This window comes from Plectropomus leopardus, chromosome 10 (genome assembly GCF_008729295.1).
Source record: "Plectropomus leopardus isolate mb chromosome 10, YSFRI_Pleo_2.0, whole genome shotgun sequence".
In the NCBI taxonomy this organism is placed as follows: domain Eukaryota; kingdom Metazoa; phylum Chordata; class Actinopteri; order Perciformes; family Serranidae; genus Plectropomus; species Plectropomus leopardus.
Window position 1 is genome coordinate 20974584 of NC_056472.1, and position 55431 is coordinate 21030014.

Genomic DNA, 55431 nt, shown 5'->3' on the forward strand with positions numbered 1-55431 from the left:
AGATTCAGGGCGCTTTTTATTAATGCTGGCGTGTCTTCTTGCTTCCTTTGCTCTTGTCTCTTTATCACATCTTAGCAAGGATATGAGAGAGATGCATGTAAGAGATCTGTAGGAAACACCATGCAGTGTTTCCTCACTCAGCTCCTCCAGAAGCCTCCTCTCTCCTTTCTTCTCACTCCTCATCTCCTTGAGGTGCATTTAAGAGATCCACAGCAGAGGGGGGGATGATATCTGGGTCATGGGAGGAGAGAGGGCATGAGGAAACATAAGTTAGCATCATGAAAAGCACCATCAGTCTGATTCTCATACTGACTTAAACAGAAATGACAGCAAGAAAGTAGTTGACATAAAACCTGGAATTTCTTCCTTTAAAAAAGGACTCAGTTTGGGGCCATAGCTGTTTAAGAGGACACTAAGGTAATTCCCTTGTTTTTTATTTATGCATTTATTAATGGATGGATTGGTTTCGGCAGCCTGATGGGAACTGTGCTTTTAATTTGTCTTGATAGCACACTCACAAGATACTATGATTCCCTATAATTCTGCCCTAATTTTGTTTAAAATATGACAATTTAAAACACATTTCTTATCATATCTTCTGGTAGTGGCCACTGAATATGAGCAGTAGTGTTGCCGCTGGCTCCACAAGTTCCTGCTCAGCCCATAGATTTTACATTATGATAATATCAAAGATTTTTAAGTAATCTTCTTTTGGCTCGAGGAAAGTTTTACACATACAAAAACTCCATGGATAAAAAAAATCCTAATAAAAGCAGTCATAATTGACCTTGTCTGCAGTTCGAGGAGTCCTATCAACAGTTTAACAGACATGTCTTTTACAATGGTGGTCTATGGGGAAAATGCTTTTGGGGGTGCAGGGGATTTTTAACTCCAGTACCACAGGTGGCCACTGGGAAATATTAAAACAGGATTAGCTGCTTTCCTAGAGGCCTAGTCATGTGACGGTGGCTACGTCCATTATTTTATACAGTCTATGGTTTTCTCCCTTAAGCTCCTGCAGTATGTCTGCAGGACTATGATGTAACTGTCTGTTTAATCTATATTTAACCAGGAAGTCTCTTAAGATGCATTATTTCTTTTACAAGAGAGACCTGGAGACAATGACATCATTAAGACAGAGTCACATTAAACACACAAACACACACCTAAGAGGCATAAAGGAGTGAGCTCGACTATTTAAAACAATTGGATTGTTTATGAAACATGTTTCTGAATGTGGCATTTGAATGCCTGGTTTTAAGGCCTTGTTTCCACATAAACTTTGTCACGTAAATCATTCCAAGCTCAGTGTACAGTTTTTCCAGGTTCAGAACAAACTGAACATTATCAATCCATTATACTGTTAGAGGCAGGAGAAAGCATTTTAGAGGGGAATAAGCCTGCCTGGTTCATACATTCATGGTAATAATCTTATGTATCTGTCTGCTCTTTCTGTCCTAAAGCACAGATAATGAAAATGTATTTTGATTACTGGTGTCTCTGCTCTCATTTAAAATACACTGAATGTTAATCAGCGCACATCTTTGCAGAGATATACTGGCTGGAGAGTATATCTTATGCATTATTTGTTAAGACAATGCAAGCCTCATACCCTCTATCTCTCTATCTCTCAGGTCAATGTGGCTACTAAAGCAGCTCTCCGGGGTAGTTGTCAGTCGTCGTGGATTCCTGAGGCCCGTCTCTATAGCAACCCATTCCTCCTCCTGAGTACTGCTGCCAACTTACCCTCTCTGCCACACAACGAATCTCTCCTCATCCCCCCCTGGCCAATCGCCGGCTCTGAACTGCGTTGGAATGGATACCGAGTCGACCCACTCGGGCTACTCCTATCACTCCAGCCGCTCGGGGAGATCCAACCGACATGGGTATGTTTCCTGCCTGTCTGCCTCTCCAGCTGACTGCATCTTAACTCTATCTGTCTACTCCTCCCCCCATGGATTTCTGATAGATCACACACTGCATCTCTCCCACCACCTTTTGCTATATTTGAGCTGGTTTTGTTTGTCTTCAGTTTGGCCACGTGTTGGTTGTAGCCAAATAAAACCAGAGGAGACGTTAAGAGAGATACAGAAGAGAGAACAAGCTAGAGATTGAGACTGACAGAGATGGGGGATGAGGGTCGTCACAGCTGAGTGGCTCTAACCTATTTCAGCGATTCACTCGGCTTATCCTGCAAATGACTTTTGATTCCCGTCCTGTCCATTCCTCAATATTCATGCCCATCCCCATCCATTAGCTTTTTGCAAAGTAGGACTGCAACAAGTAATTATTTTCATGACAAAATGATCTGCCTGTTTTACTTTCTGTGTGTTGATTGATCATTTGGTCGTTTAAGTGTCGCTTTTTTTTTAAAATGTCAATCACAAATTCCCCTGAGTCCACAGTGACATCTTCAGATGTCTTGATTTATAAGACAAATAGTCCAAAACACAAAGACATTCAGTTTAGTATCCAAAAAGACAAAAAAGCAGCAGATTTTAGTTTAGACATAAAATGATTAGTTTATTGTTATTTTTTGATGACAGAACATTTATCAACAGATATTTTGATTTTTTGGTCATTTATAAGTCAAAATTACCAAACATTCGCTGGTTACAGTTTGTAGGCAGGCCTGTATCATGTTATTATTTATTTTTACTTAACGGTTGTTGAAGTCCATATGCAGAAAAATAATACTGTAATACTGTGTTGAAATTAACAGATGTGATTTTCTCCTTTTTGCATGCAAGTTTAAAACTGTACCAACAGTAAGCACTAAACAGTATAAACTGTTTTTATTTTGCAGGGAATATGAGAAGAATCATACTGAGTGTGTTTATATGCATTAAAGGGTTAAATTAAGAAATTAACCTCTAGTGCTTTAGAGCAGTGTGTGTTTTAGATCTCTCCCCTACGCTTGGATATTCGGAAAATATCAAGATACACATTGTGTATCGCAATATTACCCCAAACTAGGTAAACAAGTTGATATGTTGGACATACAGTTCTGGCCAACTGAAAAGGCATTTTAAAAAAGTTTCCAACATTTTATGGATAAAAAATTAAAGAAAACAATCTCCAGATTATCAGTAATGACTACATGTGCACATGACTATGTTTTATGTGTCTAGATAGATAGATAGATAGATAGATAGATAGGTACTTTATTGATCCCGAGGGAAATTTAAGTAACCAGCAGCATATTAAACATACAGAATAGAATATAGACCAATAAATATAAAAGCAATATATACAGAGAAAAAGAGAGATGCAGAATATGCAAAAACGCAAGATATAAAACAACAATAACAATAAAAACAGTGCAATACCAGTAAAAAAAAAAAAAAACAGTGCAACAGTGCAAACAGTGTTTATCTATATTCCTCTTGTGCCGTTCTTCATGTTCATTGTGTGTTTGTTCTTCAGAGATCGAAGCCGTGAGCGTCACAAGGCCAGCAGCAGCAAAGACAGCAGTCGCTCTGAGAGGTCCGTCGTCATTAACCCCCCCGACACGCCCTCCCAGGACTCCCCCGTTCACAATGGAGAGCCGCTGCCAGGAGAACCCATGCCAGCAGCAGATCAGGGAGATGAGGCTCAGGTATTTTTCCATGGCAGTGTACAGAAAATTGTTCACGCGACAAAAATATGATGGCAAAACTGTGAAGGAACGCAGGCTGTTACTTAAAGACATCATTAACCCCTAGAATAAATCAGAAAGCCCAGTAATCCATATACAGTATGAACTCGGCACTGTGACCTTTTAAACTCGTCTTCTCAGCAGCTGGCTGCCCATTGCTGCAGCGCCTGACACATAATAACAATGGTGACAAGGGATCAAATAGGTCAGAGGATTAGTATCCCTCTTGTAGGCCTGGACGGATTTGTACGGACAACGCTCGGTTACAGTGTGTGTGTGTGTGTGTATGTGTGTGTGAGTGTGTGTGTGTGTGTGAGTGTGTGTGTGTGTGTGATTTGCGTGATACCCGGTATAACTGTCTTGCCTGATCACTTTGAAAGCAGAGCAAATTGGTACCAGGCATCCCATAAAGCTGATTTTGCTGAGCTCTGCAAGCAAAATAGGTTTTGAAGTAGACACAGGGAATCACACTGCTGTAATATTGCAGCTGAAAGACAGAATGGATATTTAGCTACGTCAACGCTGTAGGGATTAAAGATGCATTCACATTTTAATCGTTATTTAAAGTCGTTCGGCAAACACACATATTCAAGTTAGATGAAGATCAATTATACTCTCATATCTGTCAACCAACAAAGCCAGACGCTGGTTGTATTAGCTTAGTACAAAGACTGCGAACAGGTGGAAACAGCCAGCCTGATTTTGTCTAAAGGTTTCAAAAAAATCCACATACCAACACCTCCAAAATCCACTGATTAACAGGTCATATCACATTTTAATCTGTACAAAAATCATAGTGTAACAACAGTGAGTGAGGTTGTCCAACATAACACAGCAACTTGCTGTGTGTGCATTTCAGGTTTTGCACTTAAACAAAAGAAGATGTAGCTTGTTGATTAGTGAGCTTTAAAGGAAGTCAGAGCTAAAAGTCGATTTTCTTTATCTTTGAGCAGAGCCAGGCTACCTGTCTGCGGGCTCTAGCTTCATATTTAGAAGACATATATGAAGCTGTTAAGAATCTATTTATCTAACTCTAAGCAAGACAGAAAATAAGAGTACTTCCGCAAATGCTCCTGTTGATGTTCTGTGTTTATTATTCCTTTTAATGCAGACAAGCAGGTAAATTGCAGTGACAGTTAAAGAAAGCAGCATGAGAAGCAAAAAGACAACCAAAGGAGGGAAAAAAAGAGTTATATAGACTGCTCTTCAGAGATAACTCTGCCTTGGGCTGCCTTCCCAGGCTCTCTGACCTACTTGAAATCTATTGGAAAAAGAGAGCATTTTGTCATTTTGTGTGTACTGTTTGTTTGTGTGTAAAAAAAAAAAAAAAAAAAAAAAGGTGTGTGTGTGTAGGCAAATGTGGAGTGGCTGCAAAACATGCACTATAGAGCACTGGTTCCCAACCTGGTTTTAAGATGTAAGAAAACTATCCTACTAGAAATTATATACACTAGGCCTTTATCTTAGCATTTCGTTTATGTATGTGAGGAAAACAAAATGGAGTTGTTATTTTAAAGGTATAGATTCAAGATAAAACCAGAACATAAACTGTATTCATAGAGCCTTTACTCTGCAAAAGCCTCACCCTTGTATCAGAAAAGTATCAATGTTAGGCAGCAAAAAAACACTGATTTTATCAAAAGCTTATTATTGATAATCATTCAAAAAACATTAAAGAAATACATAATACAAACAGAGAATCCTATAAAGCTTTTAAAAAATGTCAGAAAAAACTCATCTCAGATTCAATATTCACAGGAAATAAACTGCTGAAAATAATCCAAATTGCTTGTTTCACACAAACTTCTCACACATGTTTTCACATGGAATTATAGAAGGTACAGCTCAGTCAAATGTGATCCCAGCTCCATTTTTCCGGGTGGTTTTAGTAATCAGTGGTTTCTGGTCACAGAATGATTTAACTGTCCACACATCACAAGGCAAAGCAGCTTTATTTGTATAGCCCATTTCATACAGCAGGGCAGTTCAAAGTACTTCATTACTATACATTTTTGAAATAGAAAGGATTAAAATAGCAAAAGTACAGACAAGAGATAAAAGGATTATTTAAAATGGTTTAAAATCAAGTTCAAAAATATGTTTGCAGTCATTACCAAGTAGGATAGGCAGTGGTTAATAATAAGCTGCGACTTAAAAGTGAATTAAAAGAGCTGCATGGAAGCTCCAACAACAACACGGGCAGTGAGTCTGCTCTGCAGCCGCTTCTGCATTATAACAATACAACTGATCCACAGCAGGAACAGGACAGCACTGCACATTCACACCAATCCTCAATCACCGTAAAGCACTTGCCTTTCCTACTTCTCATGCCAGAGTTATCAGTACTGTTATTATTATGCATTACATAGAAAATAAAATATCCATAAAATATGTTGCTTAGCCAGGGGTCGTCGGTTTACTCACTGATAACAAAGGGTTTCCTTACAGAAAAAGGTCGGGAACCAGGACTATAGAGTATTACTTTATGTGATTAGGATATGAGCATGTCTTCAGCCAGACTTTCTGACAATCTCTGAGAGGTCTGACCTATTTTACCGTCTCTGCTCAGCATCCCCTTCTGGCTCGGCAGCCACATTCCACGATGTCATGTGATTGTCAGCTTGTAGCTTACGTCCATTGTCCGCAGTGTAAAGTAATCTGCCATTGTAGTGTGTTATAGCCCTCCAGACAAAATGTGTCAAAATGGCACAGCACCACCATCGCCATCATTACCACCAAAGTCCAACCTGAGCCAGTGCTTTCTGGAGCAGCTCAGTTAGATGGCAGAGCTAACAGTGTAACACTAACAGGCTCCAGAGCTGCAGAGAGACGTTCTCACAGACTCAGATTAGCCTCAGCATCCAGCCAAACGCCACTTTGAGGAAAGCTGATATGAATAATCCTTCATGTTTACACGCATGCCTATGACATAAGGATACGGTGTTGGACTACAGTTACTGTGTGTGTGGGTGTGTGTGTGTGTGTGTGTGTGTGTGTGTGTGTGTGTGTGTGAGTCATAGACAGAGCGCCAAGTCTGTTACTGAGACTGTCCATGCTGCTTTGTGAGACATGTGAGTTTATGCCAGAAGGCAGCAGCTTCACAGTTAGCTCGAGCAACACCAGAGCGTATGGGGAAGGCATATACTCTTGTTTTGGTTTTTCACACTTTTGTGCCCTTTTCATTATAGTATATGCACGCACACACCTACTCATAGCTGCTACACTCACAGCTTTTTTCATGTGATGTAAAAATAACCACCACAATTAAAAGAATGGAGTAAATTGTAGGAAACCTGCCAAGCGTTTAAAACTAATGCCATTTGTTTTTTTCCCGTAGCTCTGGATGACTCATTTGAACACAGTAACACTAATACGCTCAAAAAAAAAAAACCCAATGTGTGAATGTCATTTTAACCTCCACCCAGGCCAGTGGGGCTTAGCTATTGTGTTTTTGAGCTGGCAGACTGTTTCCTGTGTGTGTGTGAGTGTGTGTGAACAGTGCTAATCAGTATGTTGTTGTGCTGTTGCGCTTTGTCACAGTGGAACAGGCCTAACTATAATCCATATTCACCCTCTGCCAGATGAAAAGGCTGCCAAGCAAGCAGCAGCAGTCCTGCTGCCCCCTCTCTTTCCTGTAACACTTCTCTGTTTGATTCTCGCAGTTATTCTTTCTCTGCGCTTTGCTGTATATAGAAATCAGACCTGATTAGTGTAGCATTAATCTTTTGGATTAATCCAGAGATTTAATGGCTGGGTTTAACAGTGTATTAGCTCAGTATGTGATACACTGTTTAACCCACAAGATGAGACATTAGCATTAAAATGCTTGTCTGTATAAACACTTTGGCAGAGATATTGTTAAATGTTTTGTATACAGCATTCAGAGATTTAATACAGCAGCAAGCAACTATGAGCTATATAAGGATATAGTGGAAAAATGGCGTCCTGTGCAGACAATTGGAAGACGGTCCTGCCAGCACTGCTTTGCACTGCACTCACTCAGCAGTTACCGCTGATATCTGGACAACCTCATTGCGGAAGTGTAATGCCCTTCCCCCCTCCCGGTTTACACCATCAGCTTAGGCAGCATTGTTGCTGTCGTTAGCTCCTACTAGCTGGCGGCTCAGTAACCTCCATGTTGAGAACTGTGTCCAGACAACCTCTGAATCATAGAGCCTGTTTATACCTGGCGTTAACGTGTCTTTGGTGATCTGAACAGTTGACAGCCGAGAAAGATCAACATTCAGACCTGTGTCTATCCTGCATCTCCAACTGACTACTTGTGGTCAGATTTTGTTCACTAGAAGTTCAAAGATCCCTCCTCGCATATATTATGTCCACACTCTCACTAGCTGCATGATGGTTAAGTTAGCAGTTGTGTCAGCACAGCTGGAGATGTCGCTGTTCACAGAATCCAATACGTCTCCTTCCATAGGGCAATGCGGTGGAACATCATGCAACACTTGTCGTAAAATAACCTAGTGTAAAAAAGAGCCTTAATTTGCTTTCACCAGAGCAAGCACCATGTCCTCTACTGATGATATCGGCTTTGTCAAGGACGCATCAGGACGCATTAGTGTTTACACTATAAAAGATATTTGGTCAAATGCATCCAAGACCACCTGCGCATGTGGTTTGAGTGATAAGATCGCAATTTGTGTCAGTGGTTGTTTACACTTGTATTTAGTGCATATTTACTCAAACTGTTTAAAATTCCCTTTTGCATTTTTAACCCATCATATAGGGAAAAGCACAGGTGTTAGTAATAACATAAACAATCACTCTGCTCCATTCAAGTGTCCCAGTAAACCATGACAGTGCGACAGTGAGACAGCGTGCACAATAGCAGGACGTTCATTGTAATATTTACACCTGCGCTTTTTCTACTGCGATATGTCAAAGTTACTTCCTTGAAAAAGCCCTGTTGCATGTAATAAAACTTGCAACACCAAACCAGGAGTCTATTTTGGTCATTTTTTATAGGATACATGGAAATTAATAAGCAACGTTTTCTTTTTATCTTCCTCTTTCAGTTCGCAAAACAAAACTGTGAGAGAGCTGACATGTGGGGATGAGTTACACAGACGGTCTGGTTTCTCTGCTGACTCAAAACTTCTCTAGAGCTCTATAATCACTCATTCTGTGTTTATGTATAGTTTAAATCAAGATTCAGTCATTGTCATTTGCATATTCTTCTGCTTGTGTTTGCAGACAACAGAACTAATATATTACTGTATATCAGTTCTGTTTGCAGAACTAATATACAATGCGAGTCTGATATTGGAGCATTAATACAACCTATTAAAACAACAATGATAGAACAGTCCAATCACTATTTTGTTATTGCAGTAATCCATATTGGCTTCATTACTCCATGTAGCAGGATGTTTCAGCCTTCCACTTGACCGTGGGTTTATCAGTCAATGTCAGACCAACGATGAACCTCCTATTTTTTGCAGTGTGTCCCACTTTGTTGGTACTCGTCAGCTTTTGTTGGCTGTTTTTCAGCTGATTCAGCATGTTGAATCTGTCCTATCTGTCTTCAGGTTTCACTTTTTGAATGATAAACACAGACTGCAGCCGCCTGCTGGTATGCAGTTATTTTCTCTCATGCAGGTGCAGAATGTATGTGCTAGCTGGCCATCGGCTGCACTCTTTGTGGTGTGTTCAAGTGCAACTTTTTAGCCAAGACACAGGCGATGTGAGGTGACACAGCTGTGGACCTTTGTCACCACTAGGTCCTTGATGTCAGTTTGGTGTGTCTGGTCATTGATTTTGTGAGACAATGTAAGCGTAATGTGGCAAAAATTGAGTAAAAATACATATTTACAAAATATGTACTTCAAAAAACACAAGTCTATGCACAAGTAACAACCGAGCAAACTCTATCTGCCGATGAATACTGTGAAACACTGTCAAAAGCTCCAGAACAGGTTCAAATGGGCCTTAAGTGGAGATTGTTGAGTCAACTGCTGCTTCCACGGTAAAGAATGAACCGTCAAGCTTAATGGGATATTGTTTCTGTACTCCCAATTGTGCTTAAAGTGTGGAATGACGTTGATTGTTCACAGACCCTGTTCAAGCAGTCCGACCCTATTAAAAGAGTCAGCTCAAGAAAGAAAGGGAGCAAAAGAGCAGAGATGTGAGAGGAATAGAAATGGGATCGGATACTAAATAGAGTTGACACTGCACTTACATCGCTGACCTGTGGCCTCACACATTAGTCTGGCAGACAGTATTAAATGCTGCTTCTGCATAACTCCCTCCCTTCTCTTCCTCTCTGTCTCATTCATCTTCTGGTTCCTGTTGGCATCCCCTCCTCCAGCATGGCTGAGTTAATTAGCTGTGAACGGTAATGGAGGGTAGAATTCATATTAATGTGCTATATTCATGCTGCATTTTCCTGATTGGAAATATGCAATTTCATATTTCACATTACACACATAGCAGTCAGTCTGCACAAGTTATATTAACTTCCCAATAGGCACAGTTTACAGTGAGATACACAGGTGAGAATTAATATGACCATTATCTGTCTGCAGCCTGTCTGCTTTCCCAGCAGCTTCATCAGGCCCATATGGCTCCAGTTTGGGGCATTACTGACTGTTTGAAGTGCTTAGGTGTGTGTGTGCACACGTGTGTGAAGCCACAAAGGCTTATCTGTACAGCTTGTCTCCTTTTTTTTGAGTCCTCATCCCTTTCTCTGCAGCTGCTGCTCCTGTGATTGGTTGTAGTTGGAGAGATATACAATGCAGTGACACTCTGGGGAACAATGAATGGCTAATTACATGAATTAATGACAAGCACACAAAAATTTAAATGCCTCTTTAGAGCAGACTTGTCATTAATTTATACTCCCTGTCTCTGTTTCTTGGAGAGATTTATGCTTAAAATGACCCTGTTGGCTAGAAAGGGAAAAAACATGACTCTAATTTGCAGTGATGGGCCTGGAAAGCTCCAGCTTCTGTTGTTGTGATTCTGTGTGTGTGTGTGTGTGTGTGTGTGTGTGTGTGTGTGTGTGTGTGTGTGTGTGTGTGTGTGTGTGTGAGCGCGCACACAGCATCTTCCTGCCAACATGAACATTACAGCCTTCCCCAACCTGTCATCTCATATTACTTCAATGGGACTTTGAAGGCCTGTCATAATGAGGCAAAACTCCAAAGAAATGAAACATCTCTAAATAGCATGAAGGATGCGCTGTGTGCACGGTGCATAAAATCCATCATTGCTTGTGCAAAGACGGGAGTAAAATAGGATAATGGAGGCATTGTTGCCTGTCAGATTCTGGTTTATATTCATCAGTTGATTTGCCAGTTCCTCATGAATTTGTCAATTTTGTCAGCTATTTCAAAATGACAAAAAATCTCTCTTGCCTCTAGTTGGATCTAGGAATGGAGACAGTTATGGTTTTCTTTGCACAGTGTGCCCGAGATTTTCGTCTCTCTTCCCTAATACGGTAAAGGTTTGTGCTCTCAGTGTTGAAAAATAACATATAAAGCTGCACTGATAGGGTCACCAGGTGACCCACTTTATACCGTACAGTGTAGCATTTGTATCTCTTTTCTCGCATCCCATATACTCAGACGGCATCCTGCATTTTGACTGGCTCTATTCTTCAAAACTCAAAGCACTGCAGGATGGATGCTTATCTAAAATCTGGCTTTTATCTAATCGCTGTGAGGAAAGCAGGGAAGGATGTAATCAAGGGGCTGTTTTTGATGTCAATCAAACTGCGCACACGTGGGTCAAAGGCAGGTGAACCTGTCACTGTCGTATACGGTACAGGTAGCTGGGAAAAATCGCAAGCTATGCAGATTTAGGCGGAATATGATGGAAACTACCACAAAGAAAATGAAATGCAGCTTCAACAGCAAAGAGTGAAAAACTATGAGTTATTTTTCAATTTCACATGGAAGGGGGAGTGTACAACTTTAAGCAAGGAATTGAGGAAGAATAGAATTCTTTATTTCTTAGGTTAGTGGGACTTTATATAAAAAATTTTAGACCACCTCTTAGCATTGTCACACACAAACATCCTCTTTGTCCAGTATCTGGTATGTTACGATCTGGCCACCCAATGGTCAATGTTTTTATATTTTCAGTCAACTTTCTTGCCAAATCTGCCATATGTACAGGACATAGACGGGATTGAAATTCCGTTTTTCCTTAGCTTTTTTAAAATTTATCCCCAGACATTTTACCCACATTTTAAAAAATGATTTTCTAAATGTAATTTTTTGCCATTTGTGTAACATTTCTTACCATGTTGCTCATTGCCTTTTTTCCATGTTTTTAAAAGAAATTGCACCAATTTGCTCAGGGTGCATAGGGCAAAGTTATTGCAGATCAATACACATGGTCACACACTTCTAGTGAGTCTAAAGTGATGATTAAGAAGGATAACTTTTTTGTACGTAACTCTATATAGGTAAATTCTGCATAATAATTTAATACTTTACAATGTTATGCAGATACTTTGTGATATATTGCCTCCCTGTAGCCATACTTCATAATGCTTTAACGAAAATGTTTTGTGTAAATTATTTTTTCAGAAATTAGGAAATCAACCCTTTATATGCCAACATAGACAATCTAGTTTCTCCAAATAGACATCCCTGGCTTGAATATATCCTCCTTCACCGTTCGTCTTTCCTCCCTCAGGATGATAACTGGGGGGAAACCACCACCGCTGTGACGGGCACCTCAGAGCTCAGTATCTCCCAGGAGGAAGTGGTAGGACTGGGGAAGGGAATGCAGGACCGGACCCAGGGCTTCCGCCGGTATCTCCCGCTGGCTGTGGGCTCATGTGTGGGACTGCTGGTGCTGGCCACGCCCCTGGCCTTCCTGCTCCTTCCAGCTGTAATGTGGCCAGACAGGCTGCAGGCGTGCGGCGCAGCCTGCGAGGGCCTCTTCCTCTCCATCGCCTTTAAGCTCCTCATCCTCCTGTTGGCCATGTGGGCCTTGTTTCTCAAGCCGGGCCGTGCGAGCCTGCCCAGAGTGTGTGTGTACCGTGCCTTCCTCACCACCCTGACACTCCTGCTCACCATGTCTTATTGGCTCTTCTATGGGGTCCGGATCCTTGATGCACAGGTGGGTTTGAGGGTGTGACATTCAACACATTTAAGTTAACTGTTTAGCTATAAAATGAGAGTGTTTGCTGCAACCATTGGGTGGTGCTTTGTTCTGCTTAACCATTTTTCAACATAATAGCTGGATCACAGAATCCTGATTCATATTTGATCAGCGCTGCCCAGTTTGACAAGTGACTGACATCATTGACGGCTGTGTTAGAGACTCTTCGATTCTGATTGGTTGCTTTTGTTCAGGCGTGGTGGATTAGAGCATGAAGGAGGCAACGGGGACACAAGTTTTTTTCTTTACAGACTATCTGTCTCATGTACATCAAGTTTTTGACAGTTTCTTTGCTTTGTGCTTCTCACTGTCAGTAAATATTACTTTTTTCTGTTGTTTGTATGATCATTTTTTTTTCTTGTTGTTACATGTTCAAAATAAATTTCCAAAATCAAATCAAAATCATAATTTCATCAAATATGACAAAAAAAAACATTTTTAGAAAAGTTATTAACTGTAGCTTTAATTTGGTTGTCATTCACCTAAGAAAAGTATTTCTATTAATTTTCTTTAATCTACACAAATTGTGCAGTGTGAACATAAACATGTCTTTTCATGAAACTAAAAGTGAAAATCACAAAATGTAGTTATTTTATGGTGTTGTATACCTCCGGAGTTGTTTGCAAGGTGCCATTTTAGGTTGATTCTATAATGCAATCTTATTTTAGTCATGTATTATCATTGCATGATTGTTTAATTCTAATTTTTTGACATGTTTGTGTTATTTTGTGGTATTTGTTGCTGCCTTGCTCTTGAAAACATTATTCTTAATCTCAGTTATGCTTTTTTGGTTAAATGAAATTAAAGAACCAACACTGAATGTTTTCATTGACCCTGTGATGTTTTCTGAGCAGGATGAGGACTACCATGGGATTGTCCAGTTTGCTGTGTCCCTCGTGGACTCCCAGCTGTTTGTCCACTATCTGGCCGTGGTGCTGCTGCAGCTCCGCCACCTCCAGCCATGCTACAGCGTGTGTGTCATCCGCTCCACTGATGGAGAGACACGTCACTACAACATAGGACAGTTTAGGTATGAAAACACTGTTACTACCTCCTTTATGTGCTTTATGTAGTTCCTCATGAAAAAAAAATGAAAGAAAAAAATTAAAATTACAAGCACATTAGAATGTATTAGATACATGGATATGGATGAATATGACCTTTCTGTACAGAACACATTGAGACACACAAACACTAGAACTTGGTCACAGTAATTGGAGGCCAATGTCCACAGGGAAGACTGGCACAGGCAGTAATTGAGTTACTCATCAGCCTCTGCGCCTAGCTTGCTTGGGGCGAGCTATTCTAGGAGTTTCGGGGGAGGGATGACAAAGTGGCAGACACAAGCGTGCATCCTATGGCTGTCTGACTTTGTTTCTGTGCTGAAGGAGTGTGTGACTACGACAGGAGTAGGAGACAACTGTGGTCATTAGATAAGGTTTGTGTGATGAGGATAAAAGCTTAATCGGTTTATAATTTACACGAAGGTTAAAACATGGACGGGAGGCAGAGACAGAACGAGGATACACATGGTATTAATAGCTTCTAAATACTTAAAGGGGAACTATATAGTTACAAGGGGATATATTTGTAAATAATTTATTGAATAACATCAAAATGTTAATGTCTGAAAACCACAAGGTTGAAAATTGGAAAAAAGTGAGCTAAGCAGACCTCTGTAGCCAGCTCCTCGTCTCTTCTTGTGGATAGCTGGTTGCTGGTTGAATAACACACCTGAATCTGTGGCTGAATTGTCACCAGTCGAGTTGCGTGTTGATCTTTCTGCTGCCTTGATTGTAATCCAATTTTTTTCTGTCCATTGTGAGTCCAACAATGTTAGAAAAGTGCAATGTAAAAATAAAGCAGCATTTTAATACAGAGGCGTCATCGGGCAAAAAAAAGTGCGTAAGAGAATCCTTTGTTTGTCTAAAAACTTAATGTTCACTGGATTCAAGGGCATTATTCAGTTTCTTATTCGATTCAGCCATGAGGTAACATGTACTAAATTTACTCTCTCTCCTCTCACACAGCATTCAGAAAGCAGCTTTGTCCATTTTGGAGTATTACTACAGAGATTTCCCGCTCCATAACCCAGCCCTCCTCTCTGCCTCTAAGCACCGAGCTGCCAAACACCTTGCCGGGCTGAAGGTCTACAACGTGGACGGTGAGTTGTCCCAATAATAACCCTAAAAAACTGTCTAAACTGTCTCTGCCACACACACATCATCTCCGTTCAGCCCTCTGATGCGTCGTATCCACCATGGCAGCATGTGTCATTGAGCCAAAATCAGTGGAACAAGGGTGCTTTTTAATAGTTTCTATATGCCACGGGTATTTAAACCTCGTAGTCAGTCAAGGAGAGTTGCTTGGTCAGTGGACTTCCACGTCCACATGGCACTGTAGGTATCCTCCCGCATCTGTTGTTGATGTTCCGGGATGCTGTGTCAATTTATGCCTGTTACATTCAACCTGTCTTTTCAAAATACACTTTTTTTGACAGGAAATGTACCTTTTCTGCTAATTGGATGCAAAACACCTCATATTTCCATTTATTTCCTTGTGCAGCAAAAGCAGGTGGTTAGGTTTAGAGAAAAACATCATGATTTGGCTCAGCATTCATATGGGAAATGAATATCAGGCTCCCAGGTGGAAGTCCAGGGTCTGTTGGACCAATCTACAACCCCTCTAGCTTGCCCTATGGGGACTTTTGAGCTCCTAATATTACATTTTTACCAGCGACTTCTGAAACTGACACAACCTGGTGGTGTTTCATACTGCCACAAAAGGTGCCTTTGTATGTCAAATATCTGATGTCAAAATCACTGGCCAAACGGCAGTATTTGAGAACAGGCTGCACTGCCATATATGCCACAATGACTTTGATCACCAGCAGTTCAGCTTTTAGATTTTTTTTTCTATCACATATCATATATCCATGTGAACTTTCAGGAAGGTGTGAAGAAAAAGTCAGCTAAAGTCAGTGCGATGTCTATTCTAAGTCTATCTGAAGCCTGAATATTCGATTATTAGATCTCAGCCACAGTCAGTGTCTATCTTTGTGTAACTACTCGATGTATAACTATGAATTCCGCTTCTTCTGCTTCCATGTTGTGATGTTTTCTTTTCCATCTCCATCTCTTCCACGAGCAGCTTTTAAAAACAAACTCAGAAAATACCTTTTGGACAGTAAGTACAGTTAAAAGTCCTCAACATCACTCTACGCAGCACTTTATCACAGGAAGCTGATGATTTCACGCTTCAGCTCACTCCATCTTTACTGCACTCTGAAGCCTCCGTCCCTGACATAATGTATATATTGCATCTGCGGCAAGCACTCCCATTCCTACACACACACACACACACACACTCTGTGCTTGTGATATATTGCCTTCCTGAAGCCACGTACACACCCTGTAATGCCACATATTGCACTCTTTCCCTCGGTTAAAAGGGTCCTCCACTCAACACCCGCAGATCCTCCACCTGCTCCACAGCACAGTGGATCTGATGATCTATGGGCGGGATGCAGTTGGGTTATGGTGTCCTCATAGCACCTCCCATCCACCCCAACCCCCTTCCCTATCAAAGCGCAGCGGCAAGGCCTCTGGGGGACCGTGGAATTTCAAGCCTTAAATAATTCATCAGAGTAGCGCTCATTCCTCACATACTCCCACATCTCTCCTTCCTCCCGCTCAGCCTGTCTCCAGCTCGGCTCGCTCTCACTTTCCTTTTTTTCCTCCCCTTCTTTCTTTTCATTTTTCACTCACTTCAAACCCCACCCTACCTCCCTCTCTTATTCTCATTCACAGTCATTCAAAGTCACTTTTAGCATGAATATATAGGCCGGAAACTTAAAGAAGCCGGTGTTTACCCGGTGTTTTTCAGCGGAAAATATTTACAATGTTCCCTGTGCAAATTATCTGATGGCATTCTTTGCACAGCAGGATAGTTTTTCCATCCATGTTTTACTGCTATATGCAGGATCTCTCTCTCACCTGCACACACAGATATGCAGATCAGATAATTAATGATTTATATCCTCACCTGACCTGCAGCATTTACTCTCTATAACCTCCCCCAAACTCTCCTGATCTTCATTAATATGGACTAGACCTCACTCCCCCACAATAAAACCCCAGAAACTCTAACACACTGCCGTACAAGCTCCATTAGCTTTATGAGTTTCTCATTGTAACCAGTAAATTCACAGATCAGACAAGAACTATGGCCTTTGAAGTGTAAAATGATGAATATTTAATCCGCCCTGCAATATAAAGGTTTGTGCATCAGACTTTCTGAGTAGAAACGAAGATGCTTCCAGTGGAAAATGCCTCTTTTCTCAGCTCTAAAATTAACATTCTCTGTGAGTGAGACACATGATCTGGCAGGATGCCCTAGATAAGTAACAAACAGTACCATGCACTCTTCTCAAATCTTTGTCAGACTCCTAAAATGGACTTCATACTGACCAAAGAGGTTGATTCGTAGTTGTTTTACACCTCCAGTGATGTGTGAGATCTAAATTCCTCTCCCGTCTGACCTTTTTCTGTCCGGGATTCAGATTGAGATACAGCTCATTAATCAGAGTCAGAGACCCTGGTGAGGTCATGGGCTACTTCCTCCTGCTCAAACTGATTTACCCAATTTGCCTCTGTCCTCTCCCTTTGGCTGCAGCCCCGGGGAACACAGCAGGAGCGCAGCCTGGTAATGGGAATCAGTCACGGGCCATGGTTGCAGCTGCAGCCAAACGCAAAGACAGCGCCCACAATGAGCTGTACTACGAAGAGGCTGACTACGAGAGGAGAGTGCGTAAACGTAGAGCCAGGTGAGTCATGGAAAAAGATGACAGCATGTCAAAGGGAAGTCTACTGATCTTTAGACTCTCTCAGACACGCAGCTAAATATGGTAGTATAAAAGCCATTTTTCACATCAGTTTGAATGCACATCTTCTTTTGCCTCATTAAAGGTATAATATGCAGGATTTTCATAAAAAGATAATATGGTTATTGATGTTCCGATCTGATTAAAAGGATTGGTGTCAGACCTGATCAACACATTTTTAATTGATCAGGATTGACTATTTTGAGCATGCACGCTGCCTGATCCTTTTTCACGTCCACCATCACACAGGTGTTGGAAACGCAGAGCACGATCTGAGGAAGATATTCAGTTTTAATTGTAATGCTGCTTCTCCAATAAGGAGAAACTGATTTTTTTCATGTTCAACTTAAGCTGCAACACCATTTTAAGTGGAATTGATATGTTCATTTTTAGTGAAACAGCTTTACTATTATGCTGTAATACATGGAACTGTGACTGATTTTTTATTTGTTGCGACTGAATGTTTAAGTTCAGCTATGATGCTACTTTGAAACAGCATTATGATTATATTAATATAATGGTTTTATATCGACTCATACAAAACCGATCCCTAATTATCAGTTATGACACACTAGAGATGTGTGGCTGTGCCTTTTTCTGCAGAGACTCTGCCATCTGCCCGTATTTTCTTTTTTTTATTATTAGTTTCCTGCACTCGGGCACAGCACAGCAGACTTGAAAAATTGTGAATCTGTTCTTTTAAGATCACTAAAATAAACTTTTCACTTATTATGTCTTAGACAAAAAGAAAAAATAAAATAAAATACCAAACACTGTGAACTGCCAATTATAACTGAAAACTGCAAATCATGTTGTTGAGGAGATTCTTCTCCTGACAGATTAGTCGGTAAAAAATAATTTTTTCTCATGGTTCAGGGTAAAAGGACTGATTAAGTGACAAAAAGCCAGTTTGTTAACAGATGATAGATGAAGCCAGTAACACTAAGTACTCCATGTCTGAAAAGGACACAACAGTTGCACTGGCACATTAGAGTGTTGCTTAAAGCATTAAATACTCATGTTGAGAGCTGACCGTAAGCTAACTGTGTGTGTTCCCTCTTTCGTCAGGCTGGTGGTGGCTGTGGAGGAGGCCTTCACTCATGTCCGCAGGATGAAGAAAGAGGATGAGCGTGCAACACCGTCTGACATCATGGATGTGCGTGAAGCAGCTCTGGCCATTTTCCCCTCTATGGCCAGGGCGCTGCAGAAGTACCTCCGCACCACCAGGAGGCAGCACTGCCACAGCATGGAGAGCATCCAGAAACACCTGGCTTTCTGCCTCGTTAATAACATGAGCCCCAAGGTGAGTTTAGCTTTGAAGCTCGAATTTGATAACGGATTTATTATAAGAATAAATGTGTGTTTAATATTTACTATACTTTATATTGCTCACTCTTCAGTTTCCACACACATTTTATCTTATTCTATCAATTAATTAATTAATCTTTAATTTTTTTTGTCAAAATTAGCCAATTTATAATATTACAAATCTTGAAACCATCCACTGAACCTAATAATGTATTTTCGCTTTATTCTTTCACTTACCTGTTTGGAAAATATAGATTAATCTAACTCACTGACTTTCCTATATAAAACCTATCTCTACATGAGACTCTACCTACCTTTATACTTACCTGCAATGCAGACTTTGTGGTTAAACATTATCTTGAGAATGTCTTAAAAAGAATGTAATTTAACTAATGATCCCCTGTTATTTTTTTAACTCTTACACCAGTTAGCCAAAACATTAAAACCACTGGCTAGTGATGTGAATAAAATTGATCACCTAGTTACAATACAATGTTCTGCTGGGAAACCTTGGATCCTGGCAGTCATGTGGATGCCACTTGACACACACACCCCACCCAAACACTGTTGCAGACCAAGAACATCCCCTCATGGCGTTCCACAGATGCTTGATCAGATTGGGATCTGGGGAATTTGGAGGCCAGGGTGACGCCTTGAGTTATTTGCCACATTCCTTGCGCCATTCCTGAGCAGTTTTTGGCGTGATGCATTGTTCTGCTGAGGGGGCCACTGCCATCTGGGAGTGCTGTTGCCATGGGTAGGAGTACGTGGTCTGCAATGGGGTTTGGGTGGGTGGAGCATGTCAGGTGGCATCCATTGCATTGTAATGAGATGATCAATGTTGGCTTTAATGTTTTGTGCTGATTTGTGTGCTTGACTCAGGTTGCAACAAAGATTTAAATACATTTCTCAGTGTTGTGTCATCCAAAAACCAGAATTCTTGCTGAACACTGTAGTGTTAATGGCTGTTTCTGTGTCCAGGCCTTCCTTGAGGCATACCTGGCCCCTGGTCCTACCCTGCAGTACGGCCCCGAGCGCTGGATGGCTGACCAGTGGACTTTGGTCAGCGAGGCGTCTGTCACCAGCGGCATTAAGGAAGGGACAGAGTTCCTGCTGAGGTGTCTTGACTTTAGTTTAGCTGTGACCGTCAAAGGCATCCCGTACATCCGACTGACTGAGGAGTACATCGACCCCAAGTCTCACAAGTTTATACTGCTGCTCCAATCAGAAACCTCAGTTTAACACAGTGGACCGGAACTGCTGATGTGGACGTACAGGACGTGTTATCCGACTGAATTTTACACAAAAAAAGAAACTTTTTTGTACTGTTTTTTGTACTTCTGTTTATCAAATGTCCTCACATAGAATATCTTTGTGTCCTCGTCTTTGTCCTAAAGGGAACATGCTTGGATTTCTCTGTCATGACGTCTGCAGAACACAGTTCAGGTATTCCTCTATGCACGACAGATGACTCTCACACACACTCTCTTCTTACTTTTGATTGCATGTGCCAGTGTGTGCCTGCGTGGGAGAGTTCATGATTTAGTAGGAGTGTGTGTGATTTAGGATGGAAAATGTGTGTGTTTTGAGTGCTGTTTACACTCGGGATGTGTCTCGACCTGTCTCTTCTTTCTCTGTAGAGTTGACTATAGTGACCAGGACGTTTGATATAACCTGAACCCTTTTCACCAAAACTGCTCTTTTTTCAGTCTTAGCTACGATTATTTATCTGTCCTGTATTTCAGATGTATGTACAGTATTTATATGTGAATATACTTTATCCCTCCAGACTTTTTATATCAGAATTGTGCATTGGATGATTTTTTTACCTTGTCAAAGATTTTTTTTTTACTTTGTCTGTCTGCACTGTATTTGTGGAAAAAGCTGGACTGTAAATAGTTGAAGACATTTGTAAATGTCAGAACCACTGGAATCTCTTGGACTGAATGCCAACCACAGTACAGCTTAATATAGATGGTCTAGCCAATAGATTGTGAACGAACACATGTGACTACTTAGTGTCTTTGTATGGTTAAGTGTGTGCAGTGAACACTGATCTCTTTGTAGGCTAGTAGAGAGACTAAGACCCTGTCTACAAGTATACAGATATTTTTATTCTTATTTTCCTTCTAAGCTGCAGATTTTTAAAAACCCCAGTTACTGTGTGTCCATGTAGACATGAAAAATTAAGCTATTGGGAAATAATGACATCATCTCAATTTGCACATGCAGTTTGTTGCTATATGTAACAAGCATATGCTAGAAACATCAGAAACAATGACCAACTATCGGTATGCTAACCTTTTGTTAGCACTGCTTGGTCAAAGTTTATTTAAAATTTATTGCTGCACCACTTAATGGATGAACAGAGGCAACTGCTGCACCCAGTGTTTTTGCTCCAACTCAGGGTCCACAATTTAAAGTCTGCCAGAAACAAAAGTTTTACATCAGTTCAGGTCGCAAATTTACAAATCGTAGGATAATGAAGGAATGACCCACCCTACTCTCCCTTTGAGTGGCTAGTTCTCATTGCCTTCGTTGGTTTGGTTTATGTAAAAGTATTGGGATTGGTTAGGGTAACAATGTCAGGGTAAGCCAATCAGAGGCAGGGTAGGGCAGGCCACTCCTTCATCATCCTAGGATTCGCAAATTTGCATCCAGGTCGAACCAGTGAATGCGGGGACACTTCCTAGAGTGGAATTGTTGTCAACCAAAATTAGAAGGATATCTTTTGTATGTCCAGAGCACCACTTAAATGTTTAAGTAAGCTCCTTCATCCTTAAATTGGATGAGATTAAATGGCAATCAGACATCCTGTGGGTGTTTTGAAAAGGTAACATTAGTCTGTACACTTAGATACCTTTATGACAAGGGGAGACAATGTGGACAGAGGGGGGGAAAATAACCATTTTCAAAAATATCTGTATATGTGTAGACAGGGCCAAAATCTTTGGACGGCTTTGAGGTTCATTTGTTTGACCTTTAATATCTTGTGTCACTTTTGTGCTGTTTAAAATATGACCCTGGTTTTCATCTCAATTCAACACAAGGAGGGTGTATGATTACAGCACCCTTCTGCATTATGTAAATCACGAGGATCGTGCAAAACCTAAATATTACCTCAGCAATTTCAGAAGACTTCCCCTAAACATCTCACTAGAAATTAAACATCTCTTATCTCATGTTTGCAAGTGTTTAACAAATGTTGAAAATTGATTATTTGGTGTAAATTAGCTCAACCTAGAGTCAGTATTTCTGCTGTCAGTATTTTGTCTAACTCTGCTGCCACCTATCTACAGCAACTGGAACAGGAACGCTGTCACTCAAACTGTTCATTTGTATGAATATTTGAACTGTATTTTAAAAAACTTTTGTATTTATGAGGTCTGTTTTGTTGTAAATTTACATTTACCTGAGTGTTACTGTGGTCACAGATGGTGTAGTTTTGTTTAGGCTTTTAGAGTGTTGTTGGTTGTAAATAGCTCTCGACTACACATGTGCCTCGGTTACACATATTTAGGATGTGCTTGGTATACATGTGCAGTTTTCAAGCGTGCTTGTGTGCGTGTGCGTGAGAGAGAGAGAAGAGGAGAAAGAAAGGGAACTTAATGAAGAAAAGAGATTGCTTTCCCAAATGCTTTGTACCCGTCTTCTTTTATACAACAGAACATGTAAAATTACAGCAGCTGTGTCAAAGTCACATTTGTAAAAAAAAAAATAAATGAATATTTGTATCGACCTTTTCAGCGCCTTTGATTTTTGTATTTCTATGTAAGAATTGACGGGAAGGATACCTGGTATCCTTTATAAAAGGGAAAGTTAACCCTAAAATCCCAAATACTTTTTTCCTCTCACTTGTGCTATTTGTCGATCTAGATTGTTTTGATGTGAGTTGCCGTTGAGTTTTTAATTTTTTTATTTAATTTTATTTTTTGATGCTTTGTGCATACCATCTAGTTCAATTACACCGGAAAGAAGGCAGACATCTCCATGGCCAATATCTCCAACAGTTGGCAACTCACACCAAAAAGTCCTGGAAAAAAAAGATACATATATAATGTTGCCACTCACCTACAGGTGAAAAAACTACCCTGTTAAATCACATTTTCATTTCATTGTATCCAGAGGGAGACAAGAGTTGGACAATGAGTCCCAGAAAAGAGAAAGCAACAATGCAAAGTTAAAAGTGCAGGAAAGCAAGAGAGGAAGAGCAACACAAGAAATTAGCATTCTAATGAGCTTTCCAGAGTCAATCCAGCAGTGTAACGACAGCTTTATCTCCCCGTGCAGCTGCTGCCTGCCCCATTAATTCAGGTGAGAAATAACGCCGATGGAGAAAGAGGAAGTAAGTGAGAGATGAAGGCAGCGATTCGAGGTTTGCTATTGAAAATGGAGATTCATCAGCATATGGTTTACAATGTTAAACCCCCTGGACAGAAAATATAGCACTGAATATAAAGTTAGGCCATCTGAAAGGAGGGTGGAGAATTAAAGCAAACGGAAATGCAAGCACATATTTACTTCTCAGACTGGCTTATTGGCTCTGAGGACAATGAGCCACAACATATGTTATTGCACAGATTGTAAGTAAAAGAAATTAGGTTTTGGTGGAGGAAGAACTCAGAGTCTTTACTTCAGTGAAATTGACGATACAACACTGTAAAGATACTCCATTACAAGTTTAAGTCCTGCAATCGACATTTTGCTCAAGTTAAAGTACAAATAATCATCAGCAAGTAAATCTAGTTATTCTTTTTACAGTCCATGTCCTGATTTCTTTAGAGTTTTAGAAAGACTTTTTTAGAGTATAAGACTCATTTAATTTGCCTTTACTAGTGAGTCTGTCTTTGTTTTCACTTGGTCGGATTCATATTGAAAAGATTTCTTGTTTTCTTAGGGTTTACGTTTTTGTGTTTTTTCCCCTCCTTCCTGTGCTGCCTTTCCCTCATTTACCCATGGCACACCTGTCCCGCGTCAGCCTCGTTATTCCTTCCTGCTCCTTAGTTTCTCCAGACAATCAGCTCCCTGCCTGGTTTTCTGCCGCATCACCTTATTCCCTTCACCTGAGCTTCTCTGCGCTTTTTCTCCACCTGCACTTCACCTCCTCATCAGTCCAGTTTGTATTTAAGTCTCATTTATCAGTTTAGTCTTCATTTGATCATTGTTTTGTTTGTGTGATCTTCTGTTTGCTGTTTCCCTCTTCCAACCTGGAAGAAAGACCTGTTTGAGTTGTTTGCAGTCTTCTGCATTTGGGTCCACCTGGTCCACATTACATGACAACTCTGACAAATATGACAACTAGTGAGATGATTGATAATGAAGAGAGAGGGAAAGTTCTGATGCTTTTTGCAAGGTGCAAAAGCAACAGCTGTTTGTTTATTTTAAGCTTATCGACCACAACTAGAAATAGAACAAAGAATAAAATGTAAATTCTCAAACAGTTTAAGTACAGTGCCTCAGACCTATACTCTATTGCGCAAGTGCAGTATTAGAGTAACTATACTTAGTTGCCACCACTGGTGCTGCTTTTGATATTCAAGTTTTAGTCGACTTGCTGTTCTACAGTGGGACTAAGTAGTATTTCTTTTATTTAAAGAAGAAATTAATCAGATGGCAGGGATATTTAACATCGTCATTTTATGTCTAAATATATGAGATATTGACACATGTAATGTATGGTGGGGCTGAGAAATCAAATTTCAAAAACACAAGCCAATGAAGAAATATCCACACCAACTTGATGACACGCACAGTATTTATAAATGACAGTTATATCAGCATGTCTTTTTTCTTACACCTAACCACGTGCTTACGTTGCCTAAACCTATAAAAATAAACCTAAAGAACAAGCATTTCAAGTGTTTTTCTTAATTTAGAAAAAGGTTGTATGACTGTGACCAGCAGAGCACATTTCCTGGGAAAACAAGCATATTTTGAACAGACACAATGCATGTAACAAGTGTTAATTAACACATTGTGTTTGTTTTGTGAGCTTCTTGCAGAGAATCTCTCTGTTTGCAGCACGCTTTGTAAATGTTGCACATGTTTTGGCAAATAGATTTTTTCTTGTGTTTTCATGTTGGTGGTTAATTTTTGCAAATGCTGGACAAACTTAAGTTTATAAATCTTTTATTTTAATCCCAAAACCCATTCCAGGCTTATTTACATTGTCAAAAAATGACATTTTGGATATTAAATAGATTTATTATTTTTAGCAGGCACATATTCAGTATAAATTTGATATTTATTTGTGAAAAGTCATTTTACTGTACAGTTTGTCTGAAATCCATGCTCAACTCAACCTGAAGAAAAATACAGAGGAGTCAACATTTTCTAGGATTAGGCTACGGATTATTCCTCATCATCGTCATCATCGTCGTCGTCGTCGTCGTCGTCGTCATCATCATCATCGTCATCATCATCGTCGTCGTCATCATTGTCGTCATTGTTGCCACCGTCCTCCTCATCATTATTGTCATCATCTTCATCATCATCATCATCATCGTCATCATCATCATCATCATCATCATCATCATCATCATCATCCTCAGTGTTGACTTTGCCAGAGAGAACATCCTCGATCCAGTTCTCCAGCTCCTCAGCAGTGGGCAGATCCTCCTCATCATCCATCTCCATCCACACACTATCGGCCTGCTCACACACACACACACACAGAGAGAGAGAGAGAGAGAGAGAGAGAGAGAGAGAGTTCAAATACTGTCAGGACAAGCACACAACATTCATGTCACTTTAGACAGGCTGTCAGGGTCTCGGGGACTCACATCTGTAACATTGACAACTCCAATCTGTGGTCTGAACAGGTCCACCTTAAAGGTCTTCTCCCAGTAGGGGATCAGCTGAAGCAACCAACAAAAAAAAGATCAAGTTAGACCTGCAGCTTAAGAATTAAATATCAGTCGGTGTTTTTTTGTTTTTATTTGTTTTTTGTTGATAGCTCACCAGAGGGAAGTCATCTGGGTCAATCCAAACGATGCTGAGGTCAGGCAGGTGAGTGTTGTCTCTTGCCACCTCCTTCAGGATCTCAAAGAATTCATAACCATCTGGAAGCATTTTCACATAACATCAGTCGACATAAAACTCTGACTGACCAAAAGGTGAGCACAAGATGCCTGTTCCTTTTATCACCGACGTTTAGATCAGAACATTGACTATCTGTAAATGAAATATTATGCTACAGACAGCGTCAAGTTAGCTTCGTTTTGCATGAAGACAAGAAACAGTTAGCCTGGCTCTGCCATACAGCAACTCTAAAGATCACTTATTTATGCATAGCTTTAAGCCTTAATAAAATGTAAACAGGTGAGTTAGAACAGTTGTGATGAATGTTGAAATAATGTTTGTGCTAGACTGTGAACATGTTTATTTCTGCTGTAATGTTGGGCATTTCAACACTGGGATTTCTTGGAACTGACTGGCTTTCTGAGCCAACCTCAAGTGGCCATTTAGGGAAGTGAAGTTTTTGTCACATCGACATAGGCTTCCTTTTCATCCCTGGAGTTTGTAGCTTTGTACAGACATTAAAGAGTGGATTAAATCCTCTGAACTCTCAGCAATAAAGTCAATAAGTTTATTTAACAAAAATTTAAACCTGCTATGAAGCCTTTACACTGGTTAAATGTCAGGAAACAAGAGTTACTATATTGTCTGTAAACTCCAGTGTCTATAGCAAAAATGTTCTACAGTCTCATACCCTCCTATAACATATAGTGGTATAGTATATACCAGGGCAAGAATCATACACAAATCTGATTGTTTCAACCTGACAGTCGACTGACTCTCCATCAAGCAGATCACAATAATCTGAAAGATTAATGTGTTTACGTCTTTATGTTGCTTTATCTGCTTTGTGATGAATGCCTGATGAAGATCTCTGTTAGATTGAACACTGCACAATTAAAGATTACTGAGAGCTTTTATTAGAGCGTGCAGATCTTCCATTTGATTCTTGCCATAGTTTCATTTTTTTGATCCAGCATCTGTATTTGTTTTTTGGATTTGCATTCCCTCCACCTTGTGTGTTCTTAGCATATAACAGGCCCTTACCAGGGTCCTCCTGCTCTGCAAACGCAACAATGTGGATGCCCTCAATGTCATCCTCCTGCAAAGAGGAAATATAAATGTCAGGTTACTATAAGTGTCCAGGGAAACTAAATTTAAACTTGTGAATGCTGACTACAGCTGGACAATCATCACTCACCCAGGTCTCAAACATATCTTCTGCACGCAGCTTTCTCAGAGTTGGTCTGATGGTACAGAAAACACATGTTGAAGTGCTCATACAATACAACTTTAGAAAATAGGTCAGCATTGCTCTTTTTTTACCGTCTGTGTTCAGTTATAAATTCCACCAGCTCCTCCTCAGAGTGAGGTTTGCCTGGGATGGTGACTGGCTCCTCCATGAAGGGCTCGTAGAAATCCACCTCGTTCAGCTTCAGAGTCAGCTCCTTGGCCACCTGTAGCAACATGTTTACATCACTCAAGAATAATTATGCATCCAGCTCATGAAAGCAGTAATGAGGATTCATTTCTTAAGATTTGGAGCCCTTTGCTAAAATATTTACCATATGAACTCAAATAAACTCTATTACAAGGCTGATACCCTTCAGAATGGAGGCAAACTTTACCCAAGGCCACATCAGATTTCCTTATACCTTTTTCCTAATACTTCCGAAACCATCTTTTGCCAAACGCTGTTGATGAGAGTCAGAGGACACTGTACTCCACTTTTCAGGTTACAGTGATTGTCAATAATTTTATTTATTTGTTTATCTTGTTATCTTGCTATTTTGCTATCCCCTTGCTGCTGCAATGTTGGAAATTTCCCCACTGTGGGACTAATAAAGGATTATCTTATCTTATCTTATCTTATCTTTATCTTGTGTTGATAAAGTGTTGTGTTCTGAAAAAAAATGTTTTAAAAAAAAAAATAATGATGTGTTGATTTATCTGTTTGTTTGTTACTTACAGATTTCTCAAAAGTGGCAAAGAACTTAATGTAGGGCTGGAACTGCTCTGCAGCTTCTTTAAATGCTTCATAGTCTGCAGATGAAAGAGAGCAGGGAGGAAAAGGAAATTATCACACAGGGTTATTAGACTGTATGATGTTGTACTCTTGTTTTCCTGGTCTCACATCTGTTTGTGCTTTCTTTGTGTACATGACATTTGCACATCAGGGAGTGGAAATAGTTGAACTTTGACCTCTACTTAATGCTCCCACAGTTGGTCAGATGGATGTAGCTGCAGCTCATCACCACAAGTAAACTACTCTAGACTCAGTTCTTCCACAGCATGTGAGACAGGAAATGGCAGCGGCAGCTGTGTGTGCAGCAGTGGTAAAAATGGATCCGTAAATCCGTGGAGATGAGGGGGTTAAAATACATTCATGTTATAATGAGGGCATGAGCCACAGAGAGATAACAAGAGCTGTGTTTAGACAGCAAAATACATATTTTACAAATTTATCAATCATGACAACAGCCTCACACACTCACGCTCAGAGTCCTCGCTCTTGAAGTAACCAATGAGGCGAATGTCTTCCTCCATCCTATCAAAGGCTCTCAGCTCCAGAGCATTTCCTATTACCTCCACTGGCTCCTCCAACAACTAGAGACATAGAGACACAGAGAGAGATACTGGGGTAAGCTTGTGACTGTTGATTAGTGCAAACAGCTGGAAATCTACTCTTAAATCACACTACTCACGTCCAACAAGAACTCCACCAGAATGTTAGCCGAGAGCAAGCCGTCAAACTCGATCACCCGATCGGCCTTGAAAACATACACACTGCCCTCCTCCTCCAGGCCTGTGATTGAGGGAACTTACTGTCATTATATACATTTAGAAACTGCTCTCAAAGTTATTTGACCCTTAACTAAATCTGGAATTAAGGGAAAACGTCTGTCAGGACTTGCAAGCAAAAGTGGGAAAGTCATTGTTTTGCAAGTTGTTAGTTTCAAGTCTTTGTACACAAGTCCCAAATCAAGTCACAAGTACTAAATTTTGAGTTTCGAGTCCAAAACAAGTCATAATGCGCTTGTCACAAAATGCAATGCCATCTTAACAACATAATATGCTAAATTTACAAAAATCATGAGTAGTTACAACTTAGTCTTAGTCTTGATCTATAATTCTCTCTGCAACTTCAAATGTCGAACAAAGTTAGAAGTTGTTGCGTCAGCGCCTCCATCTAATTTTTGAATCTGCACGTTTTGCATACTGCAGTTCCTTTTTGTTGACCACCACGTAGTTTTTGCATGCAAACAAAATCACCTTTGGTATATTTTTTTTTTTCAAACTGGTACTCAGTAACATGGTTGATTCTGTCTCTCAACTCAACTGGATGCATTCAAATTTGTACAGATAAAGTGGATCATCTGGGGAATAACTGGCGACTTGCTGGGGATGGATAGTGTTAGGGTTAGTTGATTCAGAATGAACTGAATTGATTTGTGGCACACCCTTTAAATAACATGTTTTACTCTTTGGGATTGGCGGAAGGTCTGAAATATGTTCAAAGTAAAAGGCTCAAGTCCAAGTGAAGTTACAAGCCATTGGTGTTAAAGTCCAAGTTCGACTCCAAGTCAGGTGACTTGAGTCCACACTTCTGTCTACAAGTATCAATCAGATAAAGGTTTATGCTGTATTCAAATACTCACCCAGTTTTTTTGCCACCTTTGCATCTTTGTGGGAGTCGACCATCCCAAACCCAATATCCTTCTCTTCCATAACCTGAGCAACAAGCTGCAGCCAAAAACAAGACAGCAATAAGGATTACATGTTAAGAAGAGCATTGATGTAAAACAAACAAGATGAATATTCACTCTGAGTTCTAAGGTCTGAGAGAAAAAATCCCAGTTTTAAATTATAGGAGTTTGACTGCAGTGCTTGGTCTTAAAGAGAAAAAAAAGGAATCCCAAAGTTGGCAATATGACAGAGGTGCTCAAGCTGCCCAGGAGCCATGGAGACACAGTTACATAATAATCGAGGGTGCTTTGTTCTAAATATAACCAAAGCTACAGTATATATAATTGTTTCGCTTGTCACCTACTGTGCTTTTGTGGGGAAAAGTAGGTGACAAAAGTCTGCCGGATATCATCCTTAAATGAAACAGGGTTGTTCACTCTATGATTGATGTGCTGTCTTCAAAGTACAGTTAAATGCTTTGGACTTATAAAGTTAAAGGTATCCTGTGGAGTTTTGACAGTAGGTGGCACTCTGCAGTCAGCCCAGTTGGCAGAAGCAAATGTTGGCATTGTATGTTTCTGTAAACCACGGACATGTTGCAGTATGTTTTATATGTGTGGCGTAGTTTTGATTACATGTATATGAGCACCCTTTGTCACCTGGTGAAGGGGATGGTGGATGGTATGACACCAAGGTGAGACGCCTGCCAAGCTGCAGACAACTGTTACAGACCAACAAACAACAAAACAGCAGATTTTTAGCATCAGCTGCATTTCCAGTTGCAACTGTGCCATTAAAAGTAGGTGTGTTTGCAGTGCATGAAGACGTTGGTGGCATAACTGTGACACCAAAAAAGGGTATTTTCAGACAAAACACGGTCTTTTCCCAACCCAGTGTTTTTTGTGCTAAAACATAGCCACATGTTAACCCCAGCATTGTTGAAACATAAAGGAGTGTTGCATTTTTGCTACATAATGACCTACAAATTTTACATATTTGTGGCTTGCAGAAATGTACAATGCCAATATTTCTTCTGGCCACTGAGTTCATGCAGCAGTGGTTGTTGGCATCATGCATGTGCACATTCATGCATGTGCACATGTGCATACAGCATGCATGCAGTGCAGTTTATGTCCTGCCATCTTTTTCATGCCAATCCACTGATCTACAGTTGGTGGCAGTGTTTTGCAAACAAACGAAACAATAAGCTAACAATTGCAATGATAATACCGCAGGACAATGAAATACCACAGGACAAGTTATAGATGTTTGGGAAAACTGAGCAAATATGCCAAATATTATGTGACTTATACAAAGTTAACCTTCTGTAAGGTTACTGTGCATAAGTGCCTGACCACAGCAACATGGCCCACCTGTGCTGTGTCAAATAAGTGAAGCTAATATCAGAGCTGCATGACTGAGCTCAGATTACCTTCAACAGATCAGGGAGCAGCTCACCCTCAGCCATGTGTAACATGAGACAAGGCACAGTGCACACAGTTTCCTACTGTATGGAACTCAAACAAAGAGTTTAATTTAGTCTATCAATTAGATGCCTGGCGCCAGCTGTTTAACTGAGCCTGAATACAAAGTAACGTCAAGCTGTCTTACTTTTGCTTTGAACACCCAAGTCCACCAAAAAACTACAAGGTAAAGGAGAAGTTGGTGGTGCTATAAAACATAATACACATGAGCTCTTGGCCTATTTCTGCCAGCCAGGGAGAACAACCTTTGAGTGATTTATTTCTAAGGGAAAGAGGCGTGCATTGAATTGAGGGGATTAAGATAAATAAAGGCACAGCAATGTATCTCACTGTGCACTCATGGTGGAGGAAATATTCAGATCCTTTACTTTAGTCAAAGTACCAATACCTAACAATAAAAAAGTAAAAGTCCTGCACTGAAAATATGACTGGAGTAAAACTAAGCAAGTATAAGCAGGAACATGTATTTGAAGTATTAAAAGTAAAAGTACCTGATGCAGACAGATGTTTAAAAAAAAAAGTTAAATAAATAAATAAATAAAAAAGACACCAGCAAAAAACTCAAAAGTATTCAAAATGAATTAGAGGAAAATGTTTTTTTTAATCAAAAAAGTTGCCAATTATTTTTTGTCAGTTAGCTAACTGATAAATCAAGTAACCATTTCAGCTGTACTTGAATACACCATTTAGTATACCAAAACATAATATTCTATTAACTCTTCTTGTGTTTTTTTTATTGCAAAAGTCTTAATTTGTAAAGTCATTAAAGCTTTACAGAAAAAAAGTACAAGTACCTAATATTTGTACTTGATAAATTGTACTTTACATTACACCACTGCTGTGCACTCATACAGATACACACTGACCTTGACAAAACTAACACATTTGAACATTAAGATGACGGTTTATCTCTCACCAGTTGGCTCTCTGTTTTTTGTTTTTGGCACTTGTGGGGATTTATTAGACTCTAAATCTTTTATATGTTTCTGGTTAATGAGACTGCATTACTTTTCTTCATATCACTGCCACCAAAAAAACATGTCCTCTCCATTATCTATCTTTCTTCCATTTCCAGCAATGGCAACTTTTGTAACATGTCTTATTCATACTCATTTGATCCCTGCTCTTCTCCTTCTTCCTTTACTATTACCCTGCACCTTCATTTTCCTCTTCTTAATACTTCACCTCCAGCACCAGCTCAGTCATCTGGTGTTTCTTTTGCAGCTCCTTGTTGTCTGGTATGGGTCCATGATAAAACATGCACACCATGCTGTGCTTCTTCAAGGCTTTCTTGTAGTTCTTGTCATTGATGTCCAGGACCCGGTCCTTCCCATCATACTGTGGGAACTCCAAGCCCTTCTCAGCTGGGGCCAGAGGCACAAGGCTCAGGCAAGAGAGCAGGAACAAGCACAGGGAGAGCATGGTCCGGAGCTACCACACACCCCCGAGTTTGGACTTCACAGTATGAAGCTGCACGATCAAAAAGTTTGATCTAAACCCTGTGAAAAGGGAAGGGAAATGTAATGTTGTGGAAAGTTTGAAAAAGTTGGTCCGTTAGTGAAAGTTCTCAAGCATCCCAAGTTCTGCAGAGAAATCCAACTTCTACAAGCATCCTTAGGAGCTATATTCTCCCCCTGTGATCACTCCTTCAAGCCTTCGCTCTGCAGACACAAAGGCAAGAGAGGAGCACTGTTCGGCCTGTGAGGTGCTCGGAGAGTGGATACCATACATAGCAGCGCTCCTCTCCCACTTCTTGTGCAGGACAGGCCCATTTTTAGGAGACCAGTTGTTTGAATGCTAAAAATAAAGCTGCAAGTGAGAAAGAGAGATAGCGGGGGGGGGGTAATAGTGACTGTAGTTCTTGCTCCATGTGATGTCTGTTTGAGGGAGTCGTTGATTAGTGAGGAGAGAGTTGAGCCCTAGAGATTTGGGGGATTTAGTTTATTTTGAGGTGTTTAAGTCTGTGAGGACCAAAAACACTGTGGACATTTGATTTGGTGCAAGAGTAGAAAACTGTGGTGTATTTTAAGTGACACCAACAGGTGTGCAAAGGGCAACTTGGATAATCTGTGTGGTGTTTGTTCTGCAGATGTGGTTTCATGAGTTTAGCATGCAATGTGACCATGAAACGAGTATATATTGTTATCTTAATATGACATTTTGGTTGTTTCTTAATTATTTTCCTCATTTTACTCTTCACAAACCTGCACACTGACTCAAAGATCTTCCTCTTAAATTCTATATTTAGGCTTTATATCCCCCGTTTTTACCCTTCTGACAAAGCCGCAGCAGCTGCACCTTTATTTTTGCCTCCCTATTTAGGCTTGTTCACCTCTACTTTGAACTGCAACAGCTCCTTAGCTGCTTTGGAAGGAGCATCTACTGCCCTCTGCAGGTAGAAACCAAGTATGACCTGCTGATTAATGAGAGTTATAGTAACAGCACTCCTACTGAAAATGTTTAAGATCTTTTTATGTTATAGTTGATTCCCAGCCAGAGATGCTTGCATCCCAGCAGGTATTTTCTCTAATTTCTGGGGAATATGTGGAAAATTATGGATATAATATAAAAATAATATAATGTTATATATTTGCAAAGAAAAAAACACACAAATTGTATTTCACTTCAGTAAATATATTGTCAGCAGCTCTTTATCACAGCAGACACGTTGCCTTACGTCATTATACCAAAAGCTAGCCCAGTCACCAGAAAAAAATGTTGGTATTGTGCATTTCTGCAAATTACAAATAGGTTACATTTGTACATTTCATATGTATCATATCAATCTATTCAAACTGAAGTGATATAATCTGACTGTCATCTGCATGTGAAGGAGATGTTGGTTGGTGTGTCATCTTAGCGAGACACCTGCCGTACTGCAGATAACTGAAGATCACTGTTTAAGAAAAAAAAAAGTGGTTGTGATTTAGCGACCCATCACTGTTTTACTGGCAGCTGTTGGCAGTTGTTTTTCACAAAGACACTGTTGCTTTTCCTGCCAGGATTGAGACTACTAAGTGGGATATTTAAAGCCAAAACATGATCTTTTAAACCGTAGCCAGGTGGTTTTTGTAACTACGCCTAACCACATCCTAACCATGGCGCTGTCAAAACATTAAGTTTCAACATAAAGTTTCCACATATCCGCTACATAATAACATGCAAATGTAACATACCTGGGGTTTGCAGAAATAAACAATGCCAACATTTATTCTGTTATCTGGGTTGGAAAAAACACAGATCTCCTGTTTCAGAAAAATGTGAAAGTGATCCAGCATTTATAATACTAGGACCATCTAACAGTTGACTGGACAAGCTTTTTAAAAGATAATTGCTAAATCTACTAATTTCTTGAAATTTTTGGGACACTTCTCGCCCTTTTTTTACCATGTTTACAAACAAAAATCCAATTTGCTCAGGGTTCATAGGTTTAAACACTTTAATATGGGAAAGGCATCTGATCGCAGCACAAGACAGTGTATGTTGATCCAGATTTCAAAGGGTGAAATTAGCAGGTGGTGTTAATGATGGGGTAAAAAGTTCATCTGAAAGGGCCATGGCTAAAAGTCTGAGAGCCACTGTCCTGATGCATTATTGATGTTCATGGATTAAATATCTAGAGGTCTGAGCTCAATCACAAGTTAGATACACAGTATTTATCAGACTTATTTATTCTGGTGACTAATTCGAGCAGCAGGAGGAGCATTCCCTGAAAATTTAAAGATATTTACGATGGCCCGCTCTTCTTATATAGATGTGCTTCTGCTTCTCCTGATGATAGCGATGATACGCTGTGAGTTAAGGCTCTGTGCATGCATTATCTAGCTGCAAAGTTGGCGACAACATCACCCTGCTGAGCAGTCCATTCCTCTTTGATGTATTGGTGGTAGGGGTCATTGGAGTGCTCTCTCCTCTTGGATTTCACTGTGCTCACCAGGATGGCCACAATAATGAAGGCAAACATGCCAATCATCACCGCCAGATAACAGATGACGTTCCTGAAGTTCTCCTCGGCCAGAGTCTTGTCCAAAGCGTTGGCTGCAGCTGTCACATTACGCCTCCAGTTGTCTAGGTAATGACTCAATGCATTGGTCAGGGAACCCTCCAGGTGAAGGGTCAGATTGGACCAATCAACTGCACTCATCTAATTGGAGGGAAAATGAAGAATTATTGGTCGCTATTTCCAGAAAGTGCAAGACAAATTCTACTTCTCTGTGAAGCATTCAGATTCAAAAGTTAGACTTGTGCAACTCTAACGGCATGCATAAGAGAGGAAAAAGTAGATTTAAAGGTCTAGTGTGAAGGATGCAGCGGCATCAAAAGTCAAAAACTACAGTGGCTGAAGCGAAAGGGCCTATAGGGGCCAGTGACTGATTTGTCCATTCTGGGCTACTGTAGAAACAACATGGCAGTCTCTGTGGAAGAGGATGAGCCATGGACTACCCATGTAGACATAATAAACTTATTCTGAGGTAACGTAAACACAACAATTACTAATTCATGAGATAATAAAAACATAGTGAATACTTTATTCTGTTATTGCCAATATATCCCCCTAACACACTGGGCCTTTAAAATAACAAATTTAGTATGGATAAACAAATAATGTTCAGCTTTCACAAGATTACTTAAAGCCTCTGAAAACTTGGTTCAATCTTTACGTATTTGATGAAAATTATTAAATGGTTAAGAAAAAAAGTTATGGAAAAAATCTGTAGGTGTTAATTAATATAATTATGTTATTTAAATTATGTTAAAGTTAATTATGTTTAAAAAAATTCAGGTAATTGTTTTTACTTTTCTTTTGTTGTGCTTATTTTCAGGTAATTTTCTTGTAACTTTTTAATAATTTCTTGCTAATGTAGGGGCCAAGTCTTTAAAGAAGAGAGGTTTTGAAGGGTTAAACTGTAATTCATGATTGCAGCAGCAAACTGTACCACAAAGGTGGATCCAATTGCTATGCAGGTCAATACAGAACAACAGCTATGGTCCAGAAATTTACAACAGTTATATGTGAGTCTGTAAAACAGCATGAAGAGCCCCAAAATGCCAAATAGCCAGTGCCAAAATTAATGTTTGATTTCTTCAAAGTCATTTTGTCCACACACTTACACTCATTCAATTCTACAGCCAATCATGTAAAGAACACGAGAAACAATCATATTAACTAAACAGACATGAATAATGGTATTTTTAATTTTACTGTACCAACCTTCTGCCAGGTTTTCAAAGGCTGCATCATGACATTGATTTTCTTGGCGTGAAAACGGAAAAACGAAGAAGCAAAGTGGAGCACAGCTGGTTACAGTGGAAAAAAAACAAAGTCATTAACTCACAGGAACACAGTCAACCACTGCTCATACTTTGTTTACCTTTTTAATCTTTTCTTCTTGGCTGAACAGTGTGTTTGCATTATTGTGTGTGTGGGTGAGAGGAAAAGATAGCAGGGCATGACCTTGAAAATGCTAGACATGCAAACTGCTAATATATCTTAAATAAAGTTCTATCTAAAGGCATAAAGATATCTTACACTGGAATTCTGACCAGTCAAAATTAAACTGTAGATATCTCAAAGCTGAATTACAGATAGTCATAATTTGATTACAGATATCTTTTATCAAGTTATTAATCTCTTCAAATTAATCAAAGATAACTGTAATGAGAAACCCCATCGCCTACATATAAATTATTCATTCAAATTTGCTCTAGAAAGGATGAAATTGTGGATATCTGAAGTGTTCATTTTGGCCAGAAATAATGGAATTAGGGATACCTGCAATATACCTGGATACCTGGCTATTAAATGTTAAAACAGCTTGCCATAGAATAAATTTTTTCTCCTTTGATGAAAAATCATGTCATTCCAATAAAGATGATAATAATAAAAAAATAATTAATTAAAAATGATCTTACATTAAGAGATAAGGAAACACACAAAGAAAAAATAGGAAGGGGAATGTAGATTTTTGTATCAAAAAGAGGATCTTGAGGCATTGTGATTGTGTCCAGTGTCCTTACTGTTTTCTTATTTGTCTTTCCTTTTAGTGTTTCAAAATACAGTTTGGGAGGCCTCTTAGTCCACTTGCAGTTATACAATACTAAGCGTATAAAATGAAAATGTTTAAAATAAATGCATGACTTCTGTCAATATCTTTTTTTCACAAAAGAAAAGTATATCTCTTTTCTTTGTGTTAATCTTTTTCCCACATAATATCACAAAAACATTTTCAACATCAATCCAAGGCTTGCTCAAGAATCTCAGGCTACGACGTACGTCCATCGACGTCACTACGCAAGAACAAAACGTCATCGGCGTGCGTCATCCATCTACGCCGCTGTAGCACTAAGAGCAAAATGTAAACAGACAAATTGAGCCCTCGCTATAGTGGCATTTGTGCGTGTCGGGGAAAGTCTGTAGAAGAGGATGAGGAGGAGAATGTGGACGCGGTCGTGGCTGGAGAAAAGAGGCAAATTTGGCACCTCAGTTTTTCAACGCGAGCTCGGAGTGAGAATTAGCGTCTGTTAGCATTTAGCATTTATTTGCAGAGTCGCGCGTATCAGTGCGTCATTTCATGAGGCATTTCTTTTGTGTGGTTGGCCTAGGAAATGCATTTGATTTTGATATATTTAACACAGTCTTCAAAGTCAGTTGGATTAAAAATATATATGCAAGGAAAAGGTAAATTGTGGTATTTTATACCAGAACTTATTTTTAAAGGGCAGGAGCATAGGATTTCTCATGCACTGTAACTTTGATGTAAATAAAGTCCCTGTCAATCTGCCAAATTTACAAACCTTCTAATAATCTATAAACACAATTTCTCTCCACATAAATGTTAAATTTGGAATAATAAAGATATTAGATATAAATGCAAAACATTATCTATAAACAGTCGGGTTAAAAATGACATTTTGTTTGTGGCACAACTGTTGAATGAAAACTGACTCTGTGCATTTGCACAGTATTTTGTTTCTTTGCTCTTTTTTTAAAGTACAGAATTCCAATTACTCTAAAATAGTTTGAAATTGTTTTTTGACACAATACTCTCTGCTTTGCTTTGTTGAATTTACTGCAGGGTAGTGGTAGGAATGAGACAAATTTGCAGATCAAAGTTGATCAGTATTTGATCATTAAAAAAAAGTACTAAAGTCATCTTAGAAGACTTCGCAAGGAACCACAGCTCCTTCAGCCAAACCATTTTGAATACCAAATATGGAAACATCAAATTAATAACAAATATTTTGCCACCAACAATATTAAAGAAGTTTAAAAATCATACATTTAATTTATCCTTTCAACCATGTGGATAAAAATTATGTCTTTTGTAAGAACAACATTGAAATGTAGCCTTTTTGTCATTTATTTTATGAATGCATTTGCATTAAATTATTTTGGATTGAAAGAGAACATTTCTTTAAAATACTGACTAGTTCAAGGTTTTTTATTAGAAAAAAATACATTATACCTTAAAATGGACTTGATAGTTGTAGTTGTAGTAGTAGTTTATTGTTTTTTTATGGAAAATATTGCATTCATAAATAAATACATTAAAAAAAATTATGTATGCATATATGTAATTAGTTGTTTATAGTTTGCCCTGCATGTTTTTTATGTTCGTTTCATCTTTTTTGTTTTTCCTATGCTTTGTTTGCAGTCTGATTCCCTGTTTGTTACGAAACTGAATTTGTAAATACGCTTGAGCCATGTGTGGAATAACTGGAAAAAAATAACAGAAAATAATTTGGCAATGTCCATTCTTTAACCTCCCTCATTGTGCGACGTAGGATCACCGTTTTAGAGCTACGGCCAAAGATATCACTACATTTCTGTCACAATGGTCATCTTTCATCTGGGATCGCACAGTACAGTGTATTCCGGGCTTTAGATGGCAGCAAAATGCAACACGTATCCACGTGCACTTACATATGTTTCAGTGAAACATGTTAACAATTATTGTTAAATTAACATTCTTTGTCCTCCTGTGAAAAAAAACAGATGTGTGCTATTTGGTTAAACAAGCAATTGAAATGGGGACTTGGTTTGAGGTCAAATGAGGTATCAGTGTCAGTCACAAAGCAGCACCCTGAAGTCAGAGAGATACATTGTCTTGCTCAAGGACGCTTCAGCGTGTTATCTGTCTGCTGGCAGGAATACCTGAAACTGGATCCTGCATTTAAAGAGGAGGCGTCTCTCCCCCTCAGAGCCACACTGCTGGAGCAAATAACTCCCACCATCTCCAATCAGTCCCAGATCATTTATGTTTTGCTGTGCAGTGCCAGAGGGATGCTATACTGCCTTAAAAAGAAGCAAGAGAATAATGGTACAGTATGTACAAAGAGCATTAACAGAGAGAAACATATACAGAAAAGTGGAGCTGAAAATGAGCCTGGAACTGGTAAATCCACAGCCTAAAGGATGAAAAAGAGAGTGGAACATACAGCAAGATCCCTAATCTGATGTGTAACTTGTCTTGAAAACTTCTAACCCTTTAAAACCTGAGCAAATTGGCTTAATTTCTTCCAAAAATCTGTGAATTTTATTGAAGAAGGCAATGAGCAACAGAAAAGATACAAGAAAATTACCTGAAAAAAAAGTTAAAAAAAAAAAAAGACAAGAAAATGACCTAAACGAAGTGCTATTTTTTTCCTGTAACATAATTGTAAATATCTAATTTTAAGAATTATAAGTACAGATACCTGGATTTTTTTTTAATAATATCTAATCTCCCCACAGCTAATTTTCAAGTTATTTTCCTTTCATTTTTAACTTTATTCATTCATTCAGTTATTGATTGATTCATTTTTTTGTCAATGGACAATTTGGAGACATTTCTGGCCAAGTTGCTCCTTGCCTTTTTCCAAAAGAAATCAATCCAATTTTCTCAGGTTCCATTTGTTTAAAATGCTTGTGAAAGCCGTCTGAACACAGCAGAACAAATATTAATGTCAGTCCAGGCTCTAAAAGGTTAAATTGTTGTATGCAAAAGAAAAAAGAGAGTTTTATACAAATAAAAATGGAATGTCATCTATTGAAAATGCATGGCTTTTATGGGAATGAAAAAAAAAAACTGCATGTGCAAATGTGGTTAAGTGTGATCTTTTCTAAACGATTGTCACCATACGAACATCTTTTTAAAATTGCATCTCAGTAATCTGAGGTTTCACAACTTGATGTTCCTTTAAAAAAACAGGAATTTTTCCGTTGGCTCAGTGTGATGAAAAATGTTACAACACAATGTGTGTTGAAATGAACTGACACCAGGGGACCAGAACATCTGATGCTTTTCACAATAAAGGCTGAGGATTCTGTATCAACCTAAATAACTTTGTTTTCTTTCCCACATTATGCACAAAGTAAAATAACTCAGAGCAGTAACAAAGCACACATACTCTCATACACATTTGATGCAGCTGTCTTCCATATTGAGGGTATAAATACTGCTTTGAAGCACCAAGGGCCAAGGGCTCCATGAGGAAATTTTAAACAATGTGAGACCTCTTTTTTCAAGCATATACAAGACTCGAACTTTCAAAATATTCCTAAATGATTAGCCATGTTTTTCGGGACATTAGATTGTGATGTGATAAGCAGTTGTCTGACTGACAATCATAATGATATGTTTTAATATTTTGTGTTACTTTTAAATCATACACATATATTTACATATTTTTCTGTTTTTATTTTCTCTCTTTTTTTGTCTTACGGTTAGGGTACTGACTTATTCCTTAAGTTTTTGTTTCACCTCTATTGGACTGATCAATTATTACAGCCTTTTTTAAGTGTCCTATTTGAAAAAAATCAAGAAATACATTGTGGCGTAAAAAAAGCAAATGAAATGTACCAACATGCAATCAAGGAAATTATGCAGAAAGGCCCATATGATGCAAATATTGATTAACTCAAAGTACATCAAAAATGTTGTAAAGTACTGCTCCCCCTGGATGTAAACACGCTAAAGACAGCAGAGCTATGACTGAAACATCAAAAGGCCATCAGACATCATCACAAGCCTGGCTGAATTAAACATCAGAGGTCAGAGACCAACCAGAACAACAGAAACCCCAAGGCAAGACTGACATATGCAGAGCAGAGGGCCACTGGAGCCAGTGAACCATAAAGCCCCTGATAGGCTCCAATGTTACGTAAACTCTGAAATGCAGATTCACACGTATTGACTAGATATTTTGTGCCCACTTATTCATGCACACATAGGCAGGAGCATGAAACGTGTTCTGTTACCTCACATGTTGTGTGTGTGTGTGTGTGTGTGTGTGTGTGTGTGTGTGTGTGTGTGTGCATGTGGTCATTGCAGTTATGTCATTCAAAGAGTGAGGAGACATGATTATATAAAACTGTGGGAAAGGGAAAATTAAAATGATGATTAGTTAAAAAATTACAATAATAACTGTCTTCCTGTTAGCCTTAAGGTCCTGTTTGGAGAATGGCGGTGAGATGGAGGCTAGCAGAGGAGAGCGTCCAAAGCACGGCAGGTTTAGCCACACCAGGACGGAAAGATCCTAGCGATGCAAACAGGCAGAGAGGACAGGAGACAGGAGGACTGACTGCCCTGGTAGCAGGACGATGAAGCCACACTGGGAGTAAATCCCGAGAGGGAGGTAAAAACTCTGAGCAGATCTTGAAGTGCTGATCCTGTAGAAGCGGTTACCTGGATTGATGGATTGCAGGCAGCTAACAGCCACAGAATTGCAGGACAACTTTACCAGCTAGGTAGTAAAATCTGAGGTGTAGATAAGTTGCAAAACTATTTTTTTTTCTAATTTTTATTTTTTATTGATTTTCTTTCAATAAGACATTCTACACATTAACACATGAGTTATAAAACAAAAGAACAGAAAGACTTCTCTATAAGGACACAAACATTTCACAAATGCACCCGTATGTTCTTAAATGTCATAAGGTCTTAATAAATAGAAAGAAATTATCCCAGACTTTAGAAAATTTCCCATTTGTATTATTTATCCAAGCCAATAAGTATTCAAAAGAGGCTGATTGCCGTAAGTCTAAGCCATTCAGTGAATTCTAGGATTTTTTTGCTCTCTTTAACAATAAACCAAACTGCAGTTAAGGGACACTCGGTGGCAAAAATGTTTTATCTCTAAGAAGACATAACTGAGGGGAGTGACGCAACAGCTGTCCTACCCAATCACCAAGTTTCACCACTTTTTGTTTCTAAGTATTGAGTGCCGTGACTGAATTACGATTGGTTGAAATACTAAACTCTCTGACGCCCCTCTAAGCCCCCTACAAAAGGCCAAAAACGGTTTATATCATGATTCTGGGTTTTGTCTGTTATTTTGTGGAGTTTGTTTTGGGATTTTCTGTCATGTTTTTCCTAGTTTGCATGTTCTGGTTCCTGTTTTATTTTGCAAAATCACTTGTCATGTGTCATGCCTGGTCCTAATTCCTGCCTTTGTCTGTTTCCACCTGTTTTCTGTCACACATGTCATCAACAGTCTCATTTGTCCCTGATCACTGAGTCTTCCCTGCACACCTGTCCTGGATTAGTCTTGTTTTCTCCACCACAGTGTTTCCTGCCACGCTCTTGCTGTCAGTCATTCTCTGTGTTTCCGTCCTTTAACCTGCGTCCCCACCTCCTCCACCTGTGTCTCATTCTTCTGGTTACCTCCCTGTCTATATATACCCATGTCTGTCCCCTTGTCCTTTGTCAGTTTGTCTTTGATCATCACTGTGTTCCCTACTGTTTTCTTCCCTGAGTTCCTCTTGTTTTCCTGGTTAGTTTGATTGATTTGTATTTCTTTTGAGTTTTGGTTACCTGCCTGTTTTTTTTTTTTGGATATTTTCATCTTAAAGCCCACTTTTGGTTTGAACCACTGTCTGCCTTTTTGTTCTGCACTGGTCCTCATCCTTAACTTAACATAACAGTTCAGTCTGTCCCTGCGCTAGACTTCATCTTTAAATACAGCTAAAGCAAAGGGAGCAGCTGCTTACATTACAAGAACACCAATTCTCATGTCTCTCTCCAAGAAAGGAAAAGTGGGGCTCCAAAAAAAGAAAAGAAAGAAAGAATAGAGGTTTGGGGATAAGGGGGCACAGAGTCTGCTTACACATAGGGCCAAGAATTTGGTGCGACACCCCTGTACATTATTATGAAACTGCTTCTCCCAGGAAAATGCAATACATGTTTGGGAAAAAGAAAGAGGGAAATACTGCACCCTTTTAACTTGCCTACTGTCAATATTTTTAAATATACATTTGATTTCCTAAAGATGTGGCAATGAGTTAACAGTCCCATGTATTAAGAGACTGTAATGTGATCAGGATTGATTTTCTCCTTTTACATAATGACTTGCAAGATTGAGACCTTGTTTATAAAGTTTGCTTCACTACTTAAAACTAAAGTGCTTCTTTTTTCCTGCATCATATCAAGTCACTGATTCTATGAAGTGTTTATCAGTTTACTCTTGACACTCTCAGCTGTTATGTTATTTTGTCACTAATCTAGAAAGTTGTTGTCATCTGCAGGCACATGGTCGGATGAACCCCACCTGCCCTTTGGCCTCTGTCAAGGTAAATGCCATTTTTTTGCAAGATTGATTTTCTTTTAATAATTTTGTATTTTAGCTTTTCAGTAAAGCCAATGGCAGTTTTCAATTAAAGTCGTGTTGTATGTCTATGAAGTGAATTTGAATTGAGCCTCTGTTCAACTTTGTTCTTGTCTCAGTCATCACAGTTAATGCATGCAAAGTGAGCACCCTGCAGAGCATCTACGCCTTCCTCACCTGCCTTCATGGACATCCAGGTAATGATAGAGTTTCCCCTCTCTGTTGTGAAATGAAACCAGTATCAGTATATGTGTGTGTCGCAGCTGTTAGGTGCATGAGGTATGATCTCAAAACACCTCATTTTTAAGAAAGACAGACATTTCATTTAGCTCATCACTGTACTGGTGCAACACATGGAGGCCTCTTAGCAGGGCACGCTTTGTGAGAGCACCCTTTTTTTGTTTGTGGAAGGGGTTCCCTTTTTCAAACTTCAGCACCAGCTCCACAAAGTGTCTGTGCACAGCAGTGCTAATTGTTCAGTTTGTCCCAGACAAGAAAAGGCCTGATTGGTGGATGCTTCATTGATTCTCATTCATTATGTTGCAGCCCTAGACACTATTCTTTCCATGTTATTACTAAGGGAGGTAAATATTGCCTTTTGCCATTGAAGCCCTATTCCATGGATTAATGCCAGAGTACCGGGCATGCCACCATAGTTTAGTCAGGGCTGTGTATGGGGAATGACAGGAATGTATTGACTATGTGTTTGCGGTATACTTGAAAGGTCGATCCACATTCCCTACATGGCTGCTTCTGTTGTCATCCCAATAACAAGGATTAACAGAGACATTACTTTACCTTCAAAATTGCAAAGGGAGCCCAAAAAGCCATTTGCTGTGATGGGGAAACAGCCAAGAAAGCAAACTGATATTTTTTATATGTAATATGGTCTATCTAGTTCAGCTCATATCAGAAATCAAATCTGTCATTGTCATTTCAGTTGCAGTACGGTCTTAATAACTATGATTCCATCTTTTAGCCCTTTCAAATCTGGAGCAACATCGCTTTTCTTGTCCTGCTTTCAGATGCCTTTCACAAGCTTTTAAATCAGCATATAGTCTAATTTTTTTCAAAAACATGCGAAAAAAAGCAATAAGCAATGTGATAAGAAACTTTACACAAATTGCAAGAAATTACTAGATTTAAAAAAAAATATTTTCAAAAGAGCCAGGGAATATATCTGGGGGAAAAAGAGAAATCAGCCAGGGAGAAAAGGCCTATATTTTTAATTATCATAATTACATATTTAAAATTATTTTACATAAAATGATTATAATTCTAAAGTACTTTTTGCAAGTCTTTTGTTTTTTATTGTAATTTTTTATTATTTACTCATTTCTAGGTAATTTTCCCGTTATTTTTTGGGTCATTTCTTCTTTCGTAACTCATTGCCTTCTTCATTTTTTGACAAAAAACAAGTCAAATTGCTCAGGTCTCAAAGAGTTAATTGCAACGACACTCTATTTGCAAGTCTGTATTAATAAACGATACAATATATAATTATATTCATATAATATATTCATATATATACATACATACAACACAAAACATTTTTAAATTATTTTTATGCATGTTACACATAACTAATGACAGATTATAATGCTTACAGCCTTATTAATCCCATCTAATAATATCATCATTCTGACGCTGTGCAGCTTTTTGGAGCATTTGTTTCAGGCTATTGTTCCTGTTTTCATGCTCCAAAATAGACAATGAACAAAGCATGGCCCGAATGCCAGTACTTTTCCACAAGGACAATATCATTACTTTCCTCTAGTAAAGAGGGAGGGTTTAAATCGGGTGGGGGTCAGTGGAGGAGTAAGCAAAGCATGTAAGAGACGTGAAATGATAAGTGACACGGAAAATTCAAACTAGTTACAATTACAGTGCTGTCAAGTGTCTTACATTTGTAGTTTTGCATGAAATATCTTAGCAACTATCAAATGGATTGCCATAAAATTTGGTGCAGACATTCAATAAATTGCAGTCGTTTTGATGATACCCTAACTTTGCAGTCAGCCACATGTGGCTCCTCTCCAGTGAATCCCTGTGGCTTTGACCAAAAAAAAGTTAAATGAAAATGAATGCTTATTTTTTAACATTTTAATTTAAATTTAGCAGTACTGTAGGCCTAAAGTGATGCATTTTCCAGTTGTGAAATGTATGAAGTCTACAGCCACTTTTCTTCTAAATTTTTCTAAAACTCAGTAGCTGTGGCAAGTCTTGAGTTAGCCACTGAGGCTAGTTATGGATACAAATTTCAAGAAAGGAAAAGTCTGGCAGAGGAATAGGGGACTGAATAGTGTGTAAACAGATCTGTTTGCCTTCACCAACAAAGCTGCAAAGTTAAAGTACCAAATAATCATAAATCAGCTGCTGCTAGCCAACTTGTGGTAAAACATTAATGAATACTCATTTAGGCCTATCAGTATTGTTGATAGGCTTTATTAGATCTAATAAGCTAATAAGCTACTAATAAGCCACATTCATTAAAAGGTCCAAATGTTTTTGTGGCTCCAGACAGAGTTTTTTTTTTATGTTTTTGCGGGGGGGGGGGGTAGTTTGCTGGCCCCTACTCCAACCCCATTATTAAGTCAAAATTATATGTCGAATAGTCATAAACCAGTTGGTTTATCAAATACCAGAAAAAAATAATAATTTCATTTTCATCATCCTTAGCTACTTTGAGTTTAGTGCTTAAAAACATGCATTCTTTTCCATCACTGAAAATAAGAGCTCTGATGCCACAGTAACAATAATATCGAAGGGAGAACACACTGATTAGCTCATGAACTACATAGTGAGCCATTTAATCTTCAGTGATTTCACATGTGCCTGGAGGGTGTGAAGTGGTGTATCTTTTTTAATCAGAGGTGAATTAAGTCATGTTGAAACAGTCATACTCATGTTCATGCTTGAGTGAATGATGAACACACGATCACGTCCTCCTCCAGAGGTCAACATGACACTGTTATGAGAGAAATGCTCTTTTCTTGAGATCAAGTGGAGAGCTGAGCGTATGGTTTCCGGGTGTTTTCCACTTTAATTAATACTAAAGTTATTTATTCATCTGCTTCTGTCAAGGCGCCTGCTATAAACCTATCAGGAGAAGTAGGCCAAGGTCATTTTCTCAGTTTGTCCCCAACTGCTGCCCATGTGCTACACTCTTAGAGTCATAGGACATCAGTGACATGACATTTAATGGTCTCCAAATGCCACAACAATTTTGCTCATGTTGCTCTTAAAAACAGTGCATTTGTAAACACATTACCTAACCATATGAATCATTATGCTGTTGCTTACTTTTGATTGTTGGCCTCTATGCTTAAACTGCATCAAATTTGAAAGTACACACTCACAGATTATCTCCACTCTTACTTACTCATGGAAACTTACAGAGGTGTGAGGATAGGTCAGCTGAGGATAAAGGAATGTATGGGGCTAAACTGGTAATAAGTGAGTATTTGTAAGCCCCTGATCCTGGCTTTTTGATTGGTTGAAGCTTGTGTAAAGAAGCCTGGAATCACCCAATGTTGTTTTGGCTCTGAACAGATTAATAAGGCCTTACTGGGATTCATGTGAACCCTGGTCAACAATAAGCCCCAAAAACATATAGCAAACACTGAATGGGAGGGGGAGTTTGTTGCAACTCAAGCTCGGTATGAATAATTCAGACCTCTTCCTTATCTCAGTCACATGCTGGAAGAAGTTGCAAGATAGTACTGACAACAAATGCAGTTAGTCAGGAGTTGTTAACATAAACACAGGTGATAAAATGCAAAGTGTAGTCCACAACTTATCCAATAATTTTGCAGTTTCTTAAAACCGGTCCCGAGCAGTGGTGAAATGTAACCAAGTGTACTTACTCAGGTATTGTATCGTATTGTACTTCAGTACAATTTTGAACTACCTAAACTTCACTTGAGTATTTCTCATTTTTTGCTTCTACTACATCACAGAGGCATATATTGTACTTTCACTCAACTACATTTATTTAATAGCTTTAGTTACTTGGCAGATTCATATTATTATTACCACATATAATCAACAAATAAATGATGGTGTGTTCATGTAGACTAATCTACCCAGAAGCATACAAAGTAGTTAAAATGAGCTAAGTGATGAACACATTAATGTTTAAAAATGTAATAATATAATATATATAATTCTAAAATAAGTCAAATTTAGCGTGAGGAATACATTTACTTTCAGTACTTCAAGTCTATGTTGATGTTACTATTTGTAGACTTAAACTTTAATACGAGAATGCAGGACTTAAATTTGTAACAGTATTTCTGCACTGTATTACTACGTTTACTTAAGTAAAAGAGTACCTCTTCCACTACTTATGCTAAGACCTCTTTGCCAGCTGATAATCATGTGATCAAAAACAAATGTTCCTGGTGTTGAATTATTCTTTAGTGGACCCCAAGTCAATAAGTCACCTGACTTTACAAGGAAGAGAAAGCACATTTAAAGGACACTGAATTTCAAAAGGAGGTTTATATTGAGCAGAACTGACCTTATGTTAGCAAGTGTTTCAAAAAAGTATTTACTCTTTTATGATAAGGTGGAATGGCCCTCCTTAAACAGAAAGGATTTATTTATGAGACTACACTGCAAAAATGCAGTACTTACAATGTCAGATCTCAGGACATCTTAACTTTGACTGCATCTCTTGTGACTTAAACTTGGCCTCAGATACTATGCTGCATACAAATTTAATGAGCTCTAAAAATATTAAAGTTACATTCTCTTATTCCATTTTTTAAAACATATCTACTTGCAGTCACACTTACATGTAAATAGATTTAATGGGTGTCTGTATATTTAAACTGAAGTTACTTGTGTACAAAAGTATCTCTTGACAACCTGTTTGAGTAACTGATTAAATAAAAAAAATGCTCCTCTCTTTTGTTACATCATAAATAACGAGTACACATTTATCATCTTGTCTCAACAGAAATTTTATTTTCAGTCTCTAAAAATAAAATCCATAAAAATAACAATGTATATTCTTTCAGAAAGAAAGAAAGATTTTTTAAAGCTCTTTCCCATACAGCAATCATCAATCCTCCATATGTTATGCATCATTTATGCCTGACATTAATAAGGATTGGCCTGTCACATTATGATAATGACATTTTGGACTGAGGACATTCGACACTGTTGTCAAATTAAAAAATAAATACACAGAATTTTTTTTTCTTTATTTTTCTGGAGGTGGAGGTGTTTGGACAACCAACACTGTAGAAATAATGACCCCAATCCAGAAGGCCTGCAACTTTAAAAGGTGAATGTGCAACCTGGAAATTCACGACAGAGCTGATTTATCACATGGCTTAAAACAAACGTGGTACTCACTGCACAACATTTTCAGGACGTAAAACTGAAATCTATATTTTTACTTTTTTTTTTTTTTTTACTTTAGCATTGCACACTAAGACACATTTGGTAAGAGGTTATAAAAGATGCACTTCAAACAAGATTAAATGCACTGCAGTGCACAAAAGGTACATTGACGCACAGTAGATACACAAGAGCTAGCCTGCTATAGAAGACATGTATATTGTGGGTGATCCAGTGAGCCCTGAATTATAATGTATACAATGTTAACATAATGCAACAGACTCAACACACTTTTCAACAATGTGAAACATAAAATGAGATATGCATAAAATATAAACTGATAACGAATCATGAGCATTGGTATTTGTGGCTTATTATTATGATACAATAGTAGTCCATTAAAAGTATATAGTATATATGTAAAACACTTAAAAAAGTAGCAGAACAGCTCCTGTAGTGAATGGAATTTAGTCATCAGTGACAGCAAACTGAACATCCAATCAAAATGAACAAGTACCATACTATATTAAGTTTCTTCTCTTAAAATGAAAAAAATATAAATAAAAACAGATCATTTCAAATGTTGTGCTTATTCTCTTCATTGCCTGTGCTGCAAAATATACTTTAAATTCCAGATATTTGCACAATACCTCCAGTAGGCTAAATCAAACCTGTGATTTTGATAATCACCATAAACATGATGGTCATACGTAACAGCAGCAGAGAAGCAGTGCTTCTTAGCACTTAAGTTTTACTAATTTCATAATGGTCCCCTTATAAAAGAGATTTAGATGTAAGTGCTACCTATTCTCTCCAGCAAAGCATAATGGATATTTATTACATAATTTGCTAATAACTTTGACATGACAGTCCAGGGGACTGTGAAAATTAAATAGTAATCACATACTCAAAGCTTAAATGTAATAAGTCAAAAAATTATTTTTTTGACTTACTATAGACATATGTATGCTACACCAGCAACTAAGCCTACAGTCACTGTCAACAAAAATGGGGGGGGGGGAGCATAAATCACAGAATACATTTAATTTTCACAAAACAAAAAAAGACAAGTGCATATGTCAAATAAGGCAAATATTAAATTCACTAAGAGTATAACAACTCTAAAAACCCAGTAAATATTACGAATGCAGGATTAACAACAGGCGCTGTACAAAATGAAGTGCCAAGTAAGCTTCATAGTCATTAAGGTGTACAACAGTTTTCGTGTGGCGAAGCTTCAATCATTTAAATAAATGATTAGAATAAGCTTTGACCCATGTTAGAGAGCTACAAAAGATAACTGTAAATATTACAGACAGAGCTTCTCAAATCTTTGAAAATTCAATTGTTTGTTTGTAACCCCCCCCCCCCCCCCCCACCACCACCACCACATAATTTCCACCTCAATAACAGCCCCCACATCAGTCCCTGTTCAGTGCAGAGTTCAACTACAGTGAGAAAAAAACAAACATGAAGATGCCCACACAGCAGATCAATAGCAAACCCATATTGAGGAGAATTTTAACTCTAGGTGGCTCGTACAGCAACTCTGCAATGACTTTTGCATCCTCCCGCACTACTTTTTGCTGAGCGCTCTGTGGTCCCTCCTTCAATCCGCAAAACCAATTCAGTAAACGCATACCACAGCTAGTCTCCCCGTTAACATGGCAGCTTTCCTCTCTGACCATCTCCATCCTTCCATTAACAAATCGTTCTGCAGGGGTGGTGGCAGGGGATGTTTCCGCACTAGGGGTTGCTGGGTCATGGTCAGTGGATGGGACCAGGAGTTTGACATCCGCCCCGTCCAAACACCTCTCCTTTATGACGTCTCGGGGCATTTCTTTATGGAGTATTCGGTCACCATTACAATGGCTCTCTTCAGTCAGCCTGTTTGTTTCCTTTCGTTCCTTTGGGGGAACTTTTTCAATCTTGCGTAGCCCCCAGATGGTGGTGGTGCGAACCTGCTCATCATCTGGTGGAGTGGTGCAGAGGCTGACCACCACTGCCACCAATCCTGAAATCCAGAACAGCCCAGCGGCGAAATACATGTAGTGAACTTTAACGATGAAGGAAGGCCTATCATCTGGCTGGTCACAGCGAGGCTGGCGGTAGATAAACGCTAGGATCAGTCGTAGGGTACCAAGTGCAAAACCTGTCATGCCTCCGCAAAATGCGCCTGTCTCATTGCACCGTTTCCAAAACACACCCAACAGAAAGAGGGCAGCGATTGGTGGAGTGAGGTAGCCAGCAACTTCCTGGATGTAGAGATATGTCTGTCCACCTTGCATTTCAATAATGACAGGGACCCAGGCAATGCTTATCACCACCATGACCACAACAAACATACGGCCCACCATCAGCAGCTCGCGCTGAGATGCCTTCCTTCGAACATTTTTGTAGATGTCCAGGGTGAAGATGGTGCTGGCACTGTTAAAGATAGAGTCCAGATCACTCATCAGGGCAGCTATCATGACTGCCATCATCAGACCTCTGAGACCCACCGGCATCACCGCCATGACCAAGCGAGGGTAGGCAAGGTTTGAGCAGCCAGCGTGAGAGCCGCACACTGCCATGCAGTGCTCTGGTCCGATGCAGGCGATCTCATCCGCAAACATGATACGGGAGATCATTCCTGGAATGACTATGACAAACATTGGCAGGATCTTGAGAAATCCAGCCATGAGTGTAGAGCCCTTCGCATGAGCAATGTTCTTTGCTGCTAGTACTCTCTGAACGATGACCTGGTCTGCACACCAGTACCAGATAGATGCAGGGGTCTGGCCGAGAATGAAACCTGGCCATGGGATATCTTCATCCAGAGGACCTCGAAGGATGAGTAGTGAGTTTGGTTTAGGCTTAATGCGGCAGGAAGGAGAATAAGTGAAGTTTCCAGTGGCCATTATAGCAGTAACATTGGGAACTGCCTCCATGTACTTAGTTCTGACACCCTCGAGCCCACCAACTTTGATCAGGCTGAGGATGGTTAGGGTTAGGGCTCCACCAATCATTAACACTGCCTGAAGTGCATCTGTGTAGAGTACTGCCACCAGTCCACCAGTGACAGTGAGCAGTGCAGTCATACCGATGAGCAGGACGATAGACACATAAAGGTTCCAACCCAGGGACTCCTGAATGAAGAGCGCTCCAGCATACAAGTCCACAGACAGCTTGGTAAAAATGTAAAGCAACACAGACAAGAGAGCAAAGTAAACTTTTAGCCTGTTGCCACCGAAGCGTTTCGACAGGTACTCGGGCATGGTGTAGACTCCCGAGTGTATATACACGGGAATGAACACCCAGCCAAGCAGCTGCAGAAGTAGAAGTGCATTAAATTCCCATGCTGCAACAGCAAAGCCACTCGCTGCTCCTGACCCAGCCAAGCCTATGAAATGTTCACTGCCAATGTTGCTGACGAAGAGTGATGCACCTATCACTATCCACGTCATGGAGCGTCCAGCCAGGAAGTAGCCACTCACAGTGCTGCGATTGGCTTTCCACATGGCGAAAAAACCAATGGCTAGCACCAAAACAAAATATAGTGCTACCACAGCTACGTCCGCTGCTTCCATTCCAGGACCCATTTTTACAGATTACTTCAAAAAGTCTCTCGGAAGTAATGCTCACAGCTATGCAAATCCTTACAAATAGTCAATTCTTCAAAAGGAACAATGGAAATGCTCTGCTTTGGTTTGCTGTCTGGTTGGAAGCTGTAGTATCCACCGTCAGGTCAAATTCACTAGGTGTGCTTCGGAGGGGTTTTTCCACCAGCACTGAGGTCGTTCTAGATTTAAAGGAGGATGTTGTAGGTCTCTGGTCTAGAAAAGCCTAGAGTTAACATTCCTGCAAGACAGCAGAGACAAAGAGAAACACCTCATTAGAGCCTTGATTTAAGAGGGAAAACACCGAACACAAACAGCCTCTCTGAAAACAGGACAGGAACACAAACTGAAGTTCACAAATTACTACAGTCAAACTGAACATATCACAATCCACACCATAAAATGTCTAATGAAAGAAATTGTCAAATCTGGCACAGTGCCCTTTAAACCACAAAAAGTGTGCAGTAGTTTTCCAGTGCCTTGCCTTGGGTTTAGCCTGCCTATGACTTCCCCCTAATCTTTTTAACACAAAGATCTCAAGCCTGTAAGAACTTGAAAGGAAGCTTAATAACATTATGTAAGAAATCAAGTTGAGTTAAGAAGGGAGAAAAAAAACTAGTAGCCAAAATCTATGCAGTTCCTACACTAATGAATATGGGTCTTGACTTATATCATCTTCAAAATCTGCAGGTAGTCTTGACAATTTTTGGGAAAGAGTAAAGACAGCCATAACTGTGGAATTCCCTTTTATGGTTTAAGTCGTGAATAAATAAAGCGTAGGAGGGACACAACAGGCCATAATCTTATCACAAAAAATTAGGACTGATTCACAATATCATTTTCTAATTTTACCAACCACATCATAGTCCATGCACACACACCTAAATCTGTGACACTGACATCACCAAATCTAACTATAAACCCTAGCCTAGAATTGAAAGAAAAAAAGCAAATTCCCTCAGCGCAGAACTACAGCCACAAGCTTACAGTTTGATTTGCATAAACTAAATAATTCAAATTCAAAAGATTCGTACATGTAATAACAGTGAGATGGTTCAAATGAAACCCATATGTCAGCAAAAAGTAATAAGCATGGTGAGCACATCTGTTTTTTATGAATCTAGCACATACAGACATAAATTTGGATGTCTGTCCTCTCTTGAGCCCTCAGCCTTCCATGCATGGTAGAAAAATTACCCCACGCATTCATCTTCACAACCAGGCTTTATGCATAACCATCCCTCTTAATAAAAGAAGTCTTTGTTTTCATTTTACCATCTCAACAGCAAGGGCTGCACTCCATGTGTTCACCATAAACTGTCAAGGACACTCTGGCTCTGATATACAGTAATGTCATTTCATAGATTAAAATACCTTTATTTGCAAAGTGGTATAATGTGGGATTCAAACATTATCATTACCATCCTAGTATGCGTGCTTATAGAGCCATTCAGGCTACTGCCAAACAAAAAGGAATACGATGTTGCCAGTGCTGCTAACTTTAGCCCAAGCTTTTCCTGTAACAGGGTTAAACAAAAACAGCAAGTGTAATTTTTAGATTCTTCCCCTTTCTGCAACAGATTACTGTATCAGTGGACGCCAACAACTGGTTCCACCAAAAGTGATTAAACTGAATCTCTGCTAATAAAAGCCAAGAGAGATGCTGAATCAAATAAGCCCCGCCATGCATGACACCCAGAGGAGTTACTTAACTAAACCTTGAACCCACACAACTGAAGTCCAATACAGCTTGTATTTTCAACTCCTAAAAATCTCATTTCTGGTCATCACAATTACGTAATAGAATTTTTTTCCACGAAAAAAATCTCCTCTTGCCTTGGCACAGTTTATATGTTAATGGACACCTTTCCCTCATTTAATATGCGCAGAAATGTGAAGATGCAAATTAATTATTACTAGAGTGTACCTGCTCACCTTCAACTCTGCCAATTCCTCTTTAAAGTTTTAGAAACAAGCATTTGCATCGTTGGTGCATCCTTGGCTTAACGACTGCACTTATATTTCTTAAAATAAAAACAATAATTGCCATCCATGTATTGATAGAATGTTGCCACACAAAATATTGTGATACTATGCTGTGAGGAATTTTTAACCCACCCCTACAAATCACGCTTAAAAACTGTATCAATCAGACGGGAATTAAAGAAAGATTCCCCTTGAAACATTAAAGGTCATTAAGCTTTACAAATTTTCACCAGGATACAGCCACAAATAGATATCAAGTTTGCTAATGATCCTGGAATAATCATAGAATCATAGAATAGACATCATAGAAACATGGCTGATTACACAAATCTAACTTCTAATCAGACTTGATGGTTGTAATCTGGAACAATCTAGAAACTTCTGCACAAACACAACTAACTGCCCAAAACCGTTAGAGCCAAACTTATGATAAGGTATATCGCACTCATGCACAGGTCCACAAAGCTTAACCCCTTGAAACCTGGATTAATATAAGATTTCTTGCATTTAGATACTTTTCAAAGGCTCTTTGGCCCTTTGAAACCTGAGATTTCTTCCTACAAACTGCAAGAAATTAGAAAAAAGTGGCAAGATTATCTAAAAAAGTAGTTTTAAAGNTAAGATTTCTTGCATTTAGATACTTTTCAAAGGCTCTTTGGCCCTTTGAAACCTGAGATTTCTTCCTACAAACTGCAAGAAATTAGAAAAAAGTGGCAAGATTATCTAAAAAAGTAGTTTTAAAGGGGGGGGGGGGGGGGGCACACA

The 55431-nt window shown here is 39.2% G+C and overlaps 4 protein-coding genes across 4 annotated transcripts in view; 1 reads left to right on the top strand and 3 right to left on the bottom strand.

Annotated features, from left to right (window-relative positions):
- Positions 1-1639: 1639 nt before the first annotated feature.
- Positions 1640-22636, top strand: LOC121949091 (vang-like protein 1). Its single transcript, XM_042494691.1, has 8 exons — positions 1640-1886; positions 3427-3598; positions 12299-12727; positions 13624-13799; positions 14800-14933; positions 17444-17594; positions 18720-18954; positions 19941-22636. The coding sequence occupies exons 1-8, from the start codon at positions 1816-1818 to the stop codon at positions 20199-20201; spliced, it is 1629 nt and encodes a 542-aa protein (XP_042350625.1). The 5' UTR covers positions 1640-1815; the 3' UTR covers positions 20202-22636.
- A 2594-nt stretch (positions 22637-25230) lies between these two features.
- On the bottom strand, positions 25231-32869 carry casq2 (calsequestrin 2). The gene is made up of 11 exons (XM_042494864.1): positions 32333-32869; positions 29636-29720; positions 28682-28782; positions 28472-28583; positions 27946-28019; positions 27303-27433; positions 27178-27223; positions 27024-27078; positions 25920-26020; positions 25742-25816; positions 25231-25610 (listed from the first exon to the last, which is right to left on the bottom strand). The coding sequence occupies exons 1-11, from the start codon at positions 32567-32569 to the stop codon at positions 25311-25313; spliced, it is 1317 nt and encodes a 438-aa protein (XP_042350798.1). The 5' UTR covers positions 32570-32869; the 3' UTR covers positions 25231-25310.
- Positions 32870-34964: 2095 nt separating this feature from the next.
- Positions 34965-36424, bottom strand: LOC121948715 (potassium voltage-gated channel subfamily E member 2-like). The gene is made up of 2 exons (XM_042494128.1): positions 36360-36424; positions 34965-35291 (listed from the first exon to the last, which is right to left on the bottom strand). Exons 1-2 carry the CDS (start codon positions 36387-36389, stop codon positions 34965-34967), a joined length of 357 nt encoding a protein of 118 aa, XP_042350062.1. The 5' UTR covers positions 36390-36424.
- Positions 36425-50454: 14030 nt separating this feature from the next.
- Positions 50455-55431, bottom strand: part of slc5a3b (solute carrier family 5 member 3b) — an 8890-nt gene continuing 3913 nt past the window's right edge. Inside the window, exon 2 of the mRNA XM_042494435.1 lies at positions 50455-52921. Within this exon, the coding sequence (XP_042350369.1) occupies positions 50530-52662 (2133 nt within the window). The 5' untranslated portion in view covers positions 52663-52921 and the 3' untranslated portion in view covers positions 50455-50529. The remainder of the gene's footprint in view (positions 52922-55431) is intronic.

Excerpts from the sequence above, each read along its gene's own strand:
- LOC121949091 (XM_042494691.1), top strand. The coding sequence starts at position 1,816 with ATGGATACCGAGTCGACCCACTCGGGCTACTCCTATCACTCCAGCCGC. Across the intron at positions 1,887-3,426 it reads GGGAGATCCAACCGACATGG|AGATCGAAGCCGTGAGCGTC; the intron begins GTATGTTTCCTG and ends TTTGTTCTTCAG. Across the intron at positions 12,728-13,623 it reads TCCGGATCCTTGATGCACAG|GATGAGGACTACCATGGGAT; the intron begins GTGGGTTTGAGG and ends TTTTCTGAGCAG.
- casq2 (XM_042494864.1), bottom strand. The coding sequence starts at position 32,569 with ATGCTCTCCCTGTGCTTGTTCCTGCTCTCTTGCCTGAGCCTTGTGCCT. Across the intron at positions 28,783-29,635 it reads AAAGGTGGCAAAAAAACTGG|GCCTGGAGGAGGAGGGCAGT; the intron begins GTGAGTATTTGA and ends CCTCAATCACAG. Across the intron at positions 27,434-27,945 it reads TTGCCACTTTTGAGAAATCT|GTGGCCAAGGAGCTGACTCT; the intron begins GTAAGTAACAAA and ends ATGTTGCTACAG.
- LOC121948715 (XM_042494128.1), bottom strand. The coding sequence starts at position 36,389 with ATGATGCAGCCTTTGAAAACCTGGCAGAAG. Across the intron at positions 35,292-36,359 it reads CTTTGAAAACCTGGCAGAAG|ATGAGTGCAGTTGATTGGTC; the intron begins GTTGGTACAGTA and ends CCCTCCAATTAG.